At 37.3% G+C, this 66,060-nt stretch overlaps 1 protein-coding gene across 6 annotated transcripts; it reads left to right on the plus strand.

Annotated features, from left to right (window-relative positions):
- Positions 1–472: 472 nt before the first annotated feature.
- On the plus strand, positions 473–44,613 carry SLTM (SAFB like transcription modulator). Of its 6 annotated transcripts, none has more exons than XM_063091086.1 (21): positions 473–696; positions 1,632–1,719; positions 11,961–12,025; positions 14,701–14,898; positions 15,797–15,844; positions 24,866–24,893; positions 26,220–26,688; positions 27,288–27,337; positions 29,638–29,756; positions 32,053–32,202; positions 32,435–32,538; positions 32,634–32,800; positions 33,280–33,365; positions 33,544–33,707; positions 36,288–36,468; positions 37,188–37,312; positions 38,112–38,282; positions 38,822–39,136; positions 39,247–39,388; positions 41,210–41,370; positions 43,566–44,613. In XM_063091086.1, exons 1-21 carry the CDS (start codon positions 535–537, stop codon positions 43,672–43,674), a joined length of 3,102 nt encoding a protein of 1,033 aa, XP_062947156.1. In that variant the 5' UTR covers positions 473–534; the 3' UTR covers positions 43,675–44,613. The 6 variants fall into 6 exon arrangements, with proteins under 6 accessions (XP_062947156.1, XP_062947157.1, XP_062947158.1 ...); XM_063091087.1 differs by having other exon boundaries at positions 26,274–26,688; XM_063091088.1 differs by having other exon boundaries at positions 26,277–26,688.
- The last annotated feature ends 21,447 nt before the right edge of the window (positions 44,614–66,060 follow it).

The raw sequence follows: 66,060 nt of genomic DNA on the forward strand, positions 1-66,060 counted from the left end.
AACACAGTTCATTAGTGCACACTGGCCGCATTTTTTCCATTATTCAGCAGAACTGATTAAGTGTTTCTCTGGGAGAGGTTCCGCGCGTGCACACGCCCCCTTGGGTTGTGTTGAGTAACGCTCCAACTATCTATGCCGGGTAGTGCCTAGCACACGTTGTTGCTCAAGACTCGAGACGTTGCAAGAAAATGGCTAACGAAGCGGCGGGGAACGGCGGCGCGGCGGACGTTGGTGCGGTTGCACGTGCCTGACCTCCCAGCCCAGGCAATAGGGTCGCACCACTCCGGAGTCCGCCGCCGGCCGGGTGGAGCGCGCCGGGGCGGTCGCCCGCGCCAGTGCGCACGCGTGCCCGTCATCCGGGTGCCGGCTGCGGCTGCAGGTTGCGCCGGGGTGGCGGGCCGGGGGCGGGGCCAGCGGCTCATTGTGCGCAGCGTTGTGAGGTGCCGGCGGCCGCCGAGGCCTGAGTGGAAGTTGGCGCAGCTGCCGCCGCCCTGCAGCCCACTCGCTGCCTCGGCAGCGCGCTGCTCTTCTAAGATGGCTGCCGCTACCGGTGCTGTGGCAGCCGCGGCCTCCTCGGGTCAGGCGGAAGGCAAAAAGATCACCGATCTGCGGGTCATCGATCTCAAGTCCGAGCTGAAGCGGCGGAACTTAGACATCACCGGAGTCAAAACGGTGCTCGTCTCCCGACTCAAGCAGGTGAGGCCCGGCGAGGTCCGGGAGAGCGAGCGTAGGCCGCGCCTCGGCACCCCCCTTCTGCCGCAGCCCCTGGCCGCCAGGATTCGCGGGGCGATGTGGTAGCGAGGCCCCGGGGCGGCATCCGCGCGCGCGTGGAGAACGAGGACCCTCCCGCGGCGCCCCCGCCCCCGCGCCGGGCCTGCCGAGGGACCGCAAGCAGCCTGGGAGCGGCCCCCTCAGCCGAGCGCGCCCCCGCCTCCCCCGAGATGTCCCCGCCACGCTGAGAGGGTTCCGGAAGGCCAGCGCGGCCTCCCAAGGGCGGCCCTGGAGACCCGGGAGGCGCTCGGTCCCCAGCCTTTAGCTATGGTGAGCGCGTGCATTTCTTGGCCTCGGAGAGAACGGCTACTTCGGCGACTTCTGCGAAGTTACCGTTTAATTGTGTCCAATCGTTTCCTCCCCATCTTGGGGGGTGGTGGGAGTTGATGGGTGGGTGAGAGGTTTTGTTTTCCACTGGGTTTGTAGTTTTTGCATCAGCGTAATAATCTGCTTTTTCGTCCCCGATTAGTTTCTGGTTTGAGTGAGCGTTGGAATTGTGTAGAGGAGCAATAAGTTTGCATTATAGAAATTAGGAAAAACTCATGCTAGTTACTTTAGTAGCCAGCAGCTTTTCTGTGTTAGAGCATTTTTAGATTTTTGTTCAGTATGATAATGTGTGATATTATCTCGACTCTGTAGAATTAAAAACTTCATGTGATTTTGTTATCTGATGATTTTCCTCCTGAAAGTTTCTTTCACTCTTTCGTGTAGTTTAATTGCTCTTTTTTGAAGTCGGTTTATGAAATGACTGGCAATTCTAATGTTTTGAGGCTTGAGGTTTGCTAATTTTTTTTCACTTCGTTTTTATAAACTAAGTTTAGATAGATTGTGTAGCATATTAACTTCTCTTTCTAATGTAGGCTATTGAAGAGGAAGGAGGCGATCCAGATAATATTGAATTAACTGTTTCAACTGATACTCCAAACAAGAAACCAGCCAAAGGCAAAGGTTGTTACGAGTTATGAACATATTTTAAAATATATTTTGGTTATATAACTTGCCTCTGCTCTTGTGCCACTTGCCCTGTTTATATAGTGCTACTCTTTGCTATTTCCCTTTGGCACTCTGCCTTCTTGGGTCAAGGAAGAAAAGTTACTGTTGCCAGGCTCTGGGTGACTTGTAGCCCTTAAGATTCGGCTGAAGCTGACCAGAAAGTGAGAACGGTTCTTTATTGCTTCCGCAAAAAAATTACAAAGTCAAGTTGCATAATGATCCTTGATAGTGTGAAGACCTGAAGAATAAAATACAGTTTAATATATGTCTACCTTGCCCCACAATTGGCAGAGTATTGATGGAATTCCTACCAAATCTTTCACCTTGGCTCCTTGCTGTTTTCTCTAGTCTATTAAAATTCTGTAACCTTTATGTTTAGTATTTCATTTGACTTGGTGAACTTAATTTGCATTTATGCCATTATACATTCTAATTTTCAGTGAAATTCAAAAAGACCTCATCAATAATACCAACAAGGTAGGGAAAATCCATGATTAGTTTTTAAAGAAAAAAGCTTTAAGTTATAGGGATGTTAAAGATTTTTATTTTATATCTTTTAAACTAGGCCAGAATATACTTCCAGGATATGGTGATTTAGTGAACAGCTAAGAGTGGTTTTAAGTAAACATTTTGACAATAAAAATAGCATTTAGGTATTTTTAGAAGCTTCTGGTGAGATCTTTATTTGAATAATTGCAAATCTCTCCCTCCTTTCTATAAGGACAGTGGCAGAGGGTGGATATGATGTGTCTGAATCGTGGTACCTACCTGTGATTTCTATGCCGAATATGTCATGGGCAGCTGCAGCATTTTAATAATCTAACTTTCTTTACTGCTTTAAGTGATCCAAATCCTACTCCAACCACTGAATGGTTGCAGCTAGAATAAAATGATTGAGTGGATTAATCTTGAAAAGAAGGGAATTTTGCTGTTAGACACCCTGGGTATTAGGACCAGGCCAACTCACTATTTGAGTCTTAGGTTTGGAAAGGTCCCCTCTTTGTGTCAAAGGAAATTGAAATAGGACTAGGAAGCACTCCCTGGGTGAGATGGGAATGGCAGAGGTGGAGATGGAGGTTAGTGGAGGAATAAAGTTATCTTAAAGGTCTGTAGCTTTCAATGTAAGTCTGACTCAGTGTGTCACTCTGAGATACATTTGTATCACTTTGAGGAATACATTTCCTTGTGTTGAGAGAAGCTTGTTCAGAGAAGCCTGCTAACAAACCAGAGCTGTTAAAAAATGGGAAAGCATAAAAATTCAGAAATAGGTATATTAGGAATTAACCATGTTTCTTTTAGTGGGTTTGATTCATATTTATTTAATACACGGAGATAGTTCAACAGATGCTGTGTAATCCTAGTCCCAAATTATTTGAGTTGACTATTAATGATTTTAACATTTGAAGTAAACTTCACTTAATTTACTCAGTTCTCACCTACTTTTTATTTCTCTATATATCCTTTCCTTTTTCAGATTTGATTAGGAACTTCATTTATCTTACCCTTAGAAATAATTTCAGCAATATAAAATTTTAAGGAGTTTTTCAGTATTTATGAGTATGTTAATTTTTTCTTTTATATGGATTATAAAGATTTTTGAACTTTTCCATATTTTTGTTGTATTTAAAGTATTCCATAACTTTGATGTTAAGGTGTCTTAAGGTCTTTAGTTAGAGGTTGTAACATTTAATCATTTTTTTGTAACAGTCTACTGAGTACTTCATGAACTTCATTCTAGGACATACATGACACTAGCTCTAGTCTCCTTGAATTCCATCTATCATTGTTATGAAAATCCTATGAATTACAAATTATGTAATGTAAATACCCAACTCAGAACCTGGTTTGGATTAATTTACAGTTAATATATCTATAGATGAGATTGTTCTTTACATGAAAAAGTTTAAAAAATAATTTTTAGAAATCAAATTTGTATAGGGAAACTTGTTATATAATATGAAGAATTAACAGATCTTTAAAACCAAGGATATAGGAACTTAAATATTATTTTACTGTGACATGAGTTTTTTAGTCTAGTTGCTAAATTACTACATTAAGTTGTTGTTGGTTTTTTTTTTTTTTTTTTTTTGCAAAACCTTATTTTACTTAGTGGTATCTACCATGAAAATGATTTCATCTTGGTCATTGCCATTTTTCCTGCAATGAGTTTGTTTCCTCTTGTGAAACTGGTAATTTTACTAATTAGACTCTTTTAGTTCTGGTATTTAACAATTATATATAGCCAGAAGCAAGAAGAAAAATGATTTCTGTTCAACTAAAATTGATTTATAATGAAGGAATAGGAAAGCTCATAGGCCCTCAATCAGTGTAGATATTATTCAGCACAAATTACTAGAAAAGGAAAGGAGCAAAGAAGGGGATTCTCAGAGGCAGTCCTGTAGACATCGATAAGACACAACATATAGTAGTCAGGGAACCAAATAATTCTTAAGATTATCTTAAGGTAGCAAATAAAAGTTAAATGAAGTTAAGAAAGTTAGAGTGAAGCTTCATGGGTCTGGAAAAATTACTTAGGTGAAACACTGAGTTTATTCTCATAGGGTAAATTTCTTTTTAAAAATTTGTATGTTAGAATGCTATTTAGACAGGTTAAAGGGAATCTACATTCTTAAGTATATTGTAGAATAATTTAAAAGTGTAGTTATTGAAAGCACAAACTTATAATAAATATCAGTGTTATAGTGGGTCGATATTTGTAATCAACATATTTACAGAATCATTACATATAGTTAATATGGTAGAACAGTTTGTGTCTTTGACTGGTTCTCCCTTCTGATTCTTTTTACACTTTCTTTGCTATGAACTTTTTAATAAGTAACCTACAAGAAACCTTCACACATTGAGATTTACTGTCATTATTTGGGTGTGTGTTAAGAAAGTGGTTAAACAGGTAAAGCTGACTCCTTATTAGCTTGTTTTAGAGATTATAGATTTAAAGTCTTTTAGTTCCCCCGACAATGGCTTATCATTTTCTTTTGGATTTTCAATCTTTAAAGTCACCTCCAAATCTCAGCAAAAGTTATGTTTTTAATCACAGAATTATATATGAAGCAGTACTTATTGTTGTTAAAACTAATTTGCAATACATGCAGGCTTTAAAAAGATTAAAAATGCTATATAAAATGTGATTTTCCCCCATAGAAACAACTATAATTGGAGGTTATAACTTTGACCAAACATCTGATGTCAAATTTTTTGTGGAAAATATCACAGGTAATGTATATATAATTAATTCTATGTTTATTCTCTTATCAGTCAAATTGGGCAATGTAGTAATCAACCACATAAAATGCATTTCGTGTAATATAGTATCATTGCCCCCCCCCCCCGTGTTTTTTCCCAACTGCAGTATATTCAGATGTTAAGGAACACTTTAATCAGAACTGTAGAAATTGAGGGCTTTGGGCATAGAATTGTCAGAGATATTTCTTGGGTACCCACTAGGCTGAAAGCTTTGTGAGTGGCAGGACAGAGTGTTTTATTAACCATTGTTTCTGTAATACCTAGCATAGAGCATGGCACATAATAAATGCTCATAAAATATTTGTTGAATGAATACTGAGTTCCAGTTGTTAGCTTTCTTAACTGCATTTTAAAATTATCTTTCGGTGCCTATTGTAATTGCATATTTCTTTGTAGGAAGCCCCTATGTCAGGGATTATTAGTCTTTACTGTCTTCCAAACAGTCTCTTTAAGGTGCCTCTTTCAAGAGCACTAGTGCTTTCTCCTTACATATTGATGTGTAACATATACTAACTCTGATAGCATATAAGTCATTGCATTGTCCTTGTATTCCTTACTGAGTTGTTGCTGTATTGGAAAGCCTCCTATTCTTTGCTGGAATATTGTCCAGCCTCAGAGGTTGTATGTGTCTTTTTCATTTTACGAAATCAGCCCTTTTATAACTGAGACATTAAAACCTGCATTTGCCTTATGCAGTTGTAAATGGTAGCTTATGTTTATCACCAAAGCACTATTGTACTTTTTTCTGCTATTTTATTGTATCAAATATGGAGTGTGTCAGGGATCCTGGTGAGGAGATAGGTAAAATTTTCTAATGCTTCTCCCAAGTCAGTCAGCTTCTAGGTATTCTGAATTAGAGGCAGAGGGCTTAAAAACTTCATCCCCTTTTTCATGAGCCCATGTGAAATAAAGTGCTAATTCTGTAGGAATTCGGGGGGAAAATAAATTATTATGGTTATTAGTTGGTGGCATCAGAAAAGACTTTAGTGAAGAGGTTGAACAATAGGGATTAAGGGTGAAATTTATCGATTTATTTCATCAGCTATTCTTTTGACATACTGCAATAAACGGGCCTCAGTGTTGTGCAGTTCCAGGAGTTAACTGTTCACATCATAAATTCCATAGCCTGAATAGCCTTACACGGCAGGCCTAATATTCTGAAATAGTAGTTTGTGGTATGGCTTTACAATGTTGTTTTCCACATTATAAAGGTGCAAGTTTTTATTTTTATTTTTTTAATTTCAAAACCTGTAGCTCAAAAAAGTGAAATGTTTTTGTTTAAAAAAAGTTAGGTAATACAGAAAGGTATAAAAAAGTAAAAAATCACCCATGATCCCACCGTTCTGAATTTATCATAGATAGCGTGTTGTTGATCCTAAGATGTGTGGGTAGGAATGTGTACCGGACTCATAGGAGGTTTATGTCTAGGGATTTTTTTTTTTCCTTTTTCAACAACTAAAATAGATTCACACCGTACATGGTATTTTGTTAAAGGTAGATAGAAGTTAAATTTTCTCTAGTCTGGAGAATCTGAAAACAGTAACCTTCCTCATCTCCTTCCTCTAGCTTATTTAGTTACATTCAGTCATCTTAGTGGTTGGCAATCTACGCTCTGTATTAGATTCATTTGGGTTTTAAAAAATACAGGCACCAGACTCCCACTCCCCAGAGATTTGGTTTCTGTTGTTCTGTTGGGTGCCCAGGCATCAGTATTTTCTAGAAGCTCCCCAGGTGATTGTCATGCAGCCTGAGTTAAGAATCACAGACTGGTCTAGACTAAGCTTGAAACTCAGCATCATTTTCATCTCTCTTTCCAATGGCCAGTTTCCAAATTGTTTTAAATACTTTACAGTTTCATTGCTTTATTTGATTTTCATAGCAGTGCTATGAGTTAAGCAGTACTACTTTCTTTGTGTCATACTGATAGAATATAAAGGTAACCCATTAAGAAATCAGTTAAATTTTTACTACCTTTTATAGTCATGTGTGTGTGTATGTATGTATATATGTATGTATGTATATGCCAGAAATGTTTGTTCTAATTGTCTTTAGATGACAAGCTTAAGAGACTTAAAATATACTTTTGGTGTTTTCCAGATTTACTATAATGAATGTACACTATCTTTGTAGTAGATTAAAAATAAATAAATAAAAGTGACCTATTGGATGACTGCTATGTTTAAGACAATGTACAATGTCTTTATTAGTAAAACATCAATTTAATAGAAGAGAAGCTAAAACACAAAAACGATTAACCCAAGACATGCACACAGTTGGGGAGAAGTTTTTGTTGGAAACATTAATGTTCAATTTGGCGTATCCTCTGAATCTTCCCTTGCTTTCCAACAGAAATTTTATGGCTAAGCATTTTTTACATTTTATAGTAGCTTTCGTGAATGATTAAAGGGAAGAGTTACTCAGCCACAAAGTTATTTTGGCAAAATTACTTTAAAATCTACTTACTAAGTGGGTTTTGTTTTGTTTTTGTTTTGGAGGTATTTCTGAACTTGAAAAAGGAAATTGTAAACCCTTATAAGGATCGATTTGCCTTTGGAAGAGAAAATGAATTTATGATCCAAAATCCTTTATTCATAACCCTGAAATACAAAAAACTTCTGAAAACTGAAAAGTTTTTTCTTAAGTTTGGTGGCAAAGTTTGATTTATCCCACTTGATTTAAATATGCATACATTTTATTGCACAAATATATCTGTGACTGATTGTGAGATGCTGTTCCAGAAGCCACTAGGAGATTTAACTTAATAAATGGTATATGTACCATCTTACTCTTCTAAAATCTGAAAATTCTGAAACATATCTGGCTCCCAGGGTTTCATTAAGAATCTGTGGACCTTACAAATTTATTTTGTATAAGTAAGGAGTTGTTTCTAGTGTTGTCTTACTTTGGTGTGTACACTTTTATTTTGCCCTTTTACTTTAGACTGTAAAATCATGTGTGTTTTTTGGTGGCTGGCCAGTACGGGAATCCGAACCTGTGATCTTGGTGTCACCCAGTACCACACTCTCCCAAGAGAGCTAACCGGCTAGCCTGAAAATCATGCAAAGAACATTTTAGTGTATGAAATTTTAAAATAGCCGCAAGTTATTACTATGATAGTTTAAGATGTGATGGATTAATTTTGCTTCCATTTCTAATCGTGTTATTCAGATTATATTTACTTCCCAATTTCTTTTCAAGTTTTGTTCCTCAAAGCATTGAGGTTAGGTGTCAGTCTATCCTGCTCATACTTTCCTTTTGGCCAGTTCACATTTTTGTGGCACTTGCCAGATTCCCTAAAGGACAACAGAGGTGAAACTGTTAGTTGATTATTTGCTATAGGAACTTTTTATAGCACAGGCTTAAATGAGGCAGAGATATAAATGTGCTGATACAAAAATGTGATACAAATGAGATACAAAAATGTGCTGAAGGTAGTGTTGCTTGTTGGAATTTAAGGGGGATCGGGTTTTTCTTTATTTCTCATCTGTGATACCTCAAAAGTTAGAGACCTGTATATGTAGTTTATGGCATCATTAAAGTTAGTATTCAGTCCCCACCAACAGGATGGGGTTGCACATGAAACTAGTTTGAATGCCATGTTACCTCTTCCCTTTGTCCCAGTAGGGCTGAATAGAAATCCAGACGTTGTTTAGTATTAGCGTCCAACCTAGGACTTACTCCATTATCAGTCAGGAAATATATAATGCTTGAGTATCTGCTGATTATATAACATTGTATTGGGCTCGGGCCTGGATGATAAACATCATAGCTTTTAAAAGTGAATTATATTTTGTATGGGGGAAGGATAATACTTTTTTCACAAACAAGGAAATTGCAATATAGCTTCTAATTCAACACATACAAAACAAGGCCAGAGTTACAGGTTATGAACACAGTGAAAAGCTAGTGCAAAATTTCAGCTTTCTTAAACACCGTGTACCCTTGTTACTCCAGTTTCATCAGTGTGTGTTTGAAAATCTTGTATTAATAATTTTTAAGTTTACAAGCTGATAATATTAAATGTTCAGTGCTTTGGTGTGATATGACTGTTAGAAACTGTGTGGGATAGCAAAGCTTGGCCTTTTTTACGTACTCTGTCTCTTCCTCCTGTTGACTGTGTGTCATGGGACAAATTACTTAATCTCTGTGAGTCTCACGTTTTTAGATTTTATAAATGTGGCTTTTGGAGCCTCTATTTATCCTAAAAGAAATAACATTTTAGAAAACTGGCATATATCGTAGCTTCTCGAAGATCTAATGGTTTAGAGGAGTGGAAATGGGCCTGGGTTTAAATTGAAGCACTGCCATTTACTAGTTTTGTAATCTGATTAAATTTTTCAGCTTCAGTTTTCTCTTCTGTAAAATGGTGATAGTAGCTCAGAGTAGTTATGAGGATAAAATAAATAAATACCTTAATTATATAAAGCATTTATCCTAGTGCCTGGACTGTAGAAGCCACTTCAGTAGTAGTGACTGCTGGTGTTGTTTTTGTTGCTTCAACGTAATTTGATTTTCCTGTAACTAAACTAAAACAAGTGAAATTCACCATGGAATGTAAATAGTATATGTAGCTTGTCATTATGCTGAGGATTGCCATTTCAAAGATGATATCTTTAAACTGAGTTGATTAACCACTCCTTACTAGAATAATGTCTTTTAAGTAGGTCATAATAAGATGTATTGGAAAGAATTTAGGACTGAAAATGAGAAGTCCTGGCTTCCAGTTCTGACAAGGCCATTTTCTAGTTTGGGCCAAGCTATTTAACCACTCAGGCTCATTTCTCTTTTGTAGAATTGTGAGGTCCACTAGGGTGCTTGGAAAAATCGATTGAATTTTTTTTTTTTTAAAGTGCCTTGCAAATTGTAAAGCAGTTTATAATTATAAGGAGTAAATAGCATCTGTGAATGATCTGAAGGTGTTCCCCCAAAAGCTCTGTTCTATCGGTTATTCGATGGTGTGTGTTGGGGGATGGGAGGTAGTCAGTATTTCTAAAAAGCATATTTCTCCCAAAAGGTAGCATCTTTAAGGTTTCTATATTATAGAACTTTCTCTAAATGTGATAGAAGAATTTAATGAGCTCTTTCTCATGTTTCTTAACTTTTTTAAAAAAATAGAATAATAAACACTTTCTGATGAACAGGCTTTCTTAGTTATTTCCCTTTTCCTAACCTCTAGTTTTAGGCATTAGGGCAAAATAATCAAGCTTTTTTTGCCATTGTGCAAAATTCTCATATACACATTAAGTTTGGTAGTAAAGAGAGTGATAATAATTGTAAAATTAGAGAGAGATAAAGCTTTTATCTACAAAGGGCATAGTAAATCAATGATTTATGTTTTCCCTAAAATGCAAACACCAACATTCTAAGTAGGAAGTTAATACCGCACTAAGCTCCATGGCTTTCATTTCTCATTGGATTCTCACAAGCCTTGAGGTACTACTTGGATAAAAGAAAAATCTCCACTCTTTTATATATATATAGAGAGAGAGAGAGTGTGTGTGTGTGTCTCTCCTCCCCCCCCCCCCCATAAGGGGATCATAACCCTTGGCTTGGTGTTGCCCACACCATGCTCAGCCAGTGAGCACACTGGCCATCCCTATATAGGATCTGAACCCGCGGCCTCGGCACTCCCAGCGCCGCACTCACCTGAGTGAGCCATGGGGTTGGCCTGAAAAATCTCCACTCTTAATCTTGTTTTTCACATACCTGGAAAGACCAGTATCTTTGTTTCCTTTTTATCACTCCTTAATGGACAGGGTTTCAAATTGGGAGTTGATGACAGATGGGGCTGGTGAGGGAACTAGGGAAAGGGGGAGGTATCCTAGCTTTTTTTTTTTTTTCTTTCTTTTTTTTTACATTTACCCCAACAGCTGAACCCTCTGCCCTCGGGAATCACTGAACTTGAGCCTAGGTAGTAAGTAGCCCTGTCAGTGCCTGTTATAGGCAAGGGGAAAAATTCATTCGTTGGCCTCAGGAAAGAACATCCACTCACATTTCAAAAAAATTAAAAAATTTTAAATACTAAAGTTCAGCAGTGTATTTTTTACAGCATTTCTGGTACATTATGGATTTTTAAGTTGATTTTTGTGGACTTAGCCTGAGAACATAATAAACTTTTAACATTGGCTCTGTGGAAAACTTTTTTTTTTTTAATGTGGAGAACATTTTTAAAGTTCCAATCACCAATTTGCAAACTTTTGAAAATGAGGGTTGGGCAGAGAAGATCTGTAGTCTATCTAGAAGCTATTAACAGTTTTTGCTCTAAAGTTAATTTCTACTTATCTTAAATCAGTTAAACCAGTCGTTATGTTAAGTGACCAGCGCTACTTACATTTAGGCTTTTAGAGAAAGACAAAATTAACATAAAAGCAGTCACTGTACTTAAGGAATTTTGTCTCTTCTTGAGGAAGCAGTATGTACTTTAAACAGAATACAAGGCAATCTATAAACAACTGATGGGTTGTAAAGTGGAGATTAAAGTGTGAGAATTTTTATTTCAGAGAAAGCTCGTTGAAGAGGTGAATTTAGGAAAGGCTTTGTGGGAGATACAAGTATTGAACTGAGCTATTCTGTGTCTGGTTGTATATATAGTCAGTAGAATACCATTGAAAGATACTTCTACTTCTGAGAGAACTGAAGATGGAGACTTTGAGTGGTGTAAAGAAAAATGTACCGTATATGTCATGTCAGTTAAGATGATGGGTTCATATGTAGGATTATTTACACCGAGTACTTCAGTGAAACAGCATGGCATTGTTAATAAAGCTTTTTTTGTTTGGGAAAGCTATGACCGGGTGGTTTATAAGCAGTTGGCATTAGCTTTGTCAGATGATTTGGGAGTGGAGAGTGATATTGCAGAGTAAACTTTGAATGTTGTTTTGCTCTTAAAGTAATAAAATATTGGTTGTTAGCCCATTTTCCTTCTTTTGCAGGTAAAAAGCAAGAACCAGATGAGTTGAGTGGAGATGCTTCTGTGGAAGATGATACTTTTGTCAAGGTAAAGTGTTAATTACTCAGGTTAAGATGTTCATTTTTAGCTTAGTATGAATTTCGTGCATTTTACTTTAACAATAGACACTGAAGTATGTAGGTTAAAGATAGAGACTTGATATTGTCAATCTCATTAACTCATAATTGGAAATATAATAAATAACTTTTAGTTATGTGAGACGTAAAGCTAAAAATAATAATCTGTTTGGTCAAGCCTTTAAGTAGAAATCTGAGACATAGGGGCCAGGGGAACAGCTGTAAGGCAATTGGTAGATTAGTTCCTGAACAAGGTACCACAGTGAAGAATATTGGTAATTTATTTTTTATCTGATCATTGCACTTAGCTTTTTTATATACCATACAAGCCTTAGATTAATGTAGACTTAAAATGGGCAGAGAAAATTGCTGATAATGTTGCTACTTGGTAAAGGTAAAATTTAAAAATTTGTTTTGCTCTTTAAAGATAAATAAGGCTGGTCTTTTTTGACCAAAAAGGAATGTACTTCAAAACTACCTGGCCCAAAAAATAAAATATGTAATTTAAATCTGGACTGTGGCAGTTCTCTATACTATAGATGTGGAATAAGTAATTTTTAATCGTAGTGGGGGTTTTTTGTTTTGTTTTCATTTCAATTAAAAGTGATCTGCTACTTACTCATTGTTAGGTCTTAAGTATTGTGGCATTTGCAGGAATTGTTTAGTGAGCATAGTTCCTCTTAAATTATGTACACTTATGCCCCCATATATTCTGTTTTTTTGTGTACAGTTAGTCCATATTGTCATTGTGTTTCTGGATGTCCGTGTGTTCCACCATGAAGTCAGCTCATGTCCGTTCTCCCATCCATCTCTCCTACCTCCTAGCTGTCTACCCTCTACCCTCTGCACTCTGTACACACACACACACACACACACACACACACACACACACACACACACACACACACACACACACACACACACACACACACACACACACACACACACACACACACACACACACACACACACACACACACACACACCATAGCCCACATTTTGTACCTTGCACTTTGAGGCCAGGCATGGAGAGAAAGAAGTGTTTGGTTGAGGAGTTAACCCTGAAATCGGAGTTTAGGAAATGTTTGTTCAGGGATCCATTAAAATTGATGATTGCATGCCTGTAATCAGCTTTTGTTTGAGTCTAAGAACTCTTCAGATTTAGTATTCTGTTATCCTTGTGGTGTATCTTCCATTAGGCTTGTTTCTCTGTTCTTATTTTCTTCAGTTGTCTTCACTAGTAAGTGAATGATTAAACAAAAATTATCCCTAAACTGGAAAAACATTGTGCCTTAGTAAACAAATCTTTTAATTTTTAAATGTCTTTTTTTTAGCTCTTCCATTCATAAAAATGTCACAGTCATTTGAAATGTTATAAGGAGATATATACTTTTATTCAAAATAATAATAGTACTGTCTCTTATATGTGCTGCAAAGGATACCTTTGTGTTATTATTAAATAAACCATCTTATAATGTCTAGAAGAGCAAAAGAGCTTTATAAAAAATCCTATGTAAATATGTCCTCAGTTTCTTTATGTTTCTTTTTTCACTTTGGAAATACCAACATATGTGATGTACTTGATAGAAATTAAGTGAATATATTTTCCATGTGTCCCAGAGTTGGTAATTTTGGAATTTATACAGTGGTGGTGGGTAAATATTACCTATTGCCTAAATATCCAAAGTGTATAGAAATTGCTTCTGTGGATAAGTGGTCCAAGAGTTGGAGAGTGGTCTAAGTTGGCACTTCAGAATAGATGTAGTTTTCTCAGTAACTTCCTTGAGCTCCCCAAGCACTCCACATTCCAAAACAATCATATTGCTTCTCTGTGCCTACCTCCCTCAGTAGAAATTTCTGTTTCCTTGCTGCAGTTCAGCTATGAGTGATGAATAGTCATGCCCCTGCTGTTTTTCCCTTTTAACCCAGAAACCTTTTCTTAAGTCTGCCAAATTTACTATATGAATAAAGATGTTCATTACTTTCAACTCTTTCTCAACATTTAATCAAAGAGGAAACTGAGCAGATTGCTGCTTTTGTTTCCACTGAAGTGCCATGTATCCATAAACTTTGAAGGGCAAACAGAACTTCCTTTACAGAGCCAATCTGAACCTTTGTTCCCCTGTCTAATTGGCATTGTGGCACAGTGATAGGTTTCAAAACAAATGCATTTAAATTAGTTATTTTCATATTTTTCAATAGCAGACATTGTAACAGTTGGGAATTCCTTATTATTAATTAGAAATAAACTTTATGTTTTAATGTATAAGACTTCAGGGTCTTTGAAGTTTAATCAGACTGTGGCACATGAAGAAATCAAGTCATTTCTTTGAAACCATATCTTCTGGAAATCTCCTAGAATGTGTCTTGGTAAATGTTAAATAACTGGAACTTACAACATCTCTGGTAGCAATACAATTAATGTGCATTTCATGCAAGAGATTTGAGAACTCAGATTCATGTTTTAATCTTGCTATTAGACCTATATTTTTAACAATACAGTTAATATATAAGGTAAAATTGACTTTGGGAATAATAATAAAATATCAAATATGACACATTTAGAGATATAAATTACCAAAAAATTTGGTGGATAGCCTACACTACTTTGCCTCTAGTTGTACCAAATTTTCTTACCATTAAAAGGACTGTGAATTGGAGAATCAAGAGGCACATGAACAAGATGGAAATGACGAACTAAAGGACTCTGAAGAATTTGGTGAAAATGAAGAAGAAAATGTGCACTTCAAGGAGTTACTTTCTGCAGAAGAGAACAAGAGAGCTCATGAATTAATAGAGGCAGAAGCAATAGAAGATATAGAAAAAGAGGACATCGAAAGTCAGGTCTTTAGCCAGTTTTTTTAAAACATGACAGATAAATTAAGTTTTAAATAATACTAAGTTTTTTTTCTAATTCAGTTTGGAAATCTTAAAACATTTAAAAAATATATTTAAAAGTTACTTATAAATCAACCAGAATCCTACCACCTAAGGTGAACTTTTAAAATTTTTTCTTATCCCATATGTGAATATATTTTTACATAGTTGTTATCATACCATAAGTTGCTATTTATTCTATATTCTATTTTCACATAACATACCATAATGACTTCATAATTTGTGTTATGCCATAATTTATTAGACTGCTTTCTATATGTCTAATAGCCACTCCTTTGATTTTGGACATTTAAGTTTTAAGGTTTTTTCCTACTCTACTTTGAATGAGTGTACCAGTTTCACTCTTACCTTGCCAACATTACTTGGTGGTAGGTTTTTTTCTTTTGGTACTTTAGTAGGTATAAAAATTTACTTTGATTTGCATTTCCTCAGTTATTATCAAGGGTGGGGAAATTACTTATGAAAATTTAATTTTAAAGCAGACAGTTTTTCATATCTTTTCTTTGAAGTAGTCCATTTGTCCTGCTTTGAAGTACGTCTTAAGAAAATCAATGGATTATGGAGTCAGTGCTATTAGTATTCATATTTAAAACACTTTCCTTCCACCTAGCCTAATAAATGAGGGGCTCAAGAAAGATTTTTTTCTAATTCTCTAGCAACATGACTAATTTTTTATGTTGGCATAAAGAATACAGTCTGAATTATTAAGCATTGATTTAGTACCTGCAGTATCATAGACACTATACCAACACAAGGCAAATGATAATTAGGTATAAACATGAAAGCATTCTCATGTTACCCAGATACTTTGTAAAACAAAGCTATTATATACCCTTTTACTTAGGAAATTGAAGCTCAAGAAGGTGAAGATGATACCTTTCTAACAGCCCAAGTAAGTTTACATTTAGTCCTATGAATTTGATATTGTGGGTGGAAGGGCTTGGAAAAAGAATCTTATTTTGACTTCATGATTCTTTAATTTCTAAAACTGTCTTAAATTTAATACTGAGTTGTTTATGTGGTATATACAAAATACTTGAACTATTGGCAGATGAAATTTTTGTTGTTACAAAGGTAATTGGCTCCTATCATTTTCAAAATAATTTTTATAAAGCCCATTCTGGGCTGGCCAGTTAGCTCAGTTGGTTAGATTGCGGTATTACAACATCAAGGCCAGGGGTTCGGATCCTCTTACCGGCCAGCCGCCAAAAACAATAAGTAAAAGCTCATCATTTTTTGTAAAACATAACTCTGGTTACTAGTCTTTTGAGAAGTCTGTACTCTCCTTGATTTTTTTCCTGTCACTTTGGTATAAAATAAAACATTTAACAATACTAATATCTTCTCAAAGCCTTATTTTAAATTTTTGTTAATTTAACCCTCCTAGGATGGGCATAGTATAAAAATGATAAAATAAAAATCTCTTCTAGAAATTTAGTTGGTACATGTGCATGTGGAAAATGACTGCACTTCAATGTGTGATACAGTTTGGTTTTGGTATACATAGTATACATTTTAAAGCATGACTTACAGATGCTATAAACAGACATTTATAGATCAATATCTGCAGTTTTTAAAAAGTATGCTTTGTCTTTTTCTCACATCTGTACTTAGGAACCCCTTGTTCATGTGCCCTGTTTAAATGGTATACTTTCAAATAGGGATAGAGGTTCCCTTGTTTACTAGATTTAGGAATAATAGTGATTAGGTCTGTTATTTCCTCTGTATTGACTAGAAGAGTATTTAAAGAGCTCATGTTCATGAACTGCTTCGTGGACTGCCTCTGAAAATGCCTTTTTTTCTGGTTCTCTTGCCTTTGAAATACTGGTAAGGCTTTCTGTGTTTATTGCATTGGAGGAGAAATTACATTTCTGGGAGAAATGTTTCTGATTATTTGTAATATTCAGTAAGGAAACTGATGACTGAAAGTCCGTGGGAATGTCCCCCATTCTATCCACAAATACATTCATTTCTAAGTGATGAAGAATACATGAGGAAGATTAACTCTCAAATTGGGGGAGTACCTTTTCTAGATTACTGATTGGCAAAAAAGTGTAGTTAAGCTCTTTGTATTCTTTGTTAACTAGCTTTTTAAACTTCGATCAATGGCCACTCCTACAGCAGCTGCAGATTTTAAGTTGTATGAAGGCGTCTTATCTAAACATCCTCATTTACATAATAGACTACTTATTGCAAACATTTTTTTTTGTATTTGTCAGTTTCTATTTTATTGATTTCTGCTTTTTTAAATTTTAAAACATAGTACCTTATAAACTTCAAAAAAGCTACCAATATTCACTCCCAACATGTACAAGAATGTACAAATCCACTATTCCTCCTCTATTTAGGATATTTATCAACATATTACATTTCAATGATTGAGTGAGTTAAGACTGATTCCTTATCATTTGAATTTTCATTTTCTTAATCACTGTTGAGATTAAGCATTACATCACATGTTTATTGGACATTTTTCTTTCCATTTCAGTCAACTATTTGTATTTTTCCCATTCTTAGTTGGGCTATTTCTTTTAATTGGATTGATAATTTTTTATACATTTTCAACATCAATACTTTGTTATATATAGTGCAATTTTTTCAGGTCAGTAGCATGCAAGTTAATTTTCTTTATAACATCTTTTTATCATACTGTAATTTTTTATTGTGAATAATTTTTCAATATTTTGCATTTTGTGTCTTGCTTAACAATGCTAAATTTACTTTTGAAGCTATAAACATTCTAATTTATAGCTCCTTATTTATCTAATAATTATTCCTCAATCTACCTGAGATATTTTGTTTATGACAAGAAATTAAATTTAAGTTTATTTCTCTCCATATAGACAGCAAGTTATCTCAACCATGTGTACTGAGTAGTCCATACCTGCCTCACTGAATTAAATATACTATCTTTCTCTTATACAAAATTCCCATTTATATGCATTTGTGTCTGATACTGCAAACATTTTTAACAGATGGAAATAAAGTATCTAAAGGAATGGGTGCATTTTTCTAATTACAGATTTTTATGGGCTAGAGGTGGCCCTGTTCCCATTCCATCCTGATACTGAAAGAATATTTATTTCTCATCAGGGGGCAAGATTTTGCCATGTTGTATCAAAAGATAGGGAGGTTACATCTTTAGAGAAGTTTTCTTTGGATAAAGTGACCTTTTTCCTCTTTCTAAAAAATGTGCAGTGGAACATCTAGAACATAAATGTATCTAGGTTTCATCATGATCTAATGTTTCTAAACATGCTTACTGAATATTACTTTGTGTATTGAGGGATACTTCCTAGAGTGTAGTCGTCACCCATGTTCAGCTATTATCTGCTCATGGCCAATCTTATTTCCTCTATACTTCCATTCACTTTCCCTCTTTTGCATTATTTTGAAACAAGTCCAGACTTATTTCCCTTGAAACATTTCAGTATGTATCACTAAAAGAGAGCTCATTTTTTACATTATCACAATATAAAATTTTTTTTTTTTTTTTTTGACCGGCACCCAGCCAGTGAGTGCACCGGTCATTCCTATATAGGATCCGAACCCGCGGCGGGAGTGTCGCTGCGCTCCCAGCGGAGCACTCTACCGAGTGCGCCACGGGCTCGGCCCACAATATAAAAATTTTTATATCAGTAAGTATATAATTAGTATTCAAATGTTCAGTTGTCTATAAGAGTTTTTTTCTTTACAGGTTCTTGTTTGAATCCAAATACAAATAAGATCCATACATTGTGATTGATTGAAATGTTTATTAGGTCTCTTAATCTGTCAGTTTTTCCTCCATTCTTTTCTCACACTGTTTTATTGAAAAAATTGAGTTGTTTATCCTGTAGATCAGGGCTTGGAAAAGTTTTTCTTAAAGGGCCAAATAGTAAATATTTTAGCCTTTGTGGGCCATGTGGTCTATGTCACAGCTATTAAACTCTGCCAATGTAGTGAAAGCAGCCATAGACAATACATAAATGAACAGACATGGCTGTGTTTCAATAAAAATATTTACAAAAACAGGCTTCTGGTGTAGTTTGCCAACCCCTGCTGTAGAACTTCCAAAGTCTAGATTTTACTGATTACATTCCTGTGGTATCGTTCAACATGTTCCTCTGTTTACTGTATTTCCTGTAAGTTGGTAAAATGGTTATAGGATCTAGAGGCTTGCTATCAGATTCAGGGTTAATCACCTCCACCCATCCACCACCCGCAACACACACACAGCTACTTCATAGGTAGTCTGACAGTCTTCCATTTCTGTGCACATAATACCTGGTTGTATCTTTTCATGATGGTACCAATCATTGATGCTCCATACCCCATTAGGGGTTGTAATGTAGTGATATTCATTTTTGTTTGTTTGATGGTTTTTTTGTTTTTTGGTTTTTGACAGCTGGCTGGTATGGAGATCTGAACCCTTGACCTTGGTGTTATAACACCATGCACTAATCAGTTGAGCTAAACAGCTAGCTTGATATTCTGATTCTATCAATTCTTCTTTATTTATTTCTAGAAAGAGAAACTTCCACTCATCTGCTATTTGGTTACCCAGTGCTATCATTTACAAAGGAAAGCAGGAATATATGTTTATTCTGTCCTTTTACTTACTAGTTTTCAGAATAATGAGCTGGTTCACTAGTACCTCCAAGAGTGACCAGTGAGTTCTTACTTTTTCCTTTTTTTTCCCCTTTTCCTTGTGATTTCATGGATTTGAATATATTTAATGTATCTCAGTCTGTTGTAGTTGTTACTAATGCTCAAATTATCCCATCTTTAGCTAGTGAGAACCTCTTCAAGTTAGCTCTTGAGTCCTTACAGTATGATTCTAATAGTTTTGATTGATTCCTTCCTTTCTAGTATGTAAAGATGTTCCATTTCCTGCTCCAGATCTATAATTAAACATTTTTTCCTGTTAGTGATAAATGGTATTTCAAGACAAGAATCTGGGTGGTAGGGGTGTTCATTGCTACTTAGTTGTTAAATGTTTCTAGGCCTTTTCAATGTACAATGCTAAGAGAATGTGTTGGGATTTTTTGTTTGCTTTCTTTGTTTTTGCTTGTTTTTACTTTTAAGATAAAGTGGGTTTATAGTTCATATGGCTACTTTTTTTTTTCATGGCTGGCCAGTAAGGGGATCTGAACCCTTGATCTTGGTGGTATCAGTACCACGTTCTAACCAAGTGAGCTAACTGGCCAGCCCTATGGATACTTTCAAGTTAATCATTTCTTTTATCTCAGAGTACACATATAACAGTTTTAGAATGGTAGCACCAACACCATCACCATTATGATTATTGAAAATAACTTAAGTTTTTTCCCCCAGTTATATTTGTCAAAATGATGTAGCCCTCTAGGGATGAAGAAATTACTGTGTTTTAGATTAGTTCTGCTCTGTTTGGTTATATCACCAACTGGTACATGTTTAGGTTGATTTGTTTCATTTATTTTCAGTATTTAGGTATCACTTTTAAAAATTTAATCTTCAATACCTATAAAAGAAAAAAAAGATAATCTGCAGCTTCTTGTGAGTCTATAATTATTTCAAATAAAAAGTTAGAAAGTTTAGTCTAATTTTATAATTTTTTAAAACACTTTTATGGTTCCAAAGTCAAAGCTACAAGATGAGATATTCAGAAAAGTCTCCTTCACCCAGTTCCCTGCCGTCACCTTATTGGTAACCTTTTAGAAATTCATGATTTATTCTTCCATCATTTGCTTTTAAAAATGCAAATAAGCAGCATATTTGTGTAGTGATATATCTATTCTAAGCCACTCCTCAGGCTTTGACTTGAAGCCTGAATCTTTAGGCTGTAGACTCTAGGCAGTTTGTTATATTAGAAAGAATTTGGTTCAGATTCTATTTCTATTAGTTAATTACAATATTGCGAATTTGGGCGGGTTCTCTTGCTCAATTTCTGTGTCTATAAAATGAACATTATAATTCCTACCTCACTACACTGATGGAAGGATTAATCATAGATCTTGGCATATAGTACATATGTGATTAGTGGTTGTTTATAGTATTGTTTTCCTAGCTTGGAAGATACCAGTTACTTGAGAATTTACTGAAAATTTTTCTCTAAAATGTTCTTGTTTCCTAATGCTTTAGTTCTTAAAAATTTCGTCTAGTGTCAAGAACCTCTTCAGTCTTCTATGATCACACCATGTGTATTCCTTTTTCTATTTGCTTGTGTCCTTGATGTTTCACTAATCTGTAACCTGAAGGGCCTTCTCTCTTTTTGTCATATGAAATCTATATACTTCTCAAAGCCAAATTTACCTCTTCCTCCCTCCATAAAGCTTTTTCTAATACCTCTCTCCTACATAACGTTTTACTATTTACAGAGATCATTTTACATACATTATCTTACTTTAATTCGTGATATATCTTATATAGGTCACATGTGATAGGTAAAATTGTCTAGATGGATGACATACCACAGTAAAACTGTTTCAGGGGTGAAGACAGGATAAATACCTAGGTCTCATGATGACTAGTTTCTTACTCTTTTTACTAAATAACCCCACACTAGTAAATGTTCTTTTTGTTCTACGAGGATACTTCAAAAAGTTTGTGGAAAAATAGAATTGAAAGATAATACGAATCTTTCCATGAACTTTTTGAAGCACTCTTGTATTATACTTAACAGTGTCAAAAAATGCCCTCCAGATACATAAAAATGAAAGATACGTAAAAAGTTCAGTCTTTCCAGCTAAAAACAACAGTGTCTTGTACTACATTTATTCAGTAAATTCATTCAACAAATATTTATTGAGTGCTTATTATTAAATTATTTATTAATTTATCATTTATTATGTACCAAGTATTTTATGTTTCCCATGATGTTTAGCATATTGCTGAATAGACAGTGGTTTAAGGTTATTTTGAAGATTTATTTTAAATCACTTAGACCGAGTATAGTGTTTACAAGTCAGAGGATAGGAGGTCTTCTTACTTAGCACATATGTGTGCATATATCTCAAGATCAACCAAGGAGAAGGCGGTAAAATGGGTATGTAGTAAACACTTGGTTAACTGAAAAATAAGTCTTAGGTTTGTCTTTGTCTATTGGTAGTCGTTGCTGATCCTAGGATGAAATGAAAATAAGTAGAGGAGCTTTGTATATGTCTTTTAGCACATAAAAGGCTAAGGGTTGTAGATTCCACTAAAAGATAAAAACATGAGTACCTACCTTATAGAGCATATGCTTTATTTTCATATGTGACATATTGTATTTTTCAAGATAAACTCAAAAGTGGTTAATTTAATAGGATGCTTTACATTTAATGAGAGCATTCAATTATTTACTATTTTCCTCATTCTGAAAAAAATCTGTTTTCAATGGGGGGAAGTTATTTTCAAATAAGTTGCATGTATCATGTCTACATATATATCATTTAGGTGGGAGAAGTCTCCCATTGTCTTTCTTGTATTTCTTGGTTTGTTTCCTTATTGCAAGGATATTTGGACTTACTTTGGACTTTTTGTTTAACCTTAGTAGTCCTTTACTGCACAGTAAAAACAAATGTGCACTTACATGTATGTGGTTCATCTTTTCGAACGACCCTAGTTGTTTTTGTGCTTTCCCCGTTAATCAGTTTTGTTTCCACGAAGCTGGGTCAGGCCCTTTTCCTAAGGAAATTAAGTGTGTATTATAAGGCTAGTGTAACCACTATGTGGAGAAACTTAAGAAACACTTCTGAAGACATGTTAACTTATTAAGATAAATATCTGAAAATTCTTCAGCAAAGTAAGGCAAATGTTACCAATTACTTTACCAACTAGAAACAACATTTCTAATTGGCAGGAAATACAACAGAAGAATTTTGGTTTTTACATCATAGTATTTTTTAAGTTCACATTTATTATAAATAGCAAATAACTAGGAGTATTTTTTCTTGAACCTATCAGGGTTGCATCTCTAAAAGAATGACTTGGGAGTTTGGAAGAAAAAGTGGGGTGGTTTTTTTTGTTTTGTTTTTTTGCAGCTGGCCAATAAGGGGATCCAAATCTTTTGCCTTGGTGGAAGAAAAAAAGATTTATCCGTAATTAGAGCATAATTCATCCTTCCCTTACTCCCACTACCTACCACTCCACCCAACTTAAAGCGTTTTTCTTTTCTTTCCAAATGTTGCAGTTTACAGATATAACAATTAAAAGTAAATTCCAGTACAGTGGTGTATTAAGGGATTCTTAGGGCACAATATGGTAGATTTTAATAATAGTAGTATTTACATTGCTATCAATCAATGATCTACTTATTCTAGACTATTTTTACTTCCTAAGCTTGTGGCTTAGTTTTTAAGTATTTTTAGTTTCCTTCCTTACTTTAGTGTATAAAATAATTGGTTATTCCCTAAGTGGGGCTCTTATATGTTATCTTAGTCAAAACCTCATTTAAAATGATTTCTTAGAAATATGATTGCTATCCAAATGTACTTTTGAAAATATTTGGCATTTTAAGGAATGCATGCTTTATACAAATCTAAAATTTGTGTTACAAGATAAATATGCCATTTATTAAAAGTTTTCTTTTACTGCTAGGCTGTCACTCTAAGGCAGCAGTTCTCAAAGTGTCCTCTCTGGACCAGCAGCATTAGCATCACCTGGAAACTTGTTAGCACACATTCTCAAGCCTCACTCCAGACCCTCTGAATCAGAAACCCTGGGGTTGGTACCCAACAATCTGTGTTTTAAAAAGCCCTCCAGGGGATTCTCAAACATGCTGAAGTTTGAGAACCATTGCTCTAAGGCATTGTATGTGGTAACTTTGTGAAGCTTCACACCACCTGACTTAAAACAATCTACTTTTACTCACGTTTAAAAAGTTATAATTAAAAACTAAAACAATACTTAACATTTTTTTCTGTTATAGAGATTATAATGGATATTACCTTGTTCTTTATAGTCTTATATTTGGGAAAATGTTGGGTCTATTTTAGTGTGATTACTTCATTGATTTTTGCAATATTTGCTTTTTGTAGAGTAAATAAAGGTTTTCTCTTTGCAGCATTCCTGCTTTCAAGCTAGGACATGCTGGTTGGCTGATTAGCTCAGTTGGTCAGAGCAACTTATAACACCAAGGTTAAGGGTTCAGATCCCTGGCCAGCTGGGGGTGGGGGGGGGAAGCTAGCATATGCTTACTTTTAGATTAAATGAAGAGATCAAATATTTTGCAATTAAAATCACTTTTTATTTAAACAGGCGGGTTTATGTGTTTTAATTATTTATAGCACAAATACTACTTTTAAATTGGCTGACCACCAGTATATATGTGACAGCTATGTTTCATTTTTACCATAAAAAGAATGAATAATTTGAAACTGACTATTTTAGGAACCATCTTCTCATGTCTAAGATGCTTAAAAGGGTAATGTTAGTCTTTTTTATTTCTTTTTTGGTGACTGGCTGGTACAGGGATCTGAGCCACTGACCTTGGTGTTATGACACTGTGCTCTAACCATCGATGCTAATCAGCTGTCCAGGAGTGTTTTTCTCTTTGGTTTGTTTAGTAATGTGCTTTCAAGCCCTTGAAAGTGTATGTCTACAGGTTATACTTTCTGGTACTAATTTGAATAATATGCTCTAAGAGTCGGTCTTTTTTATTGGCAGTTCTTTAATAAGATTTGGGTTATATAAACTAATTTCAAATACTGAAAGTAAATAATCTGGTTTGTTGTTGATCTAATCATTGACAGTTTGCCTGTCTCTTTTCTGAAATTCTGTATACCAGACTTGTGATACATACCTCTAGGTGGGATCTGATTCTGATTGGAATATTCTATTATTTGTTAGTGATAAGTATCTCTAATTAATATTATTAAATTATCTAATTATTTAACTTGACTGATTTTGTACTATTACTGAAATCTAGTTTTATGTGAATTCATTTTACATTTGATTATTCTTTGAATTTCAGGATGGTGAGGAAGAAGAAAATGAGAAAGGTATGTTTGATGCCAAGTAGAGGTTAAAAATTACTGACATTTAGAAAAACAGTAAATTATGTGAAAATAAAGCATTCCTTATTTGAAATCCTATTTTTAAAATGTTACTTTCAAATTTATCTATTAGTGGATTAAGTCAGCATCTTGATTTTATTTTCAATTGGTTTTAATTTTCTTTCAAACACTTAAGATATGTTCTAACTTAATAGTACATATCAGTTACTGTAGTGAACAATGCCATTTTTTATTTAACCTCATTTTAATTTTATTTTCAAAATAACTTCTAGCATACGGTAAGTTGATTATATCCTTAAGACTGACACTGCAGTAACTCATACGTGCTTATTGAAGTGTATAACTCATAATGAATTTTACATCTAGTCCTAAAAATGGTGAATGACCAGGAAACTGACTTTGTGTTGCTGCTTAGAGAAACTTTCATACAGTCCTCTGACAGTTTTAGTAGCTTAGAAGAGCTGTCTCATCCAGTACAATTACAGGGACAATAGTAGCAATACATGTGGTCAGTATGAGGTTGTGGAAGTGTTCTTGGACAGAAGTCAAAGGATCCTACTTTGGACTAGAAAGGACATGGAGCAGGGTTCTAAGCAAGGCAGACTGAAAAGCCTAGAAGCAATGAAGTAAAGCTACTGACTGAAAATCTCACGTGCCCGAAGCCTTTCTATTTTGGGGGAATGCAAGACATCTTTGAAAATGGTAATTGCAGACTGATTGGACGGGATGAAGACGGGAAATAACCAATTTCCTGAACATTATGGAGCAGGAGCATCTTTGGAGCCTTCCATAGCAGTTTCTGTACAGTTCTGGACTACTGAAGAATTGAAGAGTGAAAAAGATGGGCCCCTGAAACACTTTGAAGGCTGACTGGTATCCTCAGACTGACCTTTCAAGAAGTCACCATGGGAGTTCTGAAGGTCATAAGGGTTCAATCCCAAGATGCTTCGAACATTGAATAACAAATCTGCACATTTATCATTATCCCATGGAGGAAACAAATCTTCCATATGCTATTAACTTATAACCAGAAATGAAGAGCTGCTGTCTTCAGGACGGAAACATTTCTCACTATTGTTGTTTGGTGTTTGTGTGTAGAGATCATTTTTTCCATGAAGAATAAGTGATCCTGGGTCTAAAGGATTTGTTTATGTTAGTTAATACCCTTGTGTTTTTTTTTTTTTTTTTTTCTTAACCTTCCATCAGTGCTAATAACTGGCTTTATATTTTCTAGGTCCTATTCTAGCTTATGAATATGAAATTGTTTAAACTTCTTGTTTTGCCATATTTATTCCTGTTAAATCCTCTTAGATATAGCAGGTTCTGGTGATGGTACACAAGAAGTATCTAAACCTCTTCCTTCAGAAGGGCACCTAGCTGAGGCTGATCACACAGCTCATGAAGAGATGGAAGCTAATGCGACTGTGAAAGAAGCTGAGGATGACAACATCTCGGTCACAATCCAGGCTGAAGATGCCATCACTCTGGATTTTGATGGTGATGACCTCCTAGAAACAGGTAAAAATGTGAAAATTACAGATTCTGAAGCAAGTAAGCCAAAAGATGGGCAGGACACCATTGCACAGAGCCCGGAGAAGGAAAGCAAGGATTATGAGATGAATGCGAACCATAAAGATGGTAAGAAGGAAGACTGCGTGAAGGGTGATCCTGTCGAGAAGGAAGCCAGAGAAGGTTCTAAGAAAGCAGAATCTGGAGATAAAGAAAAGGATACTTTGAAGAAAGGGCCCTCGTCTACTGGGGCCTCTGGTCAAGCAAAGAGGTTTGTTTTTCTATGTCAGTTCTTTACGATACTGAATTCCAGCATTCAATAAGATCACTCTGCATTAAGGGGGTGGCTTCAAGACCATGTACAGTAATTAGTGTCTATGATCCTGCCTATAATATTTTTGATCGTCATAAGTTACTTTAAAAAAAATTTCAAGATCTTCATAATATGCAGTGTCCTACTGATTGCATTGTCGAATTGTCAGCATATATTTGGTTTTTTTTGTTTTTGTTTTTGTTTTTCAAATTGACAATTTTTTTGTGTTTTATTTTTAAAAATCCTTGTGATGATGGTTAATGAACAACTATCAGTTCTAAGAACACAAAATGAAGTCAAGTCCCAGTCCTGAAATCTGGAGAAGATGGCCATATATCCACTGAATAGAATTGTCAGAAAATCTAGATCTTCAGGCATCTTGGGGAAAATCAGTACAAGAATCCTAAGGGAGTCATTTTTTCAAATAACCTAATCTAGGCCTTTGGAATTGTTAATTTGTATGAATAGCATTAGTTTGAAATATAGTCAATATCAAGCTGTTCGATTTTTGGTTTGTTTGGTTTTTTCATTTTTCTTTTGGTGATTTGCCTCTTTAGCTCTTCAAAGGAATCTAAAGACAGCAAGACGTCATCTAAAGATGACAAAGGTAAAGGATTTTTTTTTCCTATTTCAGTGTTAACATTGCATATTTTCATTTAAAAGTAATAATTGCCTTGTATTTCTTTTGACATTTGGTCCTTAAAATTTTTATTGACAAACTAGAAACTTTGGATGGCCTTTGTGTAAGCTACGGAGTTAGACTATAGAAAACTCCGTGTGATTGAAAGATTATTCTTTAATCATTTATTTTTAAACTGGAATGAGTACATTAAAAACTCATTTGCTACGGAACACTTGTCTGTTGTGTTCTAAACAACTGTATTGAATATTAACAGACATTTCAATTTCTTACATTATAATTTCAGAAGTATTTTCTCTAGTTGCTGTCATTTGTAACCACAACCTTTTCCCTGTGCTGTCTAGTAGGAAATGTGCTGTAAATAATGCTTGTATATATTTGTGCAGTCTGCTGTTTAAAAGAAAATTAATCTCTTAACATTAGGTTTTACTTTCTTCATTCTTTAAATCAGTGCATACTTCTGTTAACATAGCTAGTATACAATATTTTAATTCAGAATTTACTTCCTAATTTGACTTATTTGGGATTGATTGATGGTTGTCTTAACATAGAAATATAGTTTTATTTTAAGTTCTCGTAAGTTTCTTGAGGTGCAATATTTGATTGCTGTCTGTTATTGGTAAATCGCTGGTTATCTCATGCCCGTGAACTATAGTTTCAACTTGTACATATGCTGTGTTTACTTGAAAAATATTTCTTGTTTTCTTCCAAAGTACTTCAAGAGAAAATACACCATTTAGGTACTCAAAAGTCCCAAAATACCTCCTGAGTATCTAAAGGAGGATTGTATGCATCCTCTGTGGTTTATTTAGTGTGTTTTTTTGGTATATTTAAACAGTTGGAAATTATAGTGATTTGGTGTAGTAGTTTACATTTGCAATATGCATGTCCCTTACAGTTTTGGTTAATGGATAAGATACAATAAACTTCTAAAGTATTACTATAAAATAATAGATTTATAAGGTATAATGTTAGAAATATAATGGAAGATATAATCGATTTATAAAATGCTAATTTAGAAGCTTAGTAGTCTTGGTCTTAGTACCTTTTTTTCCTATTATTAAAACTTTTTTACTCTAATTAAAAAAGTACGTGGGCCCAAATGTTACTGGTAACATAAAAAAGATACACAAACTTCTAGTTAACATTTCATAAGGTATCCTTTGATGAATGCCTTCCTTAAGACTAGAAAAGAATCAACTATTAATATTTCAAATATATGAGTCAAGTGTATGTTGTCTCTTCTCCACTAAGTTTACACTGAGGGAATTTTTCAACTGTTAACGTGTGTCATTTAATTTTTTTATTTTTTCGCTTATTTATTTTTGGCAGCTGGCTGGTCCTATAAATTTTTTCAAGCATTGAAAATTTTACTCTTTCTACATGTAATAACATGAAGTTATAGAAATTGTTCCTTTTAATTGCTTATATACTATTTCTCTTAAAGTGGGTAAAAATTGTTTTCCAAATAAAGTCACGTGAATGAAAATTACCCTCTTATCACAGCACATTTGAAGAAAAGCACTGAAGGGTGACTGGGTGGGCCTGGATTCTAAGATTCAGCATCTATATGTATGAAACCATCATTTGTGTGTGGAAATAGTATAGAAACGATTCATATAATCATTTGCTTGTTCTAAAGGATTTTGAGATCTCTTATTCTTGCAGTTTCATTTTAGAAGATTTTTTTTATTGAATCCAGGGTTATTCAGCATGTTTTATATGCTGCAGCATATAATTCCCGTTTTCTCTTACCCTTCTTCTAATGAAGATGAACTGGTTGGTTAGTCTTTATTATTAACCATTTAAGTTCTTGAAAACAGTTCATCCTTTGTTCTCACTTTTCCCCTTCCATTCCAGTTTCTCAGGATCTAAAGCCTTCAATAGATGTGGCACTTATGCAGTCTGTTTATTCCTAAGTGACTGTTTCCTGGTTGCCTGTGTTTAGTTCAGTGGTAGAGTATAAATTATTAAAAACTTATTAGCAAAGTCCAAGACATGCAATTGATTTTTTACCCACTTTAACTTAAAATTCATGCAATAGGAACTATACAAATATTCAAGTTGTTTTTTTCTTACTAGTTATATTGTCTGTTATTTTTGATTTTAATTACAGCAAATTCATAGGATTTTTGTATAGTAAAGCTATGCTATCAAAATTAAATGAAAGAATCATACAGTTTTGAAAGAATGTGGCCCTTATAATTTTGCAAAAAAAATACATTCTGATTAAGATACTTACATATCTGATATTAAATCTATTCTAGGAAGTACAAGCAGTACTAGTGGTAGCAGTGGAGGCTCAACTAAAAATATCTGGGTTAGTGGACTTTCTTCTAATACCAAAGCTGCTGATTTGAAGAACCTCTTTGGCAAATATGGAAAGGTACATTCTTCTTACCTTTTTATTATCTATCTTTGTATTATCTTCATTTGAAACAGAGATTGTATTCAGAACAGTATTACATAAATACCTTCTAATTTCTTATATCTCTTAGGATTGTTATAGGCATAATTATTGAGTTCTGTGGTAATGATAGATTAGGGTTAGGGGTTAAATGGCAGTTCATCATTTAATCTCACTGCACCCCCGGGGATCTTTGTATTCCAAAGCTTAAACCCATTTAAGCCAAGGACTAAGTTTTATTCATGGTGATTTTTCTAGCTCCTAGCATGGGTGTCTAAGACATTGCTGAGGCTGATTTGGTCATCTTGAAAATATAGTAGACTAGTATTAGGCAACAGAATGTATAATTGAGGGAAAAAAACATGTTATCTCTGTTATCATAGAGATTCCAGTCCAGCGATGAAGAAAAATATGAAACTGGTAAAAACAAAAATACACACACAGACTTAATTAAAAATTGTCATAAGTGCTAGGAAGGAAAAGTGCAGGGTGTTAAGAGAGAAAAGGGGGAGGCTTTACTGTGGTTAGTTCATCAAGAAAAGTTTTTCTGGTGTCTAAGGGGAGAATTAAAGGAAGAGAAGTAGTCATAATATTCAATTACACATTGAATGTTCCTTATCCAAAATGCTTGAGTTCAGAAGTGTTTCAGAGTTAGGATTTTTTTTTTTTGGATTTTGGAATATTTGCATATACTTACCAGTTGAGTATCCCAAATCTGAAATTTGAAATGTTCCAGTGATCACTCCCTTGGAGCGTCATGTTGGCCCTCAAAAAGTTTTGGGTTTGGGAGCTTTTAGGATTTCGGATGCTCAACATGTAATAACTGTTGAGCTATTATTGAATTGCAATGGGTCTGTATCCCTTAGGACACTCAAAATTTTCTACGTACATTTAGTTTTTCACATACATCATAATTATGCACTGCTCCAATGTAAGTTCCTTGAGGGCAGGGATCTTATCTACTGTACTTGGTGTGTATGTGATAGACTTCCAAATATTTATTAAATTAATGACCAATATTGGTAAGTAACCATTAGTCAATATTACAAAAATCTATCCTGCAGATTTTAGGAGGTTTATTTTTTTTCCCCTTCTTCTTTAATTAAAGAATTGCCTGAGTGTAAAGGAGGTTTTTATAGGTGTCAAATACAGTACACTGAGAATTGTAGTCCCACGATCAGCCATGGAATCTTTTTTGTTCTAATTTTTCAATAATGTATTGCTACAGGTGTGAAAACAATATTTTAATGTTGGCATTTATTAGGATTAAAAGTATGTAAGGATAAAATCCACTTGATAACAAGACCTTGGCTTAAAAATTAAATTGCTATGGGGCGAATCGGCCTTTCCCAGAGCTGATATAGAAGCTGATAGTTTTTAGCCACCCACACTATAAAACCTCCTAAATTCCCTGCTTACCCCTTCCTGGCATTATATCTTTGTTCCTTTTTGTTCAGCACAGGATTATTCTCTATCACTTTTCTTCTCACTCAACCACCCCTGCCTTTTCCTTCTTAACTATCCATCTTTTAGAATTAAAATTATTTGTCATTTTTATATTGATTAAAGTTTTAAAAGCACATAAATGGAAAGTATTGTCTTTCAAGTTCTTTTTTTTTTTTTTAATCATGATTTTTTTTTTTTTTTTTTTTTTCGTGACCGGCGCTCAGCCAGGGAGTGCACCAGTCATTCTTATATAGGATCCGAACCCGCGGCGGGAGCGTCGCCGCGCTGCTAGCGCAGCACGCTACCGAGTGCGCCACGGGCTCAGCCCATCTTTCAAGTTCTAAGGGTGTATTTTTTGAGTCTGCTTTTTCATGTATGACTGGTTCTTTACTTGTTTTTGAAATATTAAATGACTCATAGGAAAGTGTTAACACTCATCTGTAAACTATCCAGAAACTTTTTCTCATTTTTTCTCTGGAGATTTAGGGTGGGCCGATGGTAGAGAAATTTTGCTCAAAATCCAGTTTCTTTGCTTTTGTTAATTGTGCCATTATTTCATTGGTGTGGCTAATTGTGTTTTGGCTATATATTTGAGAGAAAAAATAGAAACAAAAAGTAGGCTAAATTACTATTTGACACTTTAAATTGTTCCCCTGAATAGATGGTGATCACAAAAATATAAAACAGAATCACATAAATCCTGAATTTATCTTTTATCTTGAATTAATATATGCTGACTGTATATCCTTTAATTTGAATAGTCTCAGTTCTGAAGTTTCATCTATTTAGAAATGTGTGTAATTGTAAAGTTGTAAATCTCATTTTGTAGGTTTTGAGTGCAAAGGTAGTTACAAATGCTCGAAGTCCAGGGGCAAAATGCTATGGCATTGTAACTATGTCTTCAAGCACAGAGGTGTCCAGATGTATCGCACATCTTCATCGCACTGAGCTGCATGGACAGCTGATTTCCGTTGAAAAAGTAAGCCTGCATAACTGTTTATAAAAAGGAGGTTGATGGCTAGTAATTCTCAATTTAAAGATGTTATTACTGGCAGAGAGTAGAATTAGGAGTCATTTTTATTTTTATGTAATTTTTTATTTTCTTTTTAATTTTCTATCTTTTCCAGATTTTCTGCCATCAGTACTTTTTATGATCATTAAAATGTAACTTTAAAACTTACTAGATTTTTTTTCTGGTTGAAACCTTTCAGGTAAAAGGTGATCCTTCTAAGAAAGAAGTGAAGAAAGAAAATGATGAAAAGAGTAGTTCAAGAAGTTCTGGAGATAAAAAAAACATGAGTGATAGAAGTAGCAAGTAAGGATTTATTTTTTTGATAAGCAAATAGACTTTTTTGTTATATTAATGAATTAGTTCTCATTCGATTTTCTTGTCTGGGATGGTATGGTCAGGACACAAGCTTCTGTCAAAAAAGAAGAGAAAAGGTCATCTGAGAAATCTGAAAAAAAAGAAAGCAAGGATACTAAGAAAATAGAAAGTAAAGATGAGAAGAGTGATAATGGAGCAGGTGGCCAAACTTCAGAATCGATAAAAAAAAGTGAAGAAAAGAAGCGAATAAGTATGCTATGTATCTTTCCCCTCAATCCCTAATGCATTCTACTACTTAATTTTACAGTGGAAGGGGGAAACCTGAGATTACAATCCAGATAAATATTTAAACTTCGTTGTTAGGTATCACTGTGGTAGAAAAGGAGGTCTAGTAGGACTGATTGTCTTCTCCTTTTCTTCTGTTGGGAAACAGATGTGGTCCTCCAGCTAGGCTCCTTTTACTTTTCTGTTAAATCTGGGCTGACTTAAAATGGTTATTGATTTATAGTATTGAGTTAGAATCTTTTGGTGTCATTGAAAGTATATATATCAGCAGATTGAACTGTTTTAAAAAAACTTTGCATTCAAGTTCTCATAGAATAAGTAGTTGTCTTATTCCATGTATTTGTGAATATCTGGCTATCTAAGAATTTAGCATTATTAAGTATTTATTTTCTTTTTCACTGAATTATTTTTTAAACATTTGTTTATCTAAATTTTTTTCTTTAGGTTCAAAGAGTCCAGGACATATGGTAATATTAGACCAAACTAAAGGAGATCATTGTAGGCCATCAAGAAGAGGAAGATATGAGAAAGTAAGTCTCTGAGAGGGGTGTTGTATCTCTGTAACCATTCTTGCATACTTCCATGCTTGAAAATCTAAGAAAGAGGAAATGTTAATAGTCATTTGAACTTTTTAAATGACCAGCTAAACTTGAAAAATAAAACTCAATTAATTTTAACTTCTAATCTTCTCATAATTTTTTTCTCTAGATTCATGGAAGAAGCAAAGAAAAGGAGAGGGCTAGCCTAGATAAAAAAAGGGACAAAGACTACAGAAGGAAAGAGATTTTGCCTTTTGAAAAGATGAAGGAACAAAGATTAAGAGAACATTTAGTTCGTTTTGAAAGAATGCGACGAGCATTGGAACTTCGAAGGTAGGAAAAGAGTCTGTTTTATACCTGTCTTTAAGTATAGATACATCTTTAACACTAGTTATAAACCAGATTTCTGGAAATTGTATTCCCACAGAAAGCTGTGTGCCACTTTAAAGAAGTGCAATAACATCTAATGCTTTCTCAAGTTTGCATAGCACTTCGTAATAGTTTTTCATCTGTTGTCTAAAACTCAACAGTTCTATAAGGTTAATTATGCCTGTTATCTAATTGAAAAAATGGAGGCCCAGAGAGACTAAATGACTCTCTCAATGCCACATGGCTTATGGGTGGCAGAGTCGGGACTCAGACCCAAGTCTTCTGACTCCAAGTCCAATGCTCTTTCCTCTACTCCAAAGCTGCTGCCATTGAAAACATCACTTTGAAGGAAAAATTGATTGTGCAATAAGGAGTTTCAAAGCACACTACAGTGTTTAAATACTGTGTTGAAATTTTAACAATAAATTGAACAGAAATTCATTGTTCTTTAGGGTAGTGTCCAAGTGAAGGAAGATTTGTATTCAGACTTTATCCCAAAGCAAGTATTTTCTTGAAACAAACAAACTGAAAACATTAAAAAAGTTTTTTTTGTGTGTGTGGCCATATCTCAGCTCATGAGTGCTAGTTTACTTTTGTGTATCAGTTTTTGGATGCTACTTAAGATATTCTTGTGAATGTGTTTTATAATGTATTTTTCCAAATGTTAACCTATCTTGTCCAGAGGTCATTAAGGAATTTCATCTATTCATTCACAGGAATGGTAGGAAATACCAGAGATACTTTTTAGCAATTTAGATTATACAGTGATTGCCATGCATCCTTACAGAAGGATATAATCCTTGTAGCAGTAAAAACCCATTTTTCCCTTTCTATAGATGAAGTTCCAATTTTCCGAGCTTCTTGTTTATTCAGTTGATAATTGATACTTTGGGAGGAGAGTGGGAGTGGGGAGTTTTTAGAGCAGTGATTTTCTTTTTTCTTTTTTTTTTTTTTTGTCTTTTTTGTGACCGGCACTCAGCCTGTGAGTGCACCGGCCATTCCTATATAGGATCCGAACCCGCGGCGGGAGCGTTGCCGCGCTCCCAGCGCTGCACTCTCCCAAGTGCGCCACGGGCTCGGCCCTTAGAGCAGCGATTTTCAATGCTATCAGACCAACCCGATTTTATATAAAAAGTGTTGGCAGTGCCCTCTTTACTCTCTTGCAATGAAATTGATGCATAACGTACCTACCTATACAGATAATTCCAAAAAATCAATATAATGCCTTGACTGTAATAAAAAGGACAAAAGTAATTTATATTCAAATATATATTCCAGATATGAATGTTTAGGCATGACTTTAGATGACTTAATGAAGTAGCCAGATGTTTGCATCCCTATTTAGACTTCACTGAGAATGTCACAGCCAGAAATACAGGCTAATATTGGTATGTATATTAGTGACTCAAATACCAGGAGTGGTGTTGACATTGTGACAGAATTTCTGTAATGGTGAATGACTCTTGGTGAAGTTCTCAAAAAAGTATGGTTTTCCTTTTATTTACATGCAGTTGCATTATTGGAAATTTTAGTGTATATAAAACCATGCCTAAGCAAACAAACAAGCCTAGTATTTATTGAAAATGGGATTAAGTTCTAGACTCAGATGCTATTTTTTAAGGTGTTTTGTTGTTGTTTAATAACATGAATGTCCCCTATGGCATTTGAAAGGTATGAGGAGTACTGGATAGTTTCTGTTGTATAGGACTATCCTCACTATTCCATGTATCATGAGATATTTGGAATCTTTGGACCCCACTCACTTAATGCTAGTAACATTCCAGTGGTCATTGTGATAATTTTAAAAAATGCCCCATAAATTTCCATGGGAGTAGTACTGATCCTTTGAGAACCACGGAGTTGCTAGAGGAAGACATGCTAATAGACAAAAACAGTACACTGGTGGCCTTAGAGTGAAGAAATGAGAGAAACCCTATTAGAAGTCTAACACAGCTTGATTTAATTCAGCAAACAGTTGAATGACGTCTAACTCAAAAAAGCATGTTACCTAGAGCCATCTATTATGGGCCAGTGAACACTCCAAAAGAGCCCTTAAAGGCACCATTTTGTTATATTTACCATTTGGTATAGTTGATGTTCATGATTAAGATCCCAAGTCATCAAAATAAAGTATGTACCGTATTTGAGGAAATAGAATATAGTATGCATTGAGAATTTTTCTATCAGAAAAATAATTAGTCAAAGTTGTAGTTTTATAAAGTCATATATATAGAATATCTTCTTTTTAAAATGTCAGTTAATAGGCTACTAGTATAGTGGGATTTTTATTTAAACAGGAGTCATCTAAAAGGCAACTAACTACTCTGTATATTCAGCTGCTCAGTTAACAGTTTTAAATAAGTGACAGTTTTGAAATTGGTTTAAAGTTTTATTTTGAGTTCTCTTTCCAATTACATTAAAACTACTTAGATTGAGTTGAAGTTTAAAATTGCCAACCTCAAAGAAAAATTCAAATTCAAAAGCTCTTCTCTTTCACACAGTGCTAGCATTATTTAAGTATTTCTAAATACTGATTTTTGTTAGACGAAGAGAGATTGCAGAAAGAGAGCGTCGAGAGCGAGAACGCATTAGAATATTACGTGAACGGGAAGAACGGGAACGCTTACAGAGAGAGAGAGAGCGCCTAGAAATTGAAAGGCAAAAACTAGAGAGAGAGAGAATGGAACGCGAACGCTTGGAAAGGGAACGCATTCGTATTGAACAGGTGCAGTCAGAAAATCTTTTCATCTTAAATAACTCCCCTTTTTTCAAACCCTGTGATTTTTGCCCTAAAACTTGCTTTACTTGTTGTAAAGCTTCTGTTGAATGAGATCAGCCAATAAGCATTTAAATGTCCATGAAAGATAACAATGAATTAGGTACCAGTTAAAAATACGTGTAGTAGTGACTTTGCTCTAGATAATTGGTAATAACTCTAGCTCTACAGTGTCATGGCAGCCTAATAGTCTGAGCATAGGACTATGAGTCCAGAGTAGTTGTAATCCAGGGTCTGTCACTATCCCAATCTTAGAGAATAATAATTACTTCCTTATTTATTACAGTGGGAATGATTTCCCAAGGCTGGAAGGAAAGTAATGCCTCTCTATGCAACCCACTGTTTTAAGGCACTTAGACTCCATACATATTAAGAACTGTATTTCTAATACCCTTTAGTGCTTTTCTTTTAGTCAGATGATTAAACTAAATCTGACCTTCCCAAATACTTGTCAGCTTCCACCATCCAAACCCTGTTATTTTTATTGTTGCAGAACAATAACCATAGCCTAGATTATTGAAATCAAATTTATTTATTTGTCCCAGGTGTGTGTTTTGCCTGGTGCTTGCATATGATAATTCCTTAATGAGAGGATTAAAACAAGGTTGTATATATACTTACCTTATGTTTTCATTTTGCATTGGCTGGTTCTTCTGTGTTGCCTGAAGGAACGTCGTAAAGAGGCTGAACGGATTGCTCGAGAACGAGAGGAACTCAGAAGGCAACAGCAACAGCTTCGTTATGAACAAGAAAAAAGGAATTCTTTGAAACGCCCACGTGATGTAGATCATAGGTAGTTGCTTACTTTCTTCTTTAACAGTTACACTTGCCTTCTTATTCTCTTTGAGCTAAGACTAGAAAATTAGAAAGTACGGTCTCCCGTCAGTGGAATAGTAAGGATTACAGTACCAGGGTAGACCCAGTGCATTGTTGAGCAGGAACAATCTGCTCTTCTTTCCCTTTTTACCTTGCTAATGCCATTTTTCTTTTTTAGATGACTGGAAATACATGGTTATACTGGTCTTAAATAATGGTTCTCAAACTCAGACCCATTTTCTTAAAGGGTGAAAAGTTCTTCTAGGGTAGTGCAGATAGTATAAAAATGGAAGTCATAAACTTGGGAAGACTTAAATATAGATTCTATTGTGCGTTTGTATTCATGTTTCTTAATAGACTTTAAAATATAAATATATTCATTTAATTTTCTTAAGAGAAATTCTATCAAATTTAGTTGATTGCATGGAAAAATAGGAGTAATGAATGAATGGTGTTCGGAACTCTAGTCTTTCCAAAGTCAAGGATAACTGAGAAGGTTGTGGAGTGCTGGTTACAATTTTATTATAAAATGATGTTCAAGTATTTTATTTGTCTTTTCCATTTAATAATTTAAAAGTAGGAAACACTATACAACTTTACATAATTTAACAATTAATTCTTTGCTAGTTGGTACTCCTAACTGAATGTGTTGTGTCTTAAGTTTATTAGACCTCTTGTGTCTACAGTTCTCACATGTGGTATGTACATCTCCAAGTAAGTGTTGTTTGATTATTGTAAAACTAATTTTTATAAATGAGCAAATATTTCTCTTCAAGGCGAGATGATCCTTACTGGAGCGAGAATAAAAAGTTGTCTCTAGATACAGATGCACGATTCGGCCATGGATCTGACTACTCTCGCCAACAGAACAGATTTAATGACTTTGATCACCGAGAAAGGGGCAGGTTTCCTGAGAGTTCAGCAGTACAGTCTTCATCTTTTGAAAGGTAGATATGTTGAAAATTGTTATATTTAGTATATGAGCCTTACTACTGATAACTCTGATTCACTATTAAAATCTTATTAAGAAGTACAGGTCAGAACTGTATGTTCAAAACAAATTATATGTTTGGTTTTTGTTTTTGTTAATGGGAACATGATTCAGTATTCACAGTTAGTTAAATAGGCCACCTTAATAAGGTTAGGTAGGTTGGCTTTATCTTCTTACCTTTAAAACTGAGGGGGAGCACTGTTAGCTTTGGATGTGCCTCAACTGTTAAGAACAGTAAAACATTCTTTAGTTTGGTTGTTACTTGAATGTTTGATGTCATTTCTCCTAGATGCTGAAAAACCAACCTTAATGCCAGACACTTAGCTCAATTTAAAAGAAAATGAGTTACTATAATCAATAACTGTAGTTTTTTTGGTGGCTTTGCCTTAAATTTATTTTTAAAGACTTTGTCATCATTATAGGTTACACAAGTAAAGAAAAATAAGGCCAAGTAAGTACTTCTTAGGACTTGTGTTGTTTGTTTGTAATCAATAGACGGGAACGCTTTGTTAGTCAAAGTGAAGGGAAAAAAGCACGACCTACTGCACGAAGAGAAGATCCAAGCTTTGAAAGGTATCCCAAAAATTTCAGTGATTCCAGAAGAAATGAGCCTCCACCACCAAGAAGCGAACTTAGAGAAACAGACAGGCGAGAAGTACGAGGGGAGCGAGATGAGAGGAGAACAGTGATTATTCATGACAGGCCTGATATCACTCATCCCAGACATCCTCGAGATACAGGGCCCAATCCTTCTAGACCAACCACCTGGAAAAGTGAAGGAGGCATGTCCACTGACAAACGAGAAACAAGGTATTCGTGTACTTTTTAATGCTTCTCTAGTGGTATATAATGCATTAGGGTTTTACAAAAATATTATAATAAAGCTTTGATCATGTATGTTTTTGTGTTTTGTTTAATAGAGTTGAAAGGCCAGAACGATCAGGGAGAGAAGTATCAGGACACAGCGTGAGAGGCGCTCCCCCTGGGAATCGCAGCAATGCTTCAGGTTATGGAAGCAGAGAAGGAGACAGAGTAATCACAGACCGAGGAAGTGGAGCACAGGTAAATGCCGAGGAGGGTTTCCCATCAACTCTTTAGAAATAAGTTTAGAGAACTTAAGAGATACTCTGTATATAAAATATTTTGATATGGCCTAGATTGGTTAGATTAGCATGACTGGGAAACTAGTTTCTTGTAAAAGATTTTTATTTTTCTCAGATTTTACTGTCAGTAACAGTTGAACACCAGTAGTCCAAAGAAGTATGATACCAGCCTTGAAATACTTGCTCCATTTTGTTAAACTTTCTGCTGAAATTTGAGAATTGTTATATTTGGTGAATGAGCCTTTCTAATGATGGCTTTGGTTTTATTTAAGAAAATGAGGCTTTCCAATTGATGGGAAATCTTTGGCTTCTACTTCTGTTTCCACTTCAGTTTTTCCTTTATTTATTTATTTTAAAATTCTCTTTCTCCTACATCATTAAGTAGCTTAAAGTGTAGAACTGAAGTAAAACTTGTATATTTTGGTCTCTTATTTCTAAAGGGAGGTGAGTGGAATTCTTTTTATGTTTTTTAATTGCTTTTTATTCTTGTGACACTTTATTGACTTTAATATTTTGTAAGTTAATAAGTTGGACAGAGGAAAGTATCTTTATCTCTTAGCAACTCAAATGAGCAAAAACCTTTTGACTAAAAAAGCATTCTGTTGATGTAAAATTGGCATATGGGTTGACAGTAGCACAGATAGAATATACTTTTGTAAATTATATACCTAAAAGAATTCAGAAATGTGTGTCTGCATTATTACTCTGGTGCATTATTTTGCATTTGAGTGCATATGATTTCATAACAGAAATCAGAAAAGAAAAAAAATTTTTTTACCAGAAAAATTTTAATCCCTTGGTATTCTAGCTAATATTACTATGCACTCTCCATTTCATCCAGGGCATTTATGAAACAGATTTGGGCCTGATGGCTATGTAAGTTTTAATGTTTCTAATAAGGAGAAATGTTTGATAGATAAGTTCATTGAATTATATAAACTTAAGGAAGGCTCACAGAGTAGCCCACTGCATTCAGATGTCATTTGAGAACAGGTCTCCTGAGGAGATTCTGTATCCTCCCTTTAAAATTCTCTTTTTCTTAATGTTAGTCTATAAATTGTTCTCCTAGTATTGTATCTAAACCTCTCCGTGGGGTACCTTCAGTTTTATTTTGTATGGGCTAAGTATCACAACTCTTGGTTCTTCTTCCCTTGGATTCGTAGTTATATGGCTTTTATGTTCACCACTCTTTTTCATAGTCATGCATATAGCACCTTGTAAGAGTCATAGCACTAACTAGTACTATGTAAAATAAGATGACAACTCCTGTTTCTGTATGCTGTTTCATGTTGTACTGACAGGTTGATCATATACCCCACCCTGGTGTGCCTTAAGGTTTTGGCTTCTGGCTATGCCTTCTTACTTATATTAGATCCAGGCATTTTATTTTATTTTATTTTATTTTGGTGGCTGGCCAGTATGGGGATCTGAACCTTTGACCTTGATATTATAACACCATGCTCTAACTCACTGAGCTAACTGGCCAGCCCTAGATCTAGGCATTTTAAATATACAAGGGTTAAAAAGCACTTGGTGCTAGAAGGTAAAGAAATGGGAATTAAAGTGCCAAATCATTTTCCCCATTACTCTGCCTTCAAGACTGAGTATCTTCTCACTACAAAATAGATGGAGACTCTTTCATATGCTGTTGCATTATTCATCCTTTTATCTTTTCAGATATCTTATTAGTTTGCCTCTAACATTAAAAGCACACCAGTATAAGTATTTTGACATGAGACTGAGGGTGTCATGATTTTTCTTTTAATATGCTATTCTTTAGCACTATCCTGAAGATCGACATGTGGTTGAACGTCGTGGACGAGACACAAGTGGACCAAGGAAAGAGTGGCATGGTCCACCTTCTCAAGGGCCTGGCTATCATGATGCAAGGAGAATGGGTGATGGCCGGGCAGGAGCAGGCATGATAAGCCAACATTCAAGGTAAATAGCAAGTCAGTTAAGACTTTTTCTGCCAGTGTGTACCAAGCCCTTATCCTTTCCTTAGAGGTCACTATAGTTTTTGAGGGATTGAATTTGCAACTAGTAAAAACCTTAAGTCTGTCCAAACATTTCTTCATATTAATTTAAGATCTCCAAGAGTTTGAACGCAGGGCAGCTGATGTTAATTTGTTAGTTTGTATTCCTCATTGTAATTGATTGGCATTCTGGCCAGTTGGTCTAGATATAGGTATATATGTGTGTCAGAATCCAGTAGATAATGAACATTAACCTCATGCTGGAATCATCTTGTTCACTACCTAGCATTCCTAAAATTCTTAGGAAGGAAGAAGAAACTGAAATTGTGTTGTTTCTTCCCTTTTCAAATTACTCTAGCAAAACTTTTGGACATTTAACCCAAAGCCTGTTGATATGCTAGGAAGAAAGCTTGATTTTTGTCTTCACACTGAGGTCTGTTGTGGCCTGTTATAGCTCTTCAGCCAACAGGTCTTCAGCCATTATCTCTTCCATGTCCTTTCATTCCCTTTCCCCTGTCTTTCTTAGAGGAGATATTGGCTTGGCATAGTGACCTACATTGCTACTATTCTATTGGTCACTTCTGTCATCAAACTGAGTGAGAGTTACTCTTGTGCCTACACTGCCTCACCACTCATTCTGTCTTTGGTTTTTAAAGGTCACCAATGGCTTTTTTCTTGATAAATATATATTCCTTTATTTTCTTAGTTCTCAGGCTCCTTATGGGTTAAGTACTATTTCATACAGTTGCTTTTCTTTTTTTTTCCAAAGATGACCGGTAAGGGGATCTTAACGCTTGGTGTTGTCAGCACCACGCTCACCCAGTGAGCTAACAGGCCATCCCTATATGGGATCCGAACCCGTGGCCTTGGTGTTATCAGCACCACACTCTCCTGAGTGAGCCACGGGCCGGCCCAGTTGCTTTTCTTTATTTTGAAACAGTCTTCTGTTTTCTAAGGCACCATAATTTTCTTTGTACCTTTCTGATTTCCTCTGCTGACTCTTTCAAATGGTTGAGCTTTAAAAACTGCTCTCTCTTTTTAGCTCTATATTGCCATCTCCTTGTAAATGCCTTGCTGTCTCCATAAATTCAAGGTCATAGGCAAACTCATTCCTCTCCTGTTTCAAACCTTCATGTCCCTTTTGTTGCCTCCAGCTTCCTTTCACTTGCCAATGCTACCACCCATCTCACTCACCGCAACTGGAAAACATGAGCCTTATCTTTATCTTTCTTCATTCCTAGCAAAAATTTCTAAATGTAGTTCAGTTTTTTTTAAATGTCTCTAACACCTATCTCTTCTTCCTCATTTTCATCTTCTATCTTATTTTCCCAAATTAGTCTTTTTCGTGCTCCATTATTCACATTATTTCTAAATTTAACTGTTGGAGCACTATTTTGTTACACCATTTACTTGCTCCAGAACCATGAGCAACTTCTTTGGGTCACAGATCTAACCCAGATTCCTCAGCCTGCCATTCATACCTTTCCAAAATTTGCTTTTATTCTACTTAACCCATTTTTATCTCCTACTTTTGATACAGGGATTTTTTGGGTAGGTCTGTTTTTTCTGTGTCACTCACTAGTGTCTGTTGCATTATACATAAAGATTACAGAAGTATTTCTCTTTTTTTTGTGGCCGGCTTGGTGTTACAAGGCTGCACAGTAATATTTCTTGAATGACTTCCTATAACTCAGAGGTTCTCAAGCCTTAGCGTATAGCAGACTCATCTATAGGGCTTGTTAAAATACAGATTGCTGTGGGGGCTGGGAATTTGCATTTCTGATAAGCTCCTAGTTGATGCTGATGCTGTTGATCTGGGGTCCACACTTTGAGAACCATTGCTGCAGCCCATTCATGTGCACACCATCAAATAGCTTATGAAAAAGAGGGGCTTTGAAGTGAGATTGCCCAAGTTTAAATCCTTCCACTGCATTGATTAACTCTGTGAACTTAGACGAGTTACTTAATCTCTAGGTTCAGTTTCTTCATCAGTAAAGTGGGGTTGGTAATAGTACATACCTCATAGGACAGTTGAAAAGAGTAAATGATTTAATATAAATAAAGTACAAATACCTCGCAAATGGTAAGTGCTGTCTATGTAGGTATTTGCTGTGATTATTTATTCTCTGTTCTCTAACATTTTTTAAAAATCTTTTTCAGTAATGCATCCCCAATTAATAGAATAGTACAAATCAGTGGCAATTCCATGCCAAGAGGAAGTGGCTCCGGATTTAAGCCATTTAAAGGTGGACCTCCACGACGATTCTGAAAATGAGCTCTCTGCCATGGTTTTAAGATAATTTATTGAAATCTCCTGTAAACTTTACTTGACTACTTATGAAGAGGACCTCTGACTTGCTTGAGAATTGTCAGACTTTTCTTTTTTTTTTTCTTTTTTAAAATTTAACATGATTGCTTTTCTCAATTTTGGAGAAGACATTTAAATAGTTCTGTTGTAACTTTTAATAGTTTTATGTATCATTCAGCTTTTTTTCTTGCAGCACCAAGATACATTTGAAACGATTAGAATTGAACCCATTTTGTTTAATGCTGTGTGAATATAAAGAGTAGTTTGCACTGTGTGGTAGTGTTTTAATTTACAGCATTAGCTCTGTGGTGTCAGGCTCTAGGGATACTTCTTGTCACCAAGCATTTTCAGCTTCCATTTTGAAGGCTGTCTAAGCTTAAAAAGTCTGTTGTCTAATTTTTAGAGAATAAGATTGTTCCTTGCATTTCTGAGTATTATGTAACCTATTTTTGCAGAAGGTACTGTTACATTAAGTGCATCTGTGTATCCTGGTTTAAGAAAATGTAATCTTTTTTTGAAATAAACCTTCATATTCTGTATAGTTGCTAAAGTGTTGAGAACCTTTTTAATTGTAAAATGAGAACCAGTTTTCAGTTTAGCAGCATATTTGTTCAGGTTTGCATGGTATGAAACCAAATAGATTAATGAAACCTTGGCCATGAGGTTTGTATCACAAGGTTCTTAGACTAAGTTGTGCAGGTAAGTGCACTGTTAGGTAATCTGCACTGTTTGGTGGATAAATTCCAGCTCTGGGAATTGTGTGGGTATTAATGTTTCCATGTTCCCAACTATGTTGAGAAGTGGAAAAAACCCAGGTTCTAGATTGGTGAATCAACTGGGTTTTGTAAATACTTGTATGTGGGAAGACATTGTTGTCTCTTTGTGAAAATAAAAATCCACACCTGGAAGTATATGTGTCTTTGTTTTCAGCTTTTTAGGTGTCAGTCCTCCAGCCCTTTCTGGAGTTAAAGCCAAAGTACAGAGCTGTAAAGGCAGTCTTTTTGGTCTATATTCTTGAAAATAAATCTTTGACTCTTCACTTCAGTAGCTGGGCAGCACACTCGGATGTAGTAGAGACTTAACCACTAATCCTGTTGTAGTTTTTTAAGGCATCTTTTCTAGGAAAGCCCTTCAAAATAAATTCAGAACACCCCTCTTTCATGAAAGCTTCCCATATCCCTTCATATAAATCACTGACGAAAAGTCCAAGTGGTCTAGATTCTTGGTGAATTCATCAGCCTTTATGCTCATACAAAGTGAAAGATGGGGGGTAAGGGGTTGCTCTGAGGCCACTCATTTGATGCGGGGAGGAATCTTTATAGACATTTTTGTAAGTGTTTGTCCCTGAGTGGGCATGGCCATGCCCATGAGATGGCTCAGACTTTTGAGTGCTGTGGACAGCCAGGGTACTCTGGTCTTTGGCCCTTTGGGGTACTGGCACTCTTTTGTAGTGCTCTGGATTTCATAGCCTTTTCTGCCATTTCCAGCCCTGCAACTATGGGAGCGGGGGTAGGGGGCTACTTAATTTTTGATCCCCAACACTTTACAGAATGATACAGCAGAAGCCTCCATGTGCACTGGAGTGGACTATAGCTTCTGCCCTGCCTCAGATTTTGGGTCGTGTCACTTCTCATTATGTCATTGTTTCTTCATTTGTAGAGTGGGACTCTCACAAAGGATTAACATACAGTTGCTAACATTGGCTAAACTCTTTATGTGCTGGGCAGTGTGCTCAGTATTTTTAAAGTGCATTTGTTTGCCTAAGACTGAGAAGAATCCTTCTAGCCATAGGTATAATCCCTGCCCTGCAAAGGAGCTAAAGGGGCGTTTCTCAAAGGAGGATATACAAATGGCCGACAGACATGAAAAAATGCTCAACATCACCAAGCATCAGGGAAATGCAAGTCAAAACCACATTGAGATATCAACTCCCCCTGGATAGACTGGCCATTATCAAAGAATAATAAATGCTGGCAAGGATGCTGAGAAAGGGGAACCCTCCTACACTATCAGTGGGACTGTAAATTAGAGCAGCCATTATGGAAAATGGTATGGAGTTTCCTCAAACAACTACAGATGGACCTGCCATATGATCCAGCAATTCTGCTGCTGGGTATATACCTGAAGGAATGGAAATCATCATGTCAGAGGGATACTTACACTCCTTCGTTTATTGCAGCTCAGTTTACCATAGCCAAGAGTTGGAAACAAATGTCCATTTACAGATGACTGAATAAGGAAAATGTGGTATATATAAACAGTGGAATACTACTGTGCCATAAAAAGGAATGAAATTCTGCCACTCACAGCAACGTAGATGAACTTAGAGAAAATTGTAAGTAAAATAAGCCAGGTACAGAAAGAGAAATACTGCATGTCCTCACTCATAAGCAGGAGCTGAAAAATAAACAAAAAAAGAAAGATACAATGAACAATAATTCCTTGAACTTTCAACAGTAGAATGTAAATTGAGGCCACCAGAGGTAGGAAGGGGGCATTAGGGAGAAATTGGTAAAGGGCCATGCATTAGTCAGGGTTCTCCGGAGAGACAGAATCAACAAAATATGTTATAATTATGTGAGAGAGAGTTATTAGGGGAATGAGCTCACATGACTACAAAGAAGAAAAGTCCCACGATAGGCCATCTATAAATTGGATGCTGGTAGCGTGGCTCAGTCCAAGTCCAAAGGCCTCAAAACCAGGGAAGCCGATGGTGTCCTTGGTGTAGGTTGGAACCCAGAAGCTGAAGAGTCTCGAGCTCTGTTGTCCACAGACAGAAGGGAAGAGTATATCCTAGCTCCAGCAGATCGAGAAAGAACTTCACTCTTCTGTCTTTTGTTGTCTCTGGACACCAGCAGATTGGATGGTTCCCACCCAGTCCACTCAGACTTTCATACTAATCTCTGCTGGAAACCCCCTCATGGGGACACACCTAAAAAGATAGCTTTACCAGGTTTCTCAGCATTCCTTCATCTAATCCAAGTTGACACCTAGAATTAACCTTCACAAGTCCACCCCTTGTCAACCTCTCCAGCTTTGAGATTTAATGCCTGCCCTGCTGCATTTTGAACTTGTTTTGGATCTGTTACACCTTTCTTTTGGCCTATCTCTCCATTTTGGAATGGAAATACATACCCTACGTTTGTCCCACTGTTGTATCTTGGAAGTAGTTAACTTGTTTTGAATTTCACAGATGGGACTTTGAACTTTGGACTCTTGAGTTGAAACAAGTTAAGTCTTTGGGGATGAAATGAATGTATATGTATGTGAAAAGACATGAATCATGGGGAGCCAGAGGTGGAATGTAGTGGATTGAATTATGTCCCCCCAAAACTCATTGAAGCTGAATTGTGTCCCCCAAGTTTTATGTATTAAAAACTTAGTCCCCACTTCTGGTACCAATATTCTGTATTAATCCATTTTTGTTGCTTATAACAAAATACTTGAAACTGGGTGACTTATAAAGAAAATGAAATTTATTGCTTGCAGTTTCTGAGGCTGGGAAGTCCAAAGTCCATCTGGTTGTGGCGACAGTGATCCAGGGGTCTCACATAGCAAAATGGTGGAAGCAGAGAGAGAGCAAGAGGCAGACTCTCCTCTTAAAGCCCTCAGAACCACACCCCTGACCACCATTTTTAATCCGTTCACTACTGCACGGTCCTACAATCCAATCACCTCTTCAAGGCTCCACCTTTCAATTACCGTAATAGGATTTCCCGCCCTTTTAACAGTCACAGTGGGGGCTAAGTTTCTAATACATAAAACTTGGGGGACACAATTCAGCTTTAATGAGTTTTAGGGGGACATAATTCACTACAGGCCACAAAAAATGTTTACATTGTGTGATGATAAATAGAAATAAAAAATTCTCAAGAAAAGTGAGTCAACATTTATTTTATCTAACAAAACTGATTTTCAAACATAAAAAGCACAAGATGTTACCAGCGTTCAAGAACATGGAACATATGGTTTCTGTGAATCCTTCCTGAGAAACCTGTTAAAGAACTAGCTTCAGACCACCAAAGTGACTAGAGAGATATGAAATTAAAAGCTGAGGTGAGCATTAAGTATGTATTACATATAGTACTAAGAATAGGGATGGCTGGTTAGCTCAGGGTTATTACACCAAGGTCAAAGTCAGATCTCTTACCAGTCAGCACCCCCCCCCCAAAAAAAAAGGACTAAAAGGAAGAAATTATAGTTTGTGATGTTATATGTGCTTGATATAGCTATACTACAATTATAAAAAATGAGAGGGAGTGGAGATAGGAAATACAGAAAAATATTTAACTTTTCAGTAATGCTGAGGGTGGTGGTAGTGTTATTCTGAGTCTGTTGTGTGTGTGGGATGAATAAAATGAGTAATTATGGGGAAGAAAATTACTGCACAGCCCACTTTTCAGGTGGGGACCTGAAAAGTAACTTACTCCTTAAAAATTAGATCTTTGATTTGTTCCAGTCTTTTCTACACTTAAACTTAAGGGTATAACAGTCTACAGACACTGTAGGTAGTTGTTTTTTCTGTAGTTTGCTTTTTCAAGTTCAGAAAACCTGATGAAACCACCTGATATTTTGGCATTGAGATTGAGAGTAGCCCTAAATGTTCAGGGGCACCAGCTAGCAGAGATCTGGTTGGCTCAGGGTAGATAATGAAAACCAGATTCAGAGATTTTATAAAGTAAGGAGGGCTCCTTAAAGCCAAGAGAGAAGGAAAATTTACTATTCCCCATCTACTTGCTCAGCAATCCAAATGCTTCCCCACAATATAGAAGGTTTCAGTGATTTAGAAGCTACAACTTAAAATGAATGGTTCAAGAAAGATAAGAGCCAGCTATAGTGAGTTTGGACAAGATATTGAAGTCAGAAACTACACATGCCAAAAATAACTGTAAAAGAAAATTGAAAGCTTAGGAATTACATAGAAAAAATATTCAAGCCCTTAAATACATGAAAATTTAAATTAAAAATTTAAAACTCTTCTGCCTATATTTGTATCTCCTGCTAGATTGTCACCAAACTCAGTTCCTCCATACTTAATCCAGTCCCAACAAATACTTAACTTACTGAATCCTTACTGGAAAAATATGTCAAATGTTTAGCACTTTATAAAGGACCTCATCTAACCCATGTGCTTACCTAAAGATAAATCTGTTCCCATACCTCCAACAAATGCTTAATTAGCATTCCTCTCAAGCATCTCAAATTAAACATATTCAGTTACCACCCCCCAAAACTAATCCTTGCAAATATTTGGTCACTATCTTTAAGTCAATAAGACTGCCATAGATAAAATTAACTTCTCTTTCCTACATCCCTTAAAATATACCACTCAACAAATTCTGCTTTTACCTGAAACAAATCCTTAAGTGCTTTGAATAGATAAGCTTCTATCTTTCCTTTCTTTCTCCTTTAGACAGCCATTTCAGCCAGGCCTGAGGGTCAGGTCTATGCATTTAACTTTCACCCATATACCTTTATCTACTTCTATGCCACAACAGTGTGGATGTTTTTCTCTGAGGTGACTAACTTCTCTGCTCTAAACCCTGTGATACCTCCCCATCTTTAGGATAAATCCAGTCTTTCCAGTGCCCGACTTCTCTCCTCAGTGCCCACTACTCTCCTGGCTCACTTGGTTCCAGTCACACTGGCGGCGTCATCCTGTTTCACAGCATCCCGTCCCAAGCCTTGTGCTCCTGCTGATTCTTCATCCGGAATGCTCTTCCCCAGATATCCACACGGCTCACTTCCTCGCTTGCCTCACGTCTAAAATATTATTTTCGCAGTGATGCCTTCCCTGGTTTTATTTAAAACTGCCACACTCTTACCCCCGCCTTTTCCCAGTGTTAACTCTCCCCATTCACATCTGATATATTTATTATCTTTCTACTCGAATGTAAGCTCCAGGAAGACAGGGATTTTTGTGTTGTTCTGTTCCTCCCCCCCCCCCCCACCCCGCTGTATCCCCAGCACCTGGCACTTAGTAGCCACCTAAAAAATATTTGATGAATGAAAAACCTTGTGAAGGATTCAGGGGCTTAGGGGCAGGCAGCAATCTGGTTGGAATGAGGGGGCCTGGGCTTTGTCTTGAAATTGCATTGGTGTAACAACCACAGTTTTAAGCTTCAATACTTATGAGGGATTACTTTGAGAGTATCTAATGAATATCAAGGTGGGGACTTGAGGGCCAGAATCCTCTTCCAATCCATCCTTGGTGCAGCCACCAGTAAGAAATGGAATTGTTTAGGGACAGGCTGCCCTGGCCATCAGATCTAAGCCTGGGGCTCACACTCCGTGAGGGGAAATGCCTGCTCCAGGTGTAAACATCAGCCTTGAAGTCATCTTTGCTCCAGATCCATGTTCACCAAGCATAATTTGTTTCCCACCAGGCTTTGCCAACAGTGTTGGAAGATTTGAGTATAAAATCTTCTCAATAGTCATGTTTTCATCAGTTTATGAGACTGAGCTCCTTAAAAGCTCAAGCAATAACCGGCTGTCTGGACAGAGACAGTTTTTTTCCTTTTAAGTTTCCAGTGATTACCATCAAAATATATTCATTCATTAATTTACTCAGGAATTTAGGGAGTGGAGTGGAGAGAAAATGGGTCACATACTATGACAAGATATAATATATCCCTTGAGGATATGATAATATAATCATAAGACAAACTCTGACACCATAAAATAAGGAACTGCTTTTCTATAACACCCTGATTTCCCCAAGATTATCGTATTACCTATTAGCTTCTTTAATGGCTTTTACTTCACTCGCCATGGATCCTCATTCCCTCTCAACTACTCTAAGAACAATCCAGACTTAGGCAGGAGGACCTTCACAACTGGGACAACTCGCGGGGTTGTCGCGTCTAAAGACCGGAGGTTTCAGCTGTGGAGGAACAGGCTCACGAACAAGCTGCTCCATTGAGTAGACATGTGCGATTACAGGCAATTTATCTGTAGGAGGGTACTTCAAAAAGTTTGCGGAAAATTGAATTAAAAGATAATATGAATCTTCCCATGAGCTTTATAAAGTACTCTTGAATGTCCAGAATGCCACAGATATGTACAACCAACTATGTTCCAATAATTTAAAAAAAAAAAAAAAAAAAAGCCATGATCTACTGACTTACCTGACAGGGAGGGCTATTGTAAGGATTTAAATGGGAAAATATATGTCAAATATTGAGCAAATTCTACTCAGTACGTGTCTTGTTACAACAGAGTCATATTACGTTCCCTGACTTTAAGACAAAAGAAACCCCACTTTTAAAGGTAACTAGTTAAATAGAGAACTGAACAGGCATAGCTGGGACTGGGCAAAATCTGAGATCTAACTGAATGACTTCTCAGGCCGGCCTGCCACCCCCAGACATTCCAGGCCTGCTTTCTCCCAAAAGTTCCCCAGAGGACTCACATATGCAGCCAGGGTTGAGAGTCACTGTAGAGATATAGCTCAGAGAAGTAAGGCCAGATGCTTTCAAGAGCAGCTGGAAATTTCATGGGTAGTAGAGTTTTCCTCACCACTGCTCAACATGCCATTTCAGTTTTAGGAACTCCAGGTGTTTGCCAGTGGGATGAGATGCTCTGATTAATGGAACTTACTGGTTAACCGATGATTAATTCCTTTCTATAGTTGAACCATCTAGGAAGGGGGTTGGGAACCTCTGCCTCAGCTTTGGGAACTTGTGTCTAGAGCTTTCAGAACTGGCCTGTTTGAGCTGTGAAATATTAATATTATGTATTAGGTAAACAATGCTTTGTTTTTATTCTATTAAGTAGGCAGTCACCTTTGAAAAGAGTTTAAGAGGGTTATAGCAAGGTATCAAAGTTAATAGATATATCAAGAGTCACAAGGCCTGGATTCTGATTCTGATCCTAGTAGCAGGAGCATATCATTTAACCTTCATGGGCCCCAGTTTCTTTATCCATAAGTTTATGGCCTTTATCTTTCCTACTAGGTCTAACTTCTAATAAAAGTTCAAAATATAGGCATCTCCAATCATTTTAACCAATGACAGTAAAACTAAAAGGAAAATAATCCTGTCACACAATCAGGTAACCAATATTTCAGGCTCTGTTTCAAGCATGTTAAATATATTATGAGAAGTTAACATTTACGAAGCAATTATAATGTGCCGGGTATCGTTCTAGGTAATTGACATGCATCAACTTGTTTAACTCCCACAACAAGCTTATGATTTAGGTGTAGGTAGTTATTTTTCCCATTTTATGTATGTGGAAACTGAGGAGGAGTTTGCCCAATATCAAAAAGATAGCTCGTAGTAGAACCAAGATTCAAACACAGGCACATGCTTAGGAGAAATTCACTTGAAGTCACTGCATCCTCAGGATAGTCTACAGGTGATACTACCAAGAGCGTATGAAATATATTTGACAACACAGAGCAGATAATTTTATTGTTTCTTTCTCTTTTTTTGGCTGCTGGCTGGTATGGCGATAAATAATTTCTTAACACTCCTTCCTCTATGTGACAAAATTATTTTTTACAATAATCATTTCCTTTATTTGTTTTTTAGTTTTAATAACTAACAATTTTAAAAGAAATTTCTATTTTGAAGATATTATTAAAATTCAGTAAAATATTTGAGCATCAATTAAAACTAACACTCACCAAGCAAACATATTACACTTTCCAGTTCACACTCTGTTTGGCTGTTTTTAAAATTTAAACACAAAGTCTCCAGGTGTTTGCATAGAATGACAAGTAACTCAAGTTCTAGTTTTCAGTGTACAAATCTTGCACATATTTTGTTAAATTGCTCTATAAGTAGCGTGTTGTTTGATGCTGTTATAAATAGAATTTTTTAAATTTCAATTTTCTTTCTTTTTTTTTTTTTTTTGTCTTTTTCTTGACCGGCACTCAGCCAGTGAGTGCACCGGCCATTCCTATATAGGATCCGAACCCGCAGTGGGAGCGCCGCTGCGCTCCCAGCGCCACTGTGCTCCCAGCGACACACTCTCCCGAGTGCGCCACGGGGTCAACCCCTAAATTTCAATTTTCAATTGTTCATTGCTATTATATAGAAACACAATTAAAATTATTTTGAAGTAACATTTACAAATAATATTATGCACACATTTTAAGTGTACCGTTTAGTGAACACTGGCAAATATATACAGCCAAGTAACCACCACCATGAGCAAGATGCAGAATATTTCCATCACTGAAAGTTTTCTTTGTGCCCTTTCCTGGTTATTCTAAAACATAGCTCCAGCCCCAGGCAGCAACTTACTTGCTTTCTATTGCTAGAGATTTTACATTTCTTGGGTTTCATATGAACAGAATTGTACAGTGATGGCTTCTTTTGTGCTGCCCACTTTGGCTCAACACAATGTTTTTGCAATTCAGCTATATTGCTGTGTAGGTTTCCATCACATTGAGGTACCACAGATTTTTCTACATTCATCTATTTGGAAATTCGGATTGTTGACAGGTTTTTGGCTGTTATGAGTAAAACTGCTATGGATATTTGTGTACAATCTCTTTGTGGATGTATGTTTTCATTTCTCTTGGGTAAATATCAAGGAGTGGAATTGTTGGATTATACATATGACAGTGTATATTTAACATTACAGGGAACTGCTAAAGAATTTCTGAAGTGGTTGTACCATTTTGCATCAGCAATGTAAATTTTGCTCCACAGACTTACCAACACTTGGTATTATCAACACTTGGTATTTCAATGTTGGCCATTTTAGTGGGTATGCAGTACTATCTTGCCGAAGACCAGCTCCAGTCGAGTTTGGGGATCCTTGACAGAGGGATGAAGAAGCCGGCGAAAATAACAAACACAGACAGAGACTTCAATGCATCAGTATGCACGTTCTCTCTCTGCAGGCTGTCAGCGTGTTGCAGCTGGAGCACAGTAGAGCATGAGACAATGCCTTTTATTTAGATTTTTCTCTGCAGGGGGGTTTGGGGTACTATTTTTATTACATCATCAAGCTTGAATTAATAATTTTAAAAGGACAGGGGAAGCTAGTTTTTTTTCCTTCGTTAGCACATCTCAGGTGATTAGCTCATGCTTCCTCCTTTTGGTATCAGGTTATCAGATCAGGACCATCTTCTCATTGTCCTGAAGTTAACCTGTGACCTTTTCTGGTTGGCAAGCTGTGGTTAATATCTACCCTATTAACAGGGTGGGACTATTGCAGTTACAAAGTGATAGACAGTACTATCATATGACCTATGTCTATTGCTAAATGTAACTACAAATTTGCTAAAAGGAACAATGCTAACATTTAAATTCTAATGGGGGTGTAATGATTTTATGTTCTAATGGAATGAACCTACTGTTCATATGGAAAAAGAACAGTGGATATTTGAGCAGCATTATCATGCACATTTTAAGGTTATACATTGGCTGTGGCCCTGTAATCTTGATCTAAATGTTAAAGTGTCCTTGTGCACAGCACCATCCCTCACAAAACCATTTACACTCTCTTATTTTTCTAAGATCTAATTTTGCAGGTTTAATAATTTTACAGCATATATTTTTTTATCCCAACACCTGATTCTTAATGATTTATTTAAAACTGGACACCACCAAGTAAAGGGAATTCTACGGTTTCATTCCCATGTACTTAATTTATCCCAATCATATAATTTCCCCTTAATACCAACCATTCTCTTGCCATTAATATAATCTCCAGTAAATGATGTTTGGCAACTTAGATCATACTTTGGACATCCCCTGGGAGGTTACCAAAATTTTCCCTTTCTCATTTTATATCCCATGTAACCATATACCCAGATGGTGGGAAAAGGATGGGGACTTCTTTTACTTATTAATTTCTCTGGTAAAGGCAATTGCTCATGATTAATCGTGACCAATGTTTTTGAAACATCCGTTGGCATAATTAATTGACTCAAAAGGGACAATTTGGAATTGTTCAATCTTCCTGGATCTTTGGTGGGACTATCTAATTTTATGACAACTGTTTGTCATTTTTTGTGTCTTTTGAAGACTGAGGAAACTGCCATGCTGACCAAAACATCAAAAGAGAGAGTAAAAGCAGGACCACTATGCCGAGGCAGAGATCTTTACGGTTGCAGCAAGTGCTCGTAGCTGTGGTCTTGCCAACAGCTCTCCCTCCAGCGGCCTTGCCAACTTGGAGAGGGCAGCCCATGCTGATTCCTTTCGGATCCTGCCATGGTGTGGACCGCACCACTATCTCATTGTGGTTTTCGTTTACATTTCCCTTCTGACCAATGATGTTGAGCATATTTTCATGTGGTTATTGACCATTGATATATCTTTGTTTGTGAATTATTTGTTCAAATCTTTGCTGCATTTTTAATTTTTTTTGTCATATTATTATTGAGTTGTAGTTCTTCTTTATGTATTATGAATATAAGTCCTTCATCAGATTTATACTGAGAATATTATCTCCTAGTTGGTGGCCTGCCTTTTTCATTTTTTTAATAATACATTTTAAAGAACAGTTTTTAATTTTGATGAAGTTCAATTTATTGGTCTTTTTTCTTTCAGGGTTAATGGATTTTTTTTTTTTGTCCTAATAATTTTTTTTGTTGTCGTAAGAAATCTTTCGTTTTTTATTTTCATTTTATTGTATTTATTTATCAATTTTATTTATGGAAATTTACTGAAATAATTTATTTTTCATTGAAACATAATTGATTGTACATATCTGTGGGGTACAGCATTGAATATCAATACCTGTTTGCAATATGTGATGCTCAAATCAGGATAATAGTCTATTCAACATTACGCAATGTAATCATTTTATGGCCCTTTACCAATTTCTTGCTAACCCCTTCCCCTCCCCCGTTCCCACCTCTGGTAGCCTCTGTTCTCTCCTTTTGAAAGTTCAACAAATTATTGTGATAGTTGTGTCTTTCTTTCTTTCTTTCTTTCTTTTTAGCTCTCACTTATGAGTGAAGACATGCAGTATTTCTCTTTCTGTGCCTGGCTTATTTCACTTAACATAATTCTCTGAGTTCCTCCATGTTGCTGTGAATGTCAGAATTTCATTCTTTTTTATGGCAGAGTAGTATTCCATTATCTATATATACCATGTTTTTCTTATCCAGTAATCTGTTGATGGACATTTAAGTTGTTTCCAGCTCTTGGCTATTGTAAATATAGCTGCAATAAACATGGGAGTGCAGCTACCCCTTAGACATGATAATTTTTATTCTTTTGGGTATACACCAAGCTCTGGGATTGCTGGATTTCATGTCAGTTCTATCAGTGGTTGTTTGAGGAACTTCCCTACCATTTTCCATAATGGCTGTGCTAATTTACAGTCCCACCAATACAGTGTAGGAGGGTTCCCCTTCTCTGCATCCTTGCCAGCGTTTGTTATTCTGTCTTTTTGATAACAGCCAGTCTAACTGGGATGAGATGATATCTCAACGTGGTTTTGATTTGCATTTTGCTGATACTGAGAGATGTTAAGCATTTTTTTCATATGTCTATTGGCCATTTGTGTATCTTCCTTTGAGAAAATGCCTGTTCAGCTCCTTTGCCCATTTTTAAATCAGGTTACCTGTTTTTTTACTCTTAAGTTGTTTGAGTTCCTTGTATATTCTGGATATTAATCCCTTGTCAGATGCATAATTTGCAAGTATTTTCTCCCATTTTTTAGGTTGCCTTTTTGCTCTGTTAGCTGTTTCTTTTGCTGTGAAGAAGATTTTCAGTTTGATATAATCCCATTAGTTTATATTTTCTTTTGTTGCCTGTGCTTTTTGGGATCTTATTCATAAAGTCTTTACCTACTTCTACTTCCTGCAGTGTTTCCCTTATGTTTTCTTTCAGGAATTTTATAGTTTCTGGCTCTACTTACATGGAGTTAGCATCATATCCCACAAGTTAATGGCTCAGTTCTATAAGACTGCTCCCATTTCAGATGCCAGTCGAATGTCCAGGCCTCTAGTACTTTTGACCAGCAAGCTATAAATTGGGGGTTCCAATGACTCTTCTGCAGGTTTGATTCATTTGCTAGAGTGGCTCACCGAACTCAGGGAAGCACTTTACTTACCTTTTGAAAGAAAGTGAGCCAAGACACCAGGTGCCATTCAAGCTTCATTAAAGGAAAAGAATCTGCCGGGCTGTGCTCAAAGTGGGGAACAGCCTAGGGTTGCCTTGAAAATGGGGGACAACCCCTAACCTAGGGTGGTGGGAGCTTATATTGGTATGTTGGTGCCAAGAGCTGGGTGATGTAATTCCAGGGTGGGGATTGAGTTAGGTCATGGGAATGGAGAGTTCTGTGCATGCAGAAACACCAAAAGTTTCATTTTCTCCAAAACCATGAGGCTTCTTTTAAAAGAGAATGGGGGAGGGGAGGGGAGGAGGTGGGTGGTGCCATTTTGTACTTGGGCTTGTCTAAAGTGGCTCTGGTTATGTTGCAGATCTATTATTCTTGCCTTTTAAGTATAGGAAAAAGGGGAAAAGGGCAGAGGTCTCATTCTTCTGAAGCTACTTCCTGCTGGAGATGGGCAAAGATATGGAAAAAATAAAAGATTTATGTTGGCAGGTAAACAATAGGATGGCGGGGTACTGGTTTCATGTGGGGAGGCTGTATTCTTCTGGGGAAGGGTTGCTGATTCTGAGGGGTTAATATCCTCCTTGCAGGAACAAATCGGCAACCTTTTGATTGGTGAAAGTCTTTATACATTCCTGCAAGAAATTAGAGAAACACCGAAAGAGACAGGGGCCAAAAAGTAGAATGAGACAGTTAGGGGTCCTAGTAGGGGCATAGGCCAGGGTATCCAAGGGTTCAGTGAAATGGTTTAAGTGGTTTTGGATCACCCTGGACTCATTTACATAATAACAGCATTCCTCCCTCAAGAAGAGGCAGGTGCCTTCCTTCTCAGCTGTAAGGAAGTCAAGGGCCCGACGGTTCCTTAAAGCGACTGTAGTGAGTGAGGCGACCTGTCACTGGAGAGAGGAAACGCTGTCTATACTTAGCTCTTCTGAGAGTTTTTGATAGAATTGACAGGCAGTAGCAGGGCCCGCTATGCCAGTCCCAGTTGCAGGAAGGATCCCTGCCCCAATTAAAAGGTACAGTTAGTGCCCTATGGGAGCAGGTGGCACTTCCTGAGAGGGGGGGCCAAAGTTAGTCCCAGTCCCATCTCCATCTCTCCATCTGTCTGGAGGGTGATGTCAGGGATGAGCCAAACGAATATGCAAGAAATCGCATTGGGAGGCAGGCAACAGCATAACGTAGTTTTACAGAGGAAATATATTCTGGTTTTAGGGCGTGGATGAGGAGGGGTAAGTGACTGGTGGCTTTTGGCATTAGTGAGGCAGAGTGTGGGCAGGCCCCACATCACGCTGACGGTCCACACTGAGGTGAGATTAGAGGAAAGTGAAGAGACATTTGTGGAAATGTTGTAGGCTGCATCCACAGGGAGCAGGGTGGCCACAAAAAGTTTCTCACAGAGTGGGAGACAGATGAGTCACTCGGGGACAAGTCTGATTCATTGAGGACTGCATCGTCCCTGTGGACCTGGAACCTCCATGTTCCAGGTAAGGGGGAGCATTGAGATAGGAGGAAAAACACAGGAAGGATGTGAAGGTTTAGGGAGCCAAAAGAATTTAAAGGGCACATTGCCACAGTGACATTGCTAAGAAGCATCCTACTGATAGGAGGTAAATGAGGTGCCAGGAGAAATCTTCCTATCATGTTACACTCTTTGGGGACAGCTGCTGCCAATCCTGTAGCAAGTGCTAGAACAGGTAGTATAATAAAGGTTAGGGACATGGGGTGGCATATGCTTATCATGTTCCACGATGGCAAACCCATGATAGCAGGTCGGGACCAGTCTTGGAGTAGCTCTTGTGCGAAGGACGTGAAGCGGGCCTGCAAGAGTGAGAGGATAATCGCCAGGGGAAAGATCATCCTTCTTTTGGGATTGGGGGAAGAGCAGAGGTCCCAGAGATTTTCAGTTTTGTGGGTCCTAAAATGGACGAAGTGCAAGGAGATGTTGGGTTGGGGGTTGAGCAGAGGGACCCTTCTGGCTTGGTGTTAGCAGATTCTTTGGGTAAACTCTCAGGTGCTAGTTTTATCAAGGATAAGTAATACCAAGGGGCCTTTCCTAGTACTTTTACTGCCGTGGGGTGGTGACAAGTGCTGTATAAGGCCCTTCCCAACATGGTGAGAGAGGCTTTGGGATTTGGGTCTTAATATACACTTGCTGTCCTGGGCTCAGTTTAAAGTCTGAGGGGGTGGTGGGGAAAGGATGAGGTAATAGAAGGTTGGCCTGTTCCTGAAGAAGATCCCTAATGAGCAAAAGAGGAGGGAGATACTGGCCTAAAGGTGCTGAGCTGGAAGGGAGAGGTGTGAGACTGAGGGTCTACCATACATAAGCTCAGGGGGGCTGAGTCCTGTGGGCTTGCGGGGGCAGCTCGTAGGCGAGTGAGTGACTGGTGGGGAGGCCAAAATGAGGGATGGTTTCTGAGGTGAGAGCATGTGTTACTGCTGTAGCATCCTCTGACATGCAGGAAAAAGCCTCAATCCAACCTGAAAAGGTATCTACTAGGGTTAGAAGATAACATGTCCTTTTGTGGGGAGAGTAATATAAGGACTGAAGAAGGCATGGTAGGGGTTCATAGCCTATATGAACTGAATATGGAAATCTAAAAGGATTTGCTCAGCTTGTGTGGTAGGGAGGACATAGTGACTGGAGAGAGTATCCCAGTTGTCCTTTCTCTGTGCTCCCAACTGTTGGAGGTGTTGTATTTCTTGGGGTGTGTATTGGGGTGAGGGCATGGGGGCCATGAGAAAGACCTGAGCAAGAGAGGAAGAGTGGGGGCCAGGTGACTGAGCAGCCTGTTTTGGGGTTAGATTTGCCAGTTTGTTTCCCTGGGCTATGGGGTCATTGGAGATTTGGTGTCCTCTGCATTGTATAACCCCAACCTCTTTTGGGAGTTGTGCAGCCTCAAGAAGTATCTTGATAAGATGTCCGTTTTTTATGGGCCCTCCCTGAGTGCTCATGTATCCTCTCTCCTTCCATATGGCCGTGCAGGAGTGTAGGATGTGGTGAGCATACTTAGAATCAGTGTGTATATTGACTCATTTGTTACTAGTCAGTGTGAGAGCGTGGGTGAGGGCAATGAGTTCTGCCTGTTGGGAAGTGGTGTTGGGGGGAGGGGGCAGCCTCAATAGCTTGTGTTAGATTTACTATGGCGTAACCCACCTGGGGGGCAGGCATGGAGGTTGTGCTCCCATCTATGAACCCTGTGATGGGATGCAGGGAGATGTGCGAAAAGGGATTGAGAAAGAGGCCTTAAAGCCTCCATGCAGTTATGTTCTAAGGGTCATGAGTGTTTTGGGATGAGAGTGGTTGGATTTAAGGGAGGGTGAAGTTTAAAGGAAAACTGGGAGTTTTCAATGAAAGTAAGGTGAATAAGTTGTAGGTGGGAAGGGGAGAGAATTGACGTGGCCTTATGGCTGAGAAAGTCTTGATTATTTGCTTTTCAAAAGTTAGTTTAGAGCTTTTTTGTGGTAAAAGGGCAGCTGCCGCTAAGACTCATAAACAGGGGCCCATTCTTGAGCTGTGGTGTCTAGTTGTTTAGAGAGATATGTAACTGGGGAGAAAATATCTCCTGCCTTTGGTCCCAAAACCCCAATTGCCAATTCTTGGGTTTTGGTGACGTACAGGATAAAAAGATGAAATAGGTTTGGGAGGGATAGAGCTGAGGCTGCGAGGAGAGCCGCTTTTAATCGCTGGAAGGGAGAATGAATGAGCTTTGTGGGATCTAAGGAAATGGCAGGATCCCCTTTGGCTGCCCGTAAAGTGGCTTTGCTAGCACGTCAAAGTTAGGAATCCACACATGGAGATATCCTGTAAGCCCCAGGAAAGAGAGGATTTCACCCTTTGTGGTAGGAGTAGGGAGTTCAGAAATTAGACTCTTGAACTGAAGGAGAAGAAATTTGGGCCTTGCTGGGGGACACTCGATATCCCCTGGAGGCCAGGAAATTAAGGAGAGCAACACTGTGGGCCTGTGAATCCTCATAGGAGGGGCTGCAAAGGAGGAGGTCATCCACATATTGTATTAAAGTGCTAGAGGTTGGAGGAAGTTCAGACAAGTCTTGAGCTAAGGCCTGGCCTGAAAGTGGAGGCTATCCCGAAACGCCTGAAGCAGTACTGTCCAGGTGAGTTATTGGGAAGGCGCATGTCAGGATTAGTCCTGTACTAAATGGTATGAGCCCTTAGGCTTTATAACTGGAAGGATGCACCCATTGAAAGGTATTGAAAGGCGAGTGGGTAGGCTGTGAGAGATGAGAAGAAAGGAGTTTGTGTATGACGGGTTTTAAGCCTATTAGGTGTTTGTTAGCAATGGGGTACTGTGGGACATCAGGGAAAAAAGAGGGGTTCTGCAATTTAGCAAAGATAGGGGAATGGTGCATAGCAATGGAGGGAGAAGAAGTGTCCCATACTAGGGATTAACCTTGTCCGAGTGGAAGGGAAAGGTGGAAGCCTCAGGGGCCAGGTCTGGGTGCAGCCCGTAACAGGAGTGTTGCAGCTGGAGTTAAAGTGTTTAGGGTAAGAGTAGCTTTGAATCTGAAAAGGATGTCCTGTCCCAGTAAGGGGGCTGGGCATTGAGGCATTATTAAAAATTTGTGTGTGAATTGGACATGTTGTAGGGTGTAGGAAAGTAGTTGAGTGATCCCGGGCAGTATTATGATCCCATGGCCCCTACTATTGTGATAGAGGATGGGGTTGTTGGTCCTGCATATTCAGGAAAGGTAGAGTAAATGGCCCCTGTATTGATGACAAAAGAGATCAGCTTACCTGCTACAAGACAAGTTACCCTGGGCTCATGCATGGTGATCTCCATGGGGCCCTCAGGCCCTGGCATTGTCTGCCCTCCTCCTGGGCAAAGCCTAGAAACTCTGATAGGGATGGCATGAAGCCAAAGACTGTAGGTTGAGGACTGGGCCACTCTCTCTCTGGTGAGTGGCACAGTCAATCCCCCAGTGACCTGGCCATTTGCAGTGAGGACAGGTTATGACAGGCCTGTTCCAAGTAGCCTGGTTGACCATATTTGAAGCAGTTCTTGGGTGGCTTACCCCTAGAAGCAGCCAGCTTTGGAGTATGTGAGCCTTGGATGGCATTAACCAGGAGCTGGTATTTGGCCTGATCTCTTTTATAGTTTTTTGAATATCAGGGGCTGATTGGGTAATGAAATGAGAGTGTAAGAGGGCCATGCCTGCAGGAGAGTTTGGGTCTATACATGTGTATTCATGTAAAGCCTCAGAGAGGCAGGTTAGGAACTTGCTGGGATTTTCAGTGGATCTCTGTGTGATTTCTCTAAGCTTGTCATAATTGACTGACTTGTGAGTAACCTTTTGGAGGCCGTAAATCAAGTGTGTGATCATGTTCTCCCAGAGATCCCAATCCCCATGGCCAGCCCAGTAGTTCTAATTTGGGTCCGTGCAAGGAACAGCAATGGCTCCCACAGGCTGCCTATTATTTTGAGCATGTACCTGAGCCACCATCCAGACCTGCTCCCCGTACATGGACTTGGACAATTCCTTTCATCCCAGCCGCTTCACAGAAGGGTTATAAAAGGCAGGAGCTGAGGCGGGGTTGTTACCTGATGAAGCGGGAGGAGGAGAGGGGTTGAGTGGCTGAGGACAAGTGTCTCAAGACCAGGTAGAGGGAAGAGAGGGAAAAGGTGAAGGCTGATGGATCAGAAGATTGATCTGAGTCTGGAAGGAAAGGTCGAGCCTGAGCTAGGAGAATTTGAGACATAGGACAGTTTTGACAGAGAGAGAAGAACATGTTCAGAGATAGGAGAAGGCTCGAATATAAAGGAATCTCTCCAGTTTTTGCCATTTTGGTGAGTATCTAAATCAAGTGCCATCTTGTGGCCACTGGGATCCATTGTAATGAGGCGTTTGAGTTTTAATGTCTCCCTGAAGGCCAAGAGGTTGTCCAGGAGAAAGCCTGGAGGTGTAGAGCACAGAGTACAGTAGAAAACTAGATGTTTAGGTTTGGATTGTGAGGATCTCATTTAGAGGATAAGAAAGGGCAGTCAGTCCTGGTAGAAGAAGCATGCCAACAAAGAGTGTCCTCTCTGCTGTCCATCTTCAAGAGAAAAGCCATGACCTGCTAATGAAGCACCCTTCAATAGCTGGGGGGCACAAGAAGAGTTCCCTCAGCCAGGCGCCTGGGCTTCATAGAGACTGGAGTCATAAAGCGTAGTTGGGGGAACTCGTAGAAGTAGGCAGGACAGACCCACTGACTCACCCTGAATTGAAGCTGGTATGGATGTGTTGGTCTGAAACGGCAAAAGTAGAGAGTCCCAGAGGCACCCGGTTTCAGCAGGTCTGGGAAGGGCAGCTGAGGGCCAATCACCCCAAGAGAGAGGGAATTGTCTACAACATCAGCCAAAACCCTTCCCGGGTTTTGGCACCATAATGAAAGAAAGTGAGCCAAGATGCTGGGTACTGTTCAAGCTTTATTAAAGGAAAAGAATCTGCCAGGCTGTACTCAAAGTGGGGAACAGCCCCGAGCTGCCTTGAAAATGGTGGACAACCCCTAACCTAAGGCAGTGGGAGTTTATTTTGGTATGTTGGTGCCAAGAGCTGGGTGATGTAATTCCAGGGTGGGGATTGAGTTAGGTCATGGGAATAGAGAGTTCTGTGCATGCAGAAACACCAAAAGTTTCATTTTCTCCAAAACCATGAAGCTTCTTTTAAAAGAGAATGGGGGAGGGGAGGGGAGGAGGTGGATGGCACCATTTTGTACTTGGGCTTGTCTAAAATGGTGCTGGTTATGTTGCCGATCTATTACCTTTACTGGTTTATTACAGAGGATATAACTCAGGAATAACCAGATGAAAGAAATGCGTAGGGCAAGATCTTGGCAAGGGGATGATGAGGAGTTTCCATGCCTTCTCTGGGAGCACCACCCTCCCGACACCTCCATGTGTTCAACAACCAGAAGTTCATCAAATCTTGTTCAAAAGCTTTTATAGAGCTTAATCTCTAGCTTCCTGCTTCCCAGAAGTCGGTGGGTGGGACTGAAAGTCTCAACCCTTCAATCACTTGGTATTTCTGGGGCCCCATCCTAAATCACCCATTAGCATAAACTCAGGTGTGGTCTAAAGGGGCTCATTATGAATAACAAAAGAATCCTATCACTCAGAAAATTCCAAGGGTTTTAGGAACTCTGTTACAGAGTTGGGGGGGATGGGGGTGGCAAAGACCACATATATTTCATATTGTACCATACATCCCCTATTGTCCTTCTAATGTCTGTAGGATTTGTAATCATTTCACCTCTTTCATTCCTGATATTGGAAATTTGTGTCTTTTTTTCTAGATCGGTTTGGCTAAAGTTTTATCAACTTTGATATTTTCCCAGAAGGACTAGCTTTTGGTTTAATTGATTTTCTTTATCATTTGCCTATTTTCTATTCATTTTTTTCTGCTCTTTTGTTATTTTCAACTGCTTACTTTGCATTTAATTTGCTCTTTTATCCCCCCTTAAGGTAGGAGCTTAGATCATTTTTATAGGTCCTTCTTTTGGAATTGTTTTATAAGATTTAAAGATTTTTTTGTTTATAGTGGGGCACAACATACTGTACCCCCCCATTTGTGGTTTCACTTTCTCTGGTTTCTGTTACCCACAGTCAACTGTGGTCAGAAGATATCAAATGGAAAATTCCAGAAATAATTTATAAATTTTAAATTGCACATTGTTCTGAATAGCATGATGAAATCTTGCATCGTCCTGCTCTGTCCTACCTGGGACTTGAACCATCCCTTTGTTTAGTGTATCTACACTGTGTATGCTACCTGCCTATGAATCACTTAGTAGCTGTCTTGGTTATCAGATCAACTGTTGTAGTATCACTGTTCTTTTGTTCAAGGAACCCTTATTTTATTTAATAATGAACCCAAAATGAGAGTAGTGATGTTAGTATATAGTTATAATTGTTCTCTTTTATAGTTAGTTACTGCTGTTAATCTCTTACTGAGCCTAATTTATGAATTAAGCTTTATCATAGATATGTATGTGTAAGAAAAAGCATAGTATATACAGGGTTCAATACTATCCACGGTTTCAGGTATCCACTGGGGGTCTTGGAATATATCTTCCATGGGTAAGGGGGACTAGTGTAATGGCATGGGATAGGTGAAAGGCAGAATTCTTTGTTACCGTTCTGAACAAGAGAAAGCTGCCATGCAGGAGATTGCACGCAAGGACAGAGTAACAGCAAGTGAAAGCTCTAGGGGCAGTTTATGTATGGCAAATGGGATGAGGTTGGATGAGTTTCCAAGGCTCCCCTGTGGATTGGCTAATATGAATACTTTCACTGGGGCATAACAACTGTCCCTAGTTGTCTGGCACCTGGCCCCAGGGTTATTTTGGCAAGTTGCATAGTGACCTGGAGAATGACAGCCTAAGGAGGGAAATGGTTGGGCTGTGGACTTGGCCAATCAAGAAGGGAAACTGGCCTCTAACCAAGGCATTAAAATTGGATCAAGATAGCATTTTTAAAAAATCATATTATAATTGACCTTTTGATGTTTGACATCAGTTTTGAGCTCAGTTATTTGGAGTATTTGTGTGGTCTGAACAGTAGAGGAGAATTTTAGGGCAGAATGTAACTTGCCCTGAATAGTGCAGAAAACAATTCTATTATGAAAGTAAAAGAAAGAAAACAAGTAGAAGTACAAGGAATCTTTGCAGGCTGGCCTGTAACCAAATTCCTCATTTTTCCATTTAGTCATTAGCCATGAAAAAACATCTGACATTTCTGGGGTCTCTAGCAATATCTTGGTAGAGTTGTAAAACATGTTTAAAGTACACATTATATTTTTATGACAATAATATGTTGATATATTCCTTGGGTTAAGGTGGCAGATCCTGCAGTTACATTGTTGGAGAGTATGAACTGATAGTTCAGTATTATATGTGGAAATGTCAGGGGTATTTTTTAGTACCCAAGGGGAAAGGGTAATTGTGGTGGTCATGGTTGGAGATGCAGGGTGGTAAGTCAGGTGGCAAGCTTCGGGGTAGGAGGGAGAGGTAGGAGAAGGTGCTGGGTGGTGCAAGGTCTTATCCCCAGAGAATTGAGGGGTGAACTGATATGAGGCAGTTGCATTCTGGGGAAAGCAATAATATCTGTTAAGTTTTAGAATGACACAGTACTGCAGACTGAATGTTTGTGTCCCCACAAAATTTATATGTTGAAATCCTAAACTTCAGGCTGTGAGATCTTTGGTAGGTGATTAGGTCATAAGGGCACAGCCCTCATGAATGGGATTAGTGCACTTATAAAAAAGAGACCCCGGAGAGTTCCCTTGTCCCTTCTGCCAAGTGAGTTCACAGCTAGAAGACAG

The sequence above is a fragment of the Cynocephalus volans genome, chromosome 3, assembly GCF_027409185.1.
Source record: "Cynocephalus volans isolate mCynVol1 chromosome 3, mCynVol1.pri, whole genome shotgun sequence".
In the NCBI taxonomy this organism is placed as follows: domain Eukaryota; kingdom Metazoa; phylum Chordata; class Mammalia; order Dermoptera; family Cynocephalidae; genus Cynocephalus; species Cynocephalus volans.

Coding starts and splice junctions, on each gene's coding strand:
- SLTM (XM_063091086.1), top strand. CDS start 535: ATGGCTGCCGCTACCGGTGCTGTGGCAGCCGCGGCCTCCTCGGGTCAG. Junction 33,366..33,543: donor GAAGAGGAAGATATGAGAAA/GTAAGTCTCTGA, acceptor TTTTTTCTCTAG/ATTCATGGAAGAAGCAAAGA. Junction 38,283..38,821: donor CAGTCTTCATCTTTTGAAAG/GTAGATATGTTG, acceptor TGTAATCAATAG/ACGGGAACGCTTTGTTAGTC.